At 40.3% G+C, this 72,089-nt stretch overlaps 1 protein-coding gene across 2 annotated transcripts; it reads left to right on the top strand.

Annotated features, from left to right (window-relative positions):
• Positions 1–17,257: 17,257 nt before the first annotated feature.
• LOC130884971 (uncharacterized) lies at positions 17,258–69,788 on the top strand. 2 transcript variants are annotated; one of them, XM_057786310.1, is made up of 19 exons: positions 17,258–17,327; positions 24,114–24,458; positions 35,987–36,104; positions 36,839–37,012; positions 38,356–38,462; positions 41,656–41,717; positions 44,306–44,342; positions 45,996–46,057; positions 50,221–50,254; positions 52,104–52,165; positions 54,702–54,738; positions 56,481–56,539; positions 58,679–58,712; positions 60,496–60,553; positions 61,134–61,166; positions 61,826–61,969; positions 68,246–68,606; positions 68,791–69,028; positions 69,630–69,788. In XM_057786310.1, the coding sequence occupies exons 3-18, from the start codon at positions 36,069–36,071 to the stop codon at positions 68,988–68,990; spliced, it is 1,500 nt and encodes a 499-aa protein (XP_057642293.1). In that variant the 5' UTR covers positions 17,258–17,327; positions 24,114–24,458; positions 35,987–36,068; the 3' UTR covers positions 68,991–69,028; positions 69,630–69,788. The 2 variants fall into 2 exon arrangements, with proteins under 2 accessions (XP_057642293.1, XP_057642291.1); XM_057786308.1 differs by lacking the exons at positions 17,258–17,327; positions 24,114–24,458 and adding an exon at positions 27,435–27,525.
• Positions 69,789–72,089: the final 2,301 nt, after the last annotated feature.

Below are 72,089 nucleotides of genomic sequence, written 5' to 3'. Positions count from 1 at the left end.
CCCTGCCCTGTGGGAAGTTCAAGGCCCTCCCCTCTCCATCCAGGCCTAGGAAGGTGAGCATCCAAATAGACTAGGGTCCTAAAAAGCCAGTACATACAGTAGAAACAAGTCCCAGTGTCATTATCAATGGCTACTCAGTCCGCCCCCATTGTGAGCCAGATTCAGAGATTACATGCTCATTCAGTCCCAGTCCAGCTGGATTTGGTGAGCTCCCATTAGATCAGGACACTGTCTCAGTGGGTGGACCAACCCCTCACATTCTTGACTTTCTTGCTTATCTTTTCCCTCCTTCTGCTCTTCAACTGGACCTTTGGAGCTCAGTCCAGTGCTCTGATGTAGGTCTCTGTCTCTCTCTCCATCCATTGCCTGACAAAGGTTCTATGGTGATATTCGAGAAATTCATCAGTGTGACTATGGGACAAGGCCAGTTCAGGCACCATCTCCTCTACTGCCCAAGGACCTAGCTAGGGCCATCCCCGTGGACACCTGGGATCCCCTCTAGAGCCGAGTCTCTTGCCAACACTAAAATGGCTCCCTTCATGAAGATATCTTCTTCCTTGCTCCTATATCCGCCCTTCCTCCATCTCCACCCTCCCACTCCCCCAAGTTCTCCCCATTCCTTCCCTTCTCCCTTCTCTCTCCCCCTCTCCCCTTTCCCCCACCCAACCCCAATCCCACCCACATGCTCCCAACTTTTGCCTGGCAATCTTGTCTGCTTCCAATTTCCAGGAAGATCTATATATGTTTTTATTTGGGTTCACCTTATTATTTGGCTTCTCTAGGCTTGTGAACTATAGGCTAAATGTCCTTTGTTTATGGCCAGAGTCCACTAATGAGTGAGTACATACCATATTCATCTTTTTGGGTCTGGGTGATCTCACTCAGTAAAGTGTTTTCTATTTCCATCCATTTGCATGCACAATTCAAGATGTCATTGTTTTTTTTTTTGTTTGTTTTTTTTTTGTTTTTTTTTTTTTTACCACTTAGTAGTACTCTAATGCATATATATTCCATACTTTCTTTATCCATTCTTCCATTGAGGGGCATCTAGGTTCTTTCCAGGTTCTGGCTATTACAAATAAAGCTGCTATGAACATAGTTGAACAAATATTTTTGGAGCGTGATTGGGCATCTCTTGGGTATATTCCCAAGAGTGGGATTGCTGGATGCTGAGGTAGGTTGATCAAAATTTCCTGAGAAACCGCCACACTGATTTCCAAAGTGGTTGCACAAGTTTGCATTCCCACCGGCAATGGATGAGTGTATCCCTTACTCCACATCCTCTCCAGCATAGGCTTTCATTGGTGTTTTTGATTTTAGCTATTCTGACAGATATAAGATGGTATCTCAAAGTTGTTTTGATTTGCATTTCCCTGATCACTAAGGAGGTTGAACTTGACCTTAAGTGTGTTTTGGCCATTTGAACTTTGTCTGCTGAGAATTCTCTGTTCAGTTCAGTACCCCATTTTTAAATTGGATTAATTAGAGTTTTGATGTCCAGTTTCTTGAGTCCTTTATATATTTTGGACATCAGACCTTTGTCTGACATGGGGTTGATGAAGATCTTCAATGACAGTGTTCTTTGCATTAAAGAGGCCTCTCAGTTTCAGGAGGTCCCATTTGTTCAATGTTGCCCTTAATGTCTGTGCTGCTGGGGTTAAATGTAGGAAGTAGTCTCCTGTGCCCATGTGTTGCAGTCTACTTCCCAAATTCTCTTCTATCAGGTTCAGTGTGGTCAGATTCATATTAAGGTCTTTAATCCATTTGGACTTGAGTTTTGTGTATGATGATAGATATGGATCTATTTTCTTTCTCCTATGGGTTGACATCCAGTTATGCCAGCACCGTTTGTTGAAGATGCTTTCTTTCTTCCATTGTATACATTTTGCTCCTTTGTCGAAAATCAGGTGTTCATAGGTTTGTGGGTTAATATCTGGGTCTTCAATTTGATTCCATTGGTCAGTATCTCTGTTTTTATGCCAATACCAAGCGGTTTTCACTACTTTAGCTCTGTAATAGAGTTTGAAGTCAAGGAGGGTAATGCCTCCAGAAATACCTTTATTGTATAGGAATGTTTTGGCTATCCTGGGTTTTTTTGTTTTTCCATATAAAGTTGATTATTGTTCTCTCAAGGTCTGTGAGGAATTTTGTTGGGATTTTGATAGGGATTGAGTTGAATTTATAGATTGCCTTTGGTAGAACTGCTGTTTTTACTATGTTGATCTTACCCATCCAAGAGCATGGGAGATCCTTCCATTTTCTGGTATCCTCTTAAATTTCTTTCTTCAAAGCCTTAAAGTTCTTGTCAAATAGATCTTACACTTTCTTGGTTAGTGTAACTCCAAGACACTCTATGCTGTTTATTTGTGGCTATCGTGAAAAGTGAAGTTTCTCTGATTTCCCTCTCTGCTTTTCTATCTTTTGTGTATAGAAAAGCTACTGATATTTTTTTTTTGAATTGATTTTGTATCCTGCCACATCACTGAAGGTATTTATCAGCTGTAGGCGTTCTTCAGTAGAGTTTTTGGAGTCACTCATGTATACTATCATATCATCTTCAAATAACAGAAGTTTGACTTCTTCCTTTTCAATTCAAATCCCCTTAATCCCCTTATGTTGTCTTATTGCTTCTCCTAGAACTTCAAGAAGTATGTTGAAGATATGTAGAGAGTTGAGAGCCTTGTCTTGTTCCTGATTTTAGTGTAATGGCTTTGAGTTTCCATTTAATTTTATATTAGCTGTTGGCTTGCTGTATATTGCTTTTATTATATTTAGATGTGATCCTTGTATCCCTAACCTCTCCCCGACCTTTATTAAATGGGTGTTGAATTTTGTCAAATGCTTTTTCAGCATCTAATGAAATGATCATATGGTTTTTTCTTTCAGTTTATTTATATGATAGATTACATTGATAGATTTTTGTATGTTGAACCAGCCCTGCATCTCTGGGATGAAGCCTACTTGATCATAATGGATAATTTTTGATGTGTTTTTGGATTCAGTTTGCCAGTATTTTATTGAGAATTTTCGCATCAGTGTTTCTGAGAGAGATCGGTCTGTAATTCTCTTTCTTGGTTGAGTCTTTGTGTGGTTTTGGTATCAGGGTAACTGTAGCTGCATGAAACCTCTTTTGTTTCTATAATGTGAGACACCATAAGGAGCATGGGTATCAACTCTTCTTGGAAGTTCTGGTAAAATTCTCTATTGTAACCATCTGGTCCTGGGCTTTTTTTGGTAGGGAGGTTTTTGATGGCAGCTTCTATTTCCTCATGACTTATAGGTCTATTTAAATTGTTCACCTGGTCTTGATTTAATTGTGGTATATGGTATTTATCTAAAAACAAGTCCATTTCTTTTACATTTTCCAACTTTGTAGCATATAAGCCTTTGTAGTAAGACCTAATTACTCTCTGAATTTCCTCAGTGTCTGTTGTTATGTCCCCCTTTTCATTTCTGATCTTGTTAATTTGCATGTTCTCTCTACCTTTTGATTAGTTTGATTAGGAACTTGTCAATCTTGTTGATTTTCTCAAAGAACCAGCTCTTTGTTTCATTGATTCTTTGGATTATTGTATGTGTTTCTATTTTGTTGATTTCAGCTCTCAGTTTGATTATTTCCAGTCTTCTACTCCTCCTGGGTGAGTCTGCTTCTTTTTTTTCTAGAGATTTCAGCTGTCCTGTTAAGTCTCTAATGTGGGCTTTCTCTGTTTTCTTTATGTGGGCACTTAGTGCTATGAATTTTCCCCTTAGCACTGCTTTCATAGTGTCCCATAGGTTTGGGTATGTTGTGACTTTTTTGTTGTTGTTGAATTCAAGGAAGACTTTAATTTCTTTCTTTATTTCTTCCCTGACCCAGGGGTGGTTCAGTAGTTGCCTGTTCAGTTTCCATGAGTTTGTAGGCTTTCTGGGGGTAGAATTGTTGTTAAATTCTAACTTTATTCCATGTTGATCTGATAAGACACAGGTGGTTACTATTTTTTTTTTTTTTGTATCTGTGGAGGTTTGTTTTGTTATCAAGTACGTGATCAATTTTCGAGAAGGTTCCATGAGATGCTGAGAAGAAGGTATATTCTTTCCTATTTGGGTGAAATGTTCTATCGATGTCTGTTAAGTCCACTTGATTCATTACCTCTGTTAGTTTTCTTATGTCTCTGTTAGGTTTCTGTCTAGTTGACCTGTCCATTGATAAGAGAGGAGTGTTGAAGTCTCCTACCATTAGTGTGTGAGATTTGATGTGTGCTTTGAGTTCTAGTAATGTTTCTTTTATATATGTAGGTACTTTTATATTAGGGGCATAGATATTCAGGATTGGGACTTCATCCTGATGAATTGTTCCTGTTATGAGTAAAAAGTGTCCCACTTCATTTCTTCTGATTGATTTTAGTTTGAAGTCAACTTTGTTAGAAATTAGTATGGCCACACTTGCTTGTTTCTTAGGTCCATTTGATTGAAAAACCTTTTCCCAACCCTTTACTCTGAGTAAATGTCTGTCTTTTTGGTGCAGGTGTTTCTTTTTTTTTCTTTTTATTGTTTATTTATTTATTAAAGATTTCTGCCTTCTCCCCGCCACCACCTCCCATTTCCCTCCCCCTCCCCCATCAAGTCCCCCTCCCTCATCATCCCTAAGAGTAATCCGGGTTCCCTGCCCCGTGGGAAGTCCAAGGACCACCCACCTCCATCCAGGTCTAGTAAGGTGAGCATCCAAACTGCCTAGGCTCCCACAAAGCCAGTACGTGCAGTAGGATCAAAAACCCATTGCCATTGTTCTTGAGTTCTCAGTAGTCCTCATTGTCCATTATGTTCAGCAAGTCCGGTTTTATCCCATGCTTTTTCAGACCCAGGCCAGCTGGCCTTGGTGAGTTCGTGATAGAACATCCCCATTGTCTCAGTGTGTGGGTGCACCCCTCGCGGTCCTAAGTTCCTTGCTCGTGCTCTGTCTCCTGCTCATGATTTGGACCTTGGGATTTCAGTCCGGTGCTCCAATGTGGGTCTTTGTCTCTGTCTCCTTTCATCGCCTAAATGTTTTTCTTTGGGTTCACCTTCTTAATTAGCTTCTCTAGGACCACGCATAATAGGCTCAACGTCCCCTATTCATGGCTAGAAACCAAATATGAGTGAGTACATCCCATGTTCCTCTTTTTGGGTCTGGCTCACCTCGCTCAGGATAGTGTTTTCTATTTCTGTCCATTTGCCTGCAAAATTCAGGAAGTCATTGCTTTTTACTGCTGAGTAGTACTCTAATATGTATATATTCCATACTTTCTTCATCCATTCTTCCATTGAAGGGCATCTAGGTTGTTTTTCCAGGTTCTGGCTATTACAAACAATGCTGCTATGAACATAGTTGAGCATATACTTTTGTCGTATGATAGGGCATTTCTTGGATATATTCCCAAGAGTGGTATTAGGTTTCTGTCTGATTGACCTGTCCATTGGTTAGAGAGGTGTGTTGAAGTCTCCTACTACTAGTGTGTGTGGTTTGATGTCTGCCTTGAGTTTTAGTAATATTTCTTTTACATAAGTGGGTGCTTTTATATTAGGGGTGTAGATATTCAGGATTGAGACTTCATCCTGATGAATTGTTCCTGTTATGAGTATAAAGTGTCCATCTCGATCTCTTCTGATTGATTTTAGTTTGAAGTCCGTTTTGTTAGAAATTAGTATGGCCACACCTGCTTTTTTCTTAGGACCATTTGCTTGAAAAACCTCTTCCCATCCCTTTAGTCTGAGTAGATGCCTGTCTTTGTGGTTGAGATGTGTTTCTTGCAAACAGCAGAATGTTGGATCCTGTTTTCGTATCCAATCTTTTAGTCTGTGTCTTTTTATAGGTGAATTGAGACCATTAATATTAAGTGATATTAATGACCAGTGGTTTTTTACTCTGGTTATTCCTATTGTTTTTGGTAGTAGAGTTTGTGTGTCTCCCTTCTTTGAGTCGTGCTGGTGAAGGGTCACTAGATGCCTAAGTTATTGTAGGCAGTGTTGGCTATGTTGGATTCCTTGTGTTGTGATTTTCCTTCTATTACTTTCTGTAGGGCTGGATTTGTGGCTACGTATTGTTTAAATTTGTTCTTATCCTGGAATGTCTTGTTTTCTCCATTGATAGTGAACGATAGCTTGGCTGGGTATAGTAGTTTGGGTTTGCATCCATGGTCTCTTAGTTTCTGCAGTACCTCTATCCAGGACCTTCTGGCTTTCATGGTTTCCATAGAGAAGTCAGGTGTAAGTCTGATCGGTTTACCTTTATAAGTAACTTGCCCTTTTTCCTTTGCAGCTCTTAATATTCTTTCTTTAATCTGTATATTTTGTGTTTTGATTATAATATGGGGAGGGGATGTTTTTCTTTGATCCAGTCTGTTTGGTGTTCTGTATGCTTCTTGAATATTCAAAGGAATATCTTTCTTTATGTTGGGAAAGTTTTCTTCTATAATTTTGTGAAAAATATTTTCTGGACCTTTGAGTTGTGACTCTTCTCCTTCTTGTATCCCTATTATTCTTAGGTTTGGTCTCTTTATTGTGTCCCATATTTCCTGAATGTTTTGCGACGAAACCTTGTTGGTTTTGCTGTTTTCTTTGATCAGTGCGTTTATTTTCTCTATGTTGTCTTCAGAATCTGAGATTCTTTCTTCCATCCTTTGTAGTCTGTTGATTATGCTTGTTTCTGTAGCCTCTGCTCGTTGACCTAGATTTTCTATATCCAACTGGTCCTCATTTTGTGTTTTCTTCCTTGCTTCAATTTCCGTTTTCAATTCTTGAACTGTTTCCATTACCTGTTTGATCGTTTTTTTCTTGGTTTCCCAGGGCATCATTTACGTATTTACTCATTTCATCAAACTTTTTGTTATACTTCTCATCCATTTCTATAAGGGTGTTTTTTACATGTTGTTTCAGGGACTCTATTGCTTTCATAAAGTCAATTTTTTTCCACTTCTTCTTTGTTAGGGTGTTCAAGTCCTTGTGTTGTAAGATCATTGGGTTCTGGTGTTTCCATGTTGTTTTTCATATTGTTGGGTGAATTCTTGCCTTGGCGCCTGCCCATCTCCTCCTAACAATGCTATCTAATGGGTCTTTTAAGTCAAGAACAGGTTTCCCTGCTGACCAAGGGCCCCGCTTACAAAGTGCCCTGGCTCCGTTTCCTGGCTCCAGCCGTGGGCCAAGATCGCTCTCACCACTCAGAAGGATCTTCAGGACCAGGACCAGGCTCCCCGTTTGCCCAGGACCTCATCCACAAAAGGCCTACCCCTTTGTAGGCCAGCCACCAAGACAGAGAAACTCCCACTGTCCTCTGCCCTGAGCTCCCGACCCAGTGCCCAAACAGGCTATACTGGGTGATCTCGCAGCCCCTCAGAAGGGAGGGGGAGTGGAAGAGGGCCCTGGGCACAAGCTGGGATGTGCCAGAAATAGAGAGGTCGCAGCAGAGGAGGAGCAGCCCCTGCAGAGGGTATCAGCCTTTGCAGGCCTACCAGGGGGGTGAAGGGGGTCTGAGAATGCTCCCGCTCCATTTCCTGTGTCCGGGCGCAGGCCCAGAACACTCTCCCCACTCAGGAGGGTCTTCAGGGACAGGACGCGGCTCCTCGTTCGCCCTTGGACCTCGCCAATAAAAGGCCTCCCTCTCTACAGGCCAGGCCCCCCAAAAACCTACTTGATTTAACTGAGCGGGCCAGTGGTCTGCCGCTTCTGTCCGCGCGGGCTGAGGATCCGCTGCTGCCTTCCGCCGCGGGCCGGGGCTCCGCCGCTGCTGCAGTCCGCCGCGGGCCCGGGCTCCTTCAACACCGCGGAGCCTCGACCTCTCCCCAGCCGCCTTAAAGAGCTGCCGCCTATCGTCGGTCACCGCCTAAGCGTGAAGCTGCTCGGACTTGGCTGCCGGTGAGCCTGGGGAGCCGACCGGTGAGGGCTCAACTTAGTTGAGGGAAGTCTGGGCCTGAGGAGCGGTCGCGCGCAATGGCCTCTCTGCCTCGGTTGCCTGCGGCCACGCGCGAGATACAGGACCCGGGTCAGGCGAGAGTGGTGGACCTTCTCCCTAGCATCCGTGGCCAGGGGTGGGTGGCGCGGGCACTGATCCCAGCCTCCATGTATCCGCGTTCTCCTGCGACCAGCTGCAGTGGCTCCTGCTGGGACTTTCCTCTGAAGGACAGGTGCTCGGCGTGGACATCGCAGGAAAGAGCTCCCTGGTACAGTGCATCAGTCAGGTAAGCACTGCGTGCCCTGGCAGTCTTAGGGCATTTTCCCACGCTTTCTCTGGGGGAGGGGGTGTTACCAGTGCTCAGAAAACTGCATTCAGATCCTCAGCTGGGGCCCTAGTGCATACCCAGCTAGTCACTGCTTTTGGTAACTAGAACTCGCGAGATGTATGAAACGATGCAGAAAACCCTGTTTTCTTCTAGTTGAGAAACTGTCTACCCCCATTCCCACCCCATCTTACCTCTGAAAGATTGGGTCACATTAAGTTTCTAGACTCTACTGCGAATTCAGGAATTCACAATGAAAATTGGATTTTAGTATTCGGTCTTTGCTTTTCTACTCTATAATTAAGCTATTTTGAGAGTTCATTGTCAAAGTGATGTATCTTTTTATGCTTACTACCGTCACTCCCTTATCATCCCCATTTATCTCCAGAAGTTGCTCATTCATGTTTTTAAACCATTCCATTTTCCGGGTCTGGAGAAGTGCTCCAGCATTTGTAAGGTCATTGTCTGTAGAGGCGTTCCCTTGAGCTGGGATGACTCTGAGATAAATCGGTGTCATTTTGTATACCTTCATTTCTTGGGGATTTACAGACTGCATTAAGCACGTGTCTTCTTAAGTTTTGGGTGCATTCATTCCCCTGCATTTGGTTGACTGGAGTTATACTGTGATGATGATTCTGTTTTAATTCCCGAAGTGGAACTAGCTTAATTATCCTATCATTCATATTGGAACACAATGGTCATGTCATTTCATGTTAATTTCAGTTGCATCTCTTTGGCATCTGTTAAAGTTTTCTTTGAAAAATACTGCAAATGATATTTTGATTTTTTTCTTTTCTTTTTTTTATTTTTTCATTCAAAAATTTCCACTTCCTCCCCTCCTCCCATTCCCCTCCCACTCCCCCACTCACCCTCCTCTTTCCCCCTGCAGTCCTAAGAGAGGGCAGGGTACCCTGCCCTGTGGGAGGTCCAAGGCCCTCCCCCCTCCATCCAGGCTTAGGAAGATGTGTATCCAAATAGACTAGGGTCCTAAAAAGCCAGTACATACAGTAGAAACAAGTCCCAGTGTCATTATCAATGGCTTCTCAGTCCGCCCCCGTTGTGAGCCACATTCAGAGAGTCCGGTTTTTTCATATGCTCGTTCAGTCCCAGTCCAGCTGGATTTGGTGAGCTCCCATTAGATCAGGCACACTGTCTCAGTGGGTAGACCAACCCCTCGTGGTCTTGACTTCCTTGCTTATCTTCTCCCTCTTTCTGCTCTTCAACTGGACCTTTGGAGCTCAGTCCAGTGCTCTGAATTGGGTATCTGTCTCTATCTCCATCCATTATCTGAAAAAGGTTCTATGGTGATATTTGAGATATTCATCAGTGTGACTATGGGACAAGGCCAGTTCAGGCACCCTCTCCTGTGCTGCCCAAGAAATGAGCTGGGGCATCCCCATGGACACCTGGGATCCCCTCTAGAGCCAAGTCTCTTGCCAACACTAAAATGGCTCCCTTAATGAAGATATCTTCTATGCTCCTATATCCGCCCTTCCTCCATCTCCACCCTCCCACTCCCCCAAGCTCTCCCCAATCCTTCCCTTATCCCTTCTCTCTCCCCCTCTCCCCTTTTCCCCACTCCACCCTCACTCCCACCCCAGGCTCCCAACTTTTGCCGGGAAATCTGTCTGCTTCCAATTTCCAGGAGGATCTATATATGTTTTTCTTTGGGTTCACCTTATTATTTGGCTTCTCTAGGCTTGTGAACTATAGGCTAAATGTCCTTTGTTTATGGCTAGAGTCCACTAATGAGTGAGTACATACCATATTCATATTTTTGTGTCTAGGTTATTTCACTCAGTAAAGTGTTTTCTGTTTCCATCCATTTGCATGCAAAATTCAAGATGTCATTGTTTTTTTTTTTTTTTTTTACCACTGAGTAGTACTCTAATGCATATATATTCCATACTTTCTTCATCCATTCTTCCATTGAGGGACATCTAGGTTGTTTCCAGGTTCTGGCTATTACAAATAAAGCTGCTATGAACATAGTTGAACAAATGCTTTTGAAGTATGATTGGGCATCTCTTGGGTATATTCCCAAAGAGTGGTATTGCTGGATCTTGAGGTAAGTTGATCGAAATTTCCTGAGCAACTGCCAGACTGATTTCCAAAGTGGTTGCACAAGTTTGCATTCCCATCAGCAATGGATAAGTATACCCCTTACTCCACATTCTCTCCAGCATAGGCTGTCATTGGTGTTTTTGATTTTAGCCATGCTGACAGGTGTAAGACGGTATCTCAAAGTTGTTTTGACTTGCATTTCCCTGATCGCTAAGAAGTTTGAACATGACCTTAAGTGTCTTTTGGCCATTTGAACTTCGTCTGCTGAGAATTCTCTGTTCAGTTCAGTACCCCATTTTTTAATTGGATTAATTAGAGTTTTGATGTCCAGTTTCTTGAGTTCTTTATGTATTTTGGAGATCAGACCTTTGTCAGATGTGGGGTTGGTGAAGATCTTCTCCCATTCAGAAGGATGCCTTTTTGTCTCCAATGACAGTGGTTTTTTTTTTTTTTTGCATTAAAGAAGCTTCTCAGTGTCAGGAGTTCCCATTTAGTCAATGTTGCTCTTGTTGTCTGTGCTAGTGGGGTTATATGGAGGAATTGGTCTCCTGTGCCCATGTGTTGCCGTCTACTTCCCAGTTTCTCTTCTATCAGGTTCAGTGTGGTCAGATTCATATTGAGGTCTTTAATCCGTTTGGACTTGAGTTTTGCACATGGTGATAGATATGAATCTATTTTCATTCTTCTACAGGTTGACATCCAGTTATGCCAGCACCATTTGTTGAAGATGCTTTCTTCATTTCTTCCATTGTATAATTTTAGTTCCTTTGTCGAAAATCAGGTGTTCATAGGTTTGTGGGTTAATATCTGGGTCTTCGATTCAATTCCATTGTCTGCATCTCTGTTTTTATGCCAATACCAAGCTGTTTTCACTACTTTAGCTCTGTAATAGAGTTTGAAGTCAGCGATGGTAATGCCTCCAGAAATACCTTTATTGTACAGGAATGGTTTGGCTATCCTGGGTTTTTTGTTCTTCCATATAAAGTTGATTATTGTTCTCTCAAGGTCTGTGAAGAATTTTGTTGGGATTTTGATGGGGATTGAGTTGAATTTATAGATTGCCTTTGGTAGAACTGCTGTTTTTACTATGTTGATCCTACCCATTCAAGAGCATGGGAGATCCTTCCATTTTCTGGTATGCTCTTGAATTTCTTTCTTCAAAGCCTTAAAGTTCTTGTCAAATACATCTTTCACTTCCTTGGTTAGTGTAACCCCAGTATACTTTATGCTATTTGTGGCTATAGTGAAAGGTGAAGTTTCTCTGATTTCCCTCTCTGCTTCTCTATCCTTTGTGTATAGGAAGGCTATTGATTTTTTTTTTTTTTGAGTTGATCTTGTATCCTGACACATCACTGAAGGTATTTTTCAGATGTAGAAGTTCTTTGGTAGAGTTTTTGGGGTCACTGATGTATACTATCTTATCATCTGCAAGTAACAAAAGTTTGACTTCTTTTCCAAATCGAATCCCCTTAATCCCCTTATTGCTATTGCTAGAACTTCAAACACTATATTGCAGAGATATGGTGAGAGTGGACAGCCTTGTCTTGTTCCTGATTTTAGTGGAATGGCTTTGAGTTTCTCTCCATTTAATTTGATATTAGCTGTTGGCTTGCTTTATATTGCTTTTATTATATTTAGATGTGATCCTTGTATCCCTAACCTCTCCAAGATCTTTATTGTAAAGGGGTGTTGAAGTTTGTCAAATGCTTTTTCAGCTTCTAATGAAATAATCATTTAGTTTTTTTTTCCTTCAGTTTATTTATATGATGGATTACATTGATAGATTTTTGTATGTTGAACCAGCCCTGCATCTCTGGGATGAAGCCTACTTGATCATAATGGATAATTTTTGATGTGTTTTTGGATTCAGTTTGCCAGTATTTTATTGAGAATTTTCGCATCAGTGTTTCTGAGAGAGATCGGTCTGTAATTCTCTTTCTTGGTTGAGTCTTTGTGTGGTTTTGGTATCAGGGTAATGTGAGACACCATAAGGAGCATGGGTATCAACTCTTCTTGGAAGTTCTGGTAAAATTCTCTATTGTAACCATCTGGTCCTGGGCTTTTTTTGGTAGGGAGGTTTTTGATGGCAGCTTCTATTTCCTCATGACTTATAGGTCTATTTAAATTGTTCACCTGGTCTTGATTTAATTGTGGTATATGGTATTTATCTAAAAACAAGTCCATTTCTTTTACATTTTCCAACTTTGTAGCATATAAGCCTTTGTAGTAAGACCTAATTACTCTCTGAATTTCCTCAGTGTCTGTTGTTATGTCCCCCTTTTCATTTCTGATCTTGTTAATTTGCATGTTCTCTCTACCTTTTGATTAGTTTGATTAGGAACTTGTCAATCTTGTTGATTTTCTCAAAGAACCAGCTCTTTGTTTCATTGATTCTTTGGATTATTGTATGTGTTTCTATTTTGTTGATTTCAGCTCTCAGTTTGATTATTTCCAGTCTTCTACTCCTCCTGGGTGAGTCTGCTTCTTTTTTTTCTAGAGATTTCAGCTGTCCTGTTAAGTCTCTAATGTGGGCTTTCTCTGTTTTCTTTATGTGGGCACTTAGTGCTATGAATTTTCCCCTTAGCACTGCTTTCATAGTGTCCCATAGGTTTGGGTATGTTGTGACTTTTTTGTTGTTGTTGAATTCAAGGAAGACTTTAATTTCTTTCTTTATTTCTTCCCTGACCCAGGGGTGGTTCAGTAGTTGCCTGTTCAGTTTCCATGAGTTTGTAGGCTTTCTGGGGGTAGAATTGTTGTTAAATTCTAACTTTATTCCATGTTGATCTGATAAGACACAGGTGGTTACTATTTTTTTTTTTTTTGTATCTGTGGAGGTTTGTTTTGTTATCAAGTACGTGATCAATTTTCGAGAAGGTTCCATGAGATGCTGAGAAGAAGGTATATTCTTTCCTATTTGGGTGAAATGTTCTATCGATGTCTGTTAAGTCCACTTGATTCATTACCTCTGTTAGTTTTCTTATTTCTCTGTTAGGTTTCTGTCTAGTTGACCTGTCCATTGATAAGAGAGGAGTGTTGAAGTCTCCTACCATTAGTGTGTGAGATTTGATGTGTGCTTTGAGTTCTAGTAATGTTTCTTTTATATATGTAGGTACTTTTATATTAGGGGCATAGATATTCAGGATTGGGACTTCATCCTGATGAATTGTTCCTGTTATGAGTAAAAAGTGTCCCACTTCATTTCTTCTGATTGATTTTAGTTTGAAGTCAACTTTGTTAGAAATTAGTATGGCCACACTTGCTTGTTTCTTAGGTCCATTTGATTGAAAAACCTTTTCCCAACCCTTTACTCTGAGTAAATGTCTGTCTTTTTGGTGCAGGTGTTTCTTTTTTTTCTTTTTTTTTCTTTTTATTGTTTATTTATTTATTAAAGATTTCTGCCTTCTCCCCGCCACCACCTCCCATTTCCCTCCCCCTCCCCCATCAAGTCCCCCTCCCTCATCATCCCTAAGAGTAATCCGGGTTCCCTGCCCCGTGGGAAGTCCAAGGACCACCCACCTCCATCCAGGTCTAGTAAGGTGAGCATCCAAACTGCCTAGGCTCCCACAAAGCCAGTACGTGCAGTAGGATCAAAAACCCATTGCCATTGTTCTTGAGTTCTCAGTAGTCCTCATTGTCCATTATGTTCAGCAAGTCCGGTTTTATCCCATGCTTTTTCAGACCCAGGCCAGCTGGCCTTGGTGAGTTCGTGATAGAACATCCCCATTGTCTCAGTGTGTGGGTGCACCCCTCGCGGTCCTAAGTTCCTTGCTCGTGCTCTGTCTCCTGCTCATGATTTGGACCTTGAGATTTCAGTCCGGTGCTCCAATGTGGGTCTTTGTCTCTGTCTCCTTTCATCGCCTAAATGTTTTTCTTTGGGTTCACCTTCTTAATTAGCTTCTCTAGGACCACGCATAATAGGCTCAACGTCCCCTATTCATGGCTAGAAACCAAATATGAGTGAGTACATCCCATGTTCCTCTTTTTGGGTCTGGCTCACCTCGCTCAGGATAGTGTTTTCTATTTCTGTCCATTTGCCTGCAAAATTCAGGAAGTCATTGTTTTTTACTGCTGAGTAGTACTCTAATATGTATATATTCCATACTTTCTTCATCCATTCTTCCATTGAAGGGCATCTAGGTTGTTTTTCCAGGTTCTGGCTATTACAAACAATGCTGCTATGAACATAGTTGAGCATATACTTTTGTCGTATGATAGGGCATTTCTTGGATATATTCCCAAGAGTGGTATTAGGTTTCTGTCTGATTGACCTGTCCATTGGTTAGAGAGGTGTGTTGAAGTCTCCTACTACTAGTGTGTGTGGTTTGATGTCTGCCTTGAGTTTTAGTAATATTTCTTTTACATAAGTGGGTGCTTTTATATTAGGGGTGTAGATATTCAGGATTGAGACTTCATCCTGATGAATTGTTCCTGTTATGAGTATAAAGTGTCCATCTCGATCTCTTCTGATTGATTTTAGTTTGAAGTCCGTTTTGTTAGAAATTAGTATGGCCACACCTGCTTTTTTCTTAGGACCATTTGCTTGAAAAACCTTTTCCCATCCCTTTAGTCTGAGTAGATGCCTGTCTTTGTGGTTGAGATGTGTTTCTTGCAAACAGCAGAATGTTGGATCCTGTTTTCGTATCCAATCTTTTAGTCTGTGTCTTTTTATAGGTGAATTGAGACCATTAATATTAAGTGATATTAATGACCAGTGGTTTTTTACTCTGGTTATTCCTATTGTTTTTGGTAGTAGAGTTTGTGTGTCTCCCTTCTTTGAGTCGTGCTGGTGAAGGGTCACTAGATGCCTAAGTTATTGTAGGCAGTGTTGGCTATGTTGGATTCCTTGTGTTGTGATTTTCCTTCTATTACTTTCTGTAGGGCTGGATTTGTGGCTACGTATTGTTTAAATTTGTTCTTATCCTGGAATGTCTTGTTTTCTCCATTGATAGTGAACGATAGCTTGGCTGGGTATAGTAGTTTGGGTTTGCATCCATGGTCTCTTAGTTTCTGCAGTACCTCTATCCAGGACCTTCTGGCTTTCATGGTTTCCATAGAGAAGTCAGGTGTAAGTCTGATCGGTTTACCTTTATAAGTAACTTGCCCTTTTTCCTTTGCAGCTCTTAATATTCTTTCTTTAATCTGTATATTTTGTGTTTTGATTATAATATGGGGAGGGGATGTTTTTCTTTGATCCAGTCTGTTTGGTGTTCTGTATGCTTCTTGAATATTCAAAGGAATATCTTTCTTTATGTTGGGAAAGTTTTCTTCTATAATTTTGTGAAAAATATTTTCTGGACCTTTGAGTTGTGACTCTTCTCCTTCTTGTATCCCTATTATTCTTAGGTTTGGTCTCTTTATTGTGTCCCATATTTCCTGAATGTTTTGCGACGAAACCTTGTTGGTTTTGCTGTTTTCTTTGATCAGTGCGTTTATTTTCTCTATGTTGTCTTCAGAATCTGAGATTCTTTCTTCCATCCTTTGTAGTCTGTTGATTATGCTTGTTTCTGTAGCCTCTGCTCGTTGACCTAGATTTTCTATATCCAACTGGTCCTCATTTTGTGTTTTCTTCCTTGCTTCAATTTCCGTTTTCAATTCTTGAACTGTTTCCATTACCTGTTTGATCGTTTTTTTCTTGGTTTCCCAGGGCATCATTTACGTATTTACTCATTTCATCAAACTTTTTGTTATACTTCTCATCCATTTCTATAAGGGTGTTTTTTACATGTTGTTTCAGGGACTCTATTGCTTTCATAAAGTCAATTTTTTTCCACTTCTTCTTTGTTAGGGTGTTCAAGTCCTTGTGTTGTAAGATCATTGGGTTCTGGTGTTTCCATGTTGTTTTTCATATTGTTGGGTGAATTCTTGCCTTGGCGCCTGCCCATCTCCTCCTAACAATGCTATCTAATGGGTCTTTTAAGTCAAGAACAGGTTTCCCTGCTGACCAAGGGCCCCGCTTACAAAGTGCCCTTGCTCCGTTGTTTCCTGGCTCCTGCCATGGGGCAAGATCGCTCTCACCACTCAGAAGGATCTTCAGGACCAGGACCAGGCTCCCCGTTTGCCCGGGACCTCATCCACAAAAGGCCTACCCCTTTGTAGGCCAGCCACCAAGACAGAGAAACTCCCACTGTCCTCTGCCCTGAGCTCCCGACCCAGTGCCCAAACAGGCTATACTGGGTGATCTGGCAGCCCCGCAGAAGGGAGGGGGAGTGGAAGAGGGCCCTGGGCACAAGCTGGGATGTGCCAGAAATAGAGAGGTCGCAGCAGAGGAGGAGCAGCCCCTGCAGAGGGTATCAGCCTTTGCAGGCCTACCAGGGGGGTGAAGGGGGTCTGAGAATGCTCCCGCTCCATTTCCTGTGTCCGGGCGCAGGCCCAGAACACTCTCCCCACTCAGGAGGGTCTTCAGGGACAGGACGCGGCTCCTCGTTCGCCCTTGGACCTCGCCAATAAAAGGCCTCCCTCTCTACAGGCCAGGCCCCCCAAAAACCTACTTGATTTAACTGAGCGGGCCAGTGGTCTGCCGCTTCTGTCCGCGCGGGCTGAGGATCCGCTGCTGCCTTCCGCCGCGGGCCGGGGCTCCGCCACTGCTGCAGTCCGCCTTGGGCCCGGGCTCCTTCAACACCGCGGAGCCTCGACCTCTCCCCAGCCGCCTTAAAGAGCTGCCGCCTATCGTCGGTCACCGCCTAAGCGTGAAGCTGCTCGGACTTGGCTGCCGGTGAGCCTGGGGAGCCGACCGGTGAGGGCTCAACTTAGTTGAGGGAAGTCTGGGCCTGAGGAGCGGTCGCGCGCAATGGCCTCTCTGCCTCGGTTGCCTGCGGCCACGCGCGAGATACAGGACCCTGGTCAGGCGAGAGTGGTGGACCTTCTCCCTAGCATCCGTGGCCAGGGGTGGGTGGCGCGGGCACTGATCCCAGCCTCCATGTATCCGCGTTCTCCTGCGACCAGCTGCAGTGGCTCCTGCTGGGACTTTCCTCTGAAGGACAGGTGCTCGGCGTGGACATCGCAGGAAAGAGCTCCCTGGTACAGTGCATCAGTCAGGTAAGCACTGCGTGCCCTGGCAGTCTTAGGGCATTTTCCCACGCTTTCTCTGGGGGAGGGGGTGTTACCAGTGCTCAGAAAACTGCATTCAGATCCTCAGCTGGGGCCCTAGTGCATACCCAGCTAGTCACTGCTTTTGGTAACTAGAACTCGCGAGATGTATGAAACGATGCAGAAAACCCTGTTTTCTTCTAGTTGAGAAACTGTCTACCCCCATTCCCACCCCATCTTACCTCTGAAAGATTGGGTCACATTAAGTTTCTAGACTCTACTGCGAATTCAGGAATTCACAATGAAAATTGGATTTTAGTATTCGGTCTTTGCTTTTCTACTCTATAATTAAGCTATTTTGAGAGTTCATTGTCAAAGTGATGTATCTTTTTATGCTTACTACCGTCACTCCCTTATCATCCCCATTTATCTCCAGAAGTTGCTCATTCATGTTTTTAAACCATTCCATTTTCCGGGTCTGGAGAAGTGCTCCAGCATTTGTAAGGTCATTGTCTGTAGAGGCGTTCCCTTGAGCTGGGATGACTCTGAGATAAATCGGTGTCATTTTGTATACCTTCATTTCTTGGGGATTTACAGACTGCATTAAGCACGTGTCTTCTTAAGTTTTGGGTGCATTCATTCCCCTGCATTTGGTTGACTGGAGTTATACTGTGATGATGATTCTGTTTTAATTCCCGAAGTGGAACTAGCTTAATTATCCTATCATTCATATTGGAACACAATGGTCATGTCATTTCATGTTAATTTCAGTTGCATCTCTTTGGCATCTGTTAAAGTTTTCTTTGAAAAATACTGCAAATGATATTTTGATTTTTTTCTTTTCTTTTTTTTATTTTTTCATTCAAAAATTTCCACTTCCTCCCCTCCTCCCATTCCCCTCCCACTCCCCCACTCACCCTCCTCTTTCCCCCTGCAGTCCTAAGAGAGGGCAGGGTACCCTGCCCTGTGGGAGGTCCAAGGCCCTCCCCCCTCCATCCAGGCTTAGGAAGATGTGTATCCAAATAGACTAGGGTCCTAAAAAGCCAGTACATACAGTAGAAACAAGTCCCAGTGTCATTATCAATGGCTTCTCAGTCCGCCCCCGTTGTGAGCCACATTCAGAGAGTCCGGTTTTTTCATATGCTCGTTCAGTCCCAGTCCAGCTGGATTTGGTGAGCTCCCATTAGATCAGGCACACTGTCTCAGTGGGTAGACCAACCCCTCGTGGTCTTGACTTCCTTGCTTATCTTCTCCCTCTTTCTGCTCTTCAACTGGACCTTTGGAGCTCAGTCCAGTGCTCTGAATTGGGTATCTGTCTCTATCTCCATCCATTATCTGAAAAAGGTTCTATGGTGATATTTGAGATATTCATCAGTGTGACTATGGGACAAGGCCAGTTCAGGCACCCTCTCCTGTGCTGCCCAAGAAATGAGCTGGGGCATCCCCATGGACACCTGGGATCCCCTCTAGAGCCAAGTCTCTTGCCAACACTAAAATGGCTCCCTTAATGAAGATATCTTCTATGCTCCTATATCCGCCCTTCCTCCATCTCCACCCTCCCACTCCCCCAAGCTCTCCCCAATCCTTCCCTTATCCCTTCTCTCTCCCCCTCTCCCCTTTTCCCCACTCCACCCTCACTCCCACCCCAGGCTCCCAACTTTTGCCGGGAAATCTGTCTGCTTCCAATTTCCAGGAGGATCTATATATGTTTTTCTTTGGGTTCACCTTATTATTTGGCTTCTCTAGGCTTGTGAACTCTAGGCTAAATGTCCTTTGTTTATGGCTAGAGTCCACTAATGAGTGAGTACATACCATATTCATATTTTTGTGTCTAGGTTATTTCACTCAGTAAAGTGTTTTCTGTTTCCATCCATTTGCATGCAAAATTCAAGATGTCATTGTTTTTTTTTTTTTTTTTTACCACTGAGTAGTACTCTAATGCATATATATTCCATACTTTCTTCATCCATTCTTCCATTGAGGGACATCTAGGTTGTTTCCAGGTTCTGGCTATTACAAATAAAGCTGCTATGAACATAGTTGAACAAATGCTTTTGAAGTATGATTGGGCATCTCTTGGGTATATTCCCAAAGAGTGGTATTGCTGGATCTTGAGGTAAGTTGATCGAAATTTCCTGAGCAACTGCCAGACTGATTTCCAAAGTGGTTGCACAAGTTTGCATTCCCATCAGCAATGGATAAGTATACCCCTTACTCCACATTCTCTCCAGCATAGGCTGTCATTGGTGTTTTTGATTTTAGCCATGCTGACAGGTGTAAGACGGTATCTCAAAGTTGTTTTGACTTGCATTTCCCTGATCGCTAAGGAGTTTGAACATGACCTTAAGTGTCTTTTGGCCATTTGAACTTCGTCTGCTGAGAATTCTCTGTTCAGTTCAGTACCCCATTTTTTAATTGGATTAATTAGAGTTTTGATGTCCAGTTTCTTGAGTTCTTTATGTATTTTGGAGATCAGACCTTTGTCAGATGTGGGGTTGGTGAAGATCTTCTCCCATTCAGAAGGATGCCTTTTTGTCTCCAATGACAGTGGTTTTTTTTTTTTTTTGCATTAAAGAAGCTTCTCAGTGTCAGGAGTTCCCATTTAGTCAATGTTGCTCTTGTTGTCTGTGCTAGTGGGGTTATATGGAGGAATTGGTCTCCTGTGCCCATGTGTTGCCGTCTACTTCCCAGTTTCTCTTCTATCAGGTTCAGTGTGGTCAGATTCATATTGAGGTCTTTGATCCATTTGGACTTGAGTTTTGTGCATGGTGATAGATATGGGTCTATTTTCATTCTTCTAGCGGTTGACATCCAGTTGTGCCAGCACCATTTGTTGAAGATGCTTTCTTTCTTCCATTGTACACTTTTAGTTCCTTTATCGAAAATGAGGTGTTCATAGGTTTGTGGGTTAAAATCCGGGTCTTCTATATGATTCCATTGGTCGACTTCTCTGTTTTTATGCCAGTACCACGCTGTTTTCATTACTGTAGCTCTGTAATAGAGTTTGAAGTCAGAGATGGTAATGCCTCCAGAAGTTCCTTTATTGTATAAGATTGTTTTGGCTATCCTGGTTTTTTTGTTTTTCCATATAAAGTTGATTATTGTCCTCTCAAGATCTGTGAAGAATTTTGATGGGACCTTGATGGGGTTTGCATTGAATCTATAGATTGCCATTGGTAGAATTGCCATTTTTACTATGTTGATCCTCCCAATCCAAGAGCAAGGGAGATCCTTCCATTTTCTGGTATCCTCTTCAATTTCTTTCTTCAAAGACTTAAAGTTCTTGTCAAATAGATCTTTCACTTCCTTGGTTAGAGTTACCCCAAGATATTTTATGCTGTTTGTGGGTATCGTGAAAGGTGATGATTCTCTCATTTCCCTCTCTGCTTCAATATTCTTTGTGTATAAGAGGGCGACTGATTTTTTGGAGTTGATCTTGTATCCTGCCACATTACTAAAGGTATTTATCAGCTGTAGAAGTTCTTTTGTGGAGTTTTTTGGGTCGCTTAAGTACACTATCATATCATCTGCAAATAACGCAAGTTTAACTTCTTCCTTTCCAATTCGAATCCCCTTGATCCCCTTATGTTGTCTAATGCTATTGCTAAGACTTCAAGAACTATATTGAAGAGGTATGGGGAGAGTGGACAGCCTTGGCGTGTTCCTGATTTTAGTGGGATGGCTTTAAGTTTCTCTCCGTTTAATTTGATGTTAGTTGTCAACTTGCTGTAAATAGCTTTAATTATATTTAGGTATGACCCTTTTATCCCTAATCTCTCCAAGACTTTTATCATAAAGGGATGTTGAATTTTGTCAAATGCTTTTTCAGCATCTAATGAAACTATCATGTGATTTTTTTCTTTCAGTTTATTTATATGATGGATTACATTGATAGATTTGCGTATGTTAAACCAGCCCTGCATCTCTGGGATGAAGCCTACTTGATCATAATGGATAATTTTTCTAATGTGTTCTTGGATTCGGTTTGCCAGTATTTTGTTGAGGATTTTTGCATAGAACTTCATGAGTGAGATTGGCCTGTAATTCTCTTTTTTGGTTGAGTCTTTGTGTGGTTTTGGTATCAGAGTTACTGTAGCTTCATAGAAGGAATTTGGCAATGACTCTTCTGTTTCTATATTGTGAAATACATTTAGGAGTATAGGTATTAGGTCTTCTTGGAAGTTCTGGTAGATGTCCACATTGAAACCATCTGGTCCTGGACTTTTTTTGGAAGGGAGGTTTTTGATAACAGCTTCTAATTCTTCGCGACCCATAGGTCTATTTAGGGTGTTTACCTGGTCCTGGTTTAACTTTGGTATATGGTATTCATCTAAAAAAGTGTCCATTTCTTTTGCATTTTCCAGTTTTGTGGCATACAGGCTTTTGTAGTAAGATCTAATGATTTTCTGAATTTCCTCTGTGTCTGTGGTTATGTCCCCCTTTTCATTTCTGATCTTATTAATTTGCAAATTCTCTCTCTGCCGTTTGATTAGTTTGGATAGGGGTTTATCAGTCTTGTTGATTTTCTCCAGGAACCAGCTTTTTGTTTTATTGATTCTTTCAATTGTTTTCTGTGTTTCTATTTTTTTGATTTCAGCCCTGAGTTTGATTATTTCCATTCTTCTACTCCTCTTAGGTGAGTCTGCTTCTTTTTTTTCTAGAGCTTTCAGGTGGGCTGTTAAGTCTGCAATGTGTGCTTTCTCTGTTTTCTTTAAGTGGGCACTTAGTGCTAGGAACCTCTCAGGACTGCTTTCATAGTGTCCCATAGGTTTGAGTATGTTGTGTCTTTATTTTCATTGAATTCAAGGAAGACTTTAATCTTTCTTTGTTTCTTCCTTAATCCAGGTATGGTTCAGTAGTTGACTATTCAGTTTCCATGAGTTTGTAGGCTTTCTGGGGGTAGCATTGTTGAATTCTAGCTTTAATCCATGGTGATCTGATAAGATACAGGTGGTTACAGATATTTTTTTTTTAACTGTGGATGTTTGCTTTGTTACCGAGTATGTGGTCAATTTTCGAGAAGGTTCCATGAGCTGCAGAGAAGAAGGTATATTCTTTCCTATTTGGGTGGAATATTCTATAGATGTCTGTTAAGTCCATTTGATTCATTACCTCCATTAATTCTCTTATTTCTCTGTTAGGTTTCTGTCTAATTGACCTGTCCATTGGTGAGAGAGGAGTGTTAAAGTCTCCTACTATTAATGTGTGTGGTTTGATTGCTGCCTTGAGTTTTAGCAATGTTTCTTTTACATACGTGGGTGCTTTTATATTAGGGGCATAGATATTCAGGATTGAGACTTCATCCTGATGAATTGTTCCTGTTATGAGTAGAAAATGTCCCTCTTCATTCCTTCTGATTGATTTAAGTTTGAAGTCAACTTTGTTAGAAATTAGTATGGCCACACCTGCTTGTTTCTTAGGTCCATTAACTTGATACACCTTATCCCAACCCTTTACTCTGCGTAGGTGTCTGTCTTTGTAGTTGAGGTGTGTTTCTTGTAAACAGCAGAATGTTGGATCCTGTTTTCGTATCCAATCTCTTAGTCTGTGCCTTTTTATAGGTGAGTTGAGTCCATTGACATTAAGTGATATTAATGACCAGTGGTTGTTAACTCCGGTCACTTTTTTAGTAGTAAATTTTGTGTGTTTCCCTTCTTTGTGTTGTGCTGGTGAAGGGTCTCTAGTTGTCTGAGATATTGTGGTCATTGTTGGACTCCTTGGTTAGTGATTTTCCTTCTATTACTTTGTGTATGGCTGGATTTGTGGCCACGTATTGTTTAAATTTGTTTTTATCCTGGAAAATTTTGTTTTCTCCATTTATAGTGAACGAAAGTTTGGCTGGGTATAGTAGTCTGGGCTTGCATCCACGGTCTCTTAGTTTCTGCAGTACATCTATCCAGGACCTTCTGGCTTTCATTGTTTCCATAGAGAAGTCAGGTGTAAGTCTGATAGGTTTACCTTTATAAGTAACTTGGCCTTTTTCCTTTGCAGCTCTTAATATTCTTTCTTTGTTCTGTATGCTTTGTGTTATGATTATTATATGGCGAGGGGATGATTTTTTTTTTTTGATCCAGCCTATTCGGTGTTCTGTATGCTTCTTGAACCTTCGTAGGTATATCTTTCTTTAGGTTGGGAAACTTTTCTTCTATAATTTTATTAAATATATTTTCTGGACCGTTGAGATGCACTTCTTCCCCTTCTTCTACTCCTATTATTCTTAGGTTTGGTCTTTTTATTGTGTCCCATATTTCCTGAATGTTTTGTGATGAGAGTTTGTTGGCCTTGCTGTTTTCTTTGATCAGCGTGTTTATTTTCTCTATGGTATCTTCAGAATCTGAGATTCTTTCTTCTATCTCTTGTATTCTTTTGGTTATGCTTGTTTCTGTAGACTCTATTCGTTTACCTAGATTTTCCATGTCCAGCCAGCCTTCTGTTTGTGTTTTCTTCTTTGCCTCCAATTCAGTTTTCAAGACTTGAACTGTTTCATTATCTGTGTGATTGTTTTTCCTTGGTTTCCTAGGGTATCATTCACTGATTTACTCAATTCTTCAAACTTTCTGTAATACTTCTCATCCATTTCTATAAGGGCATTTTTTACATGGCTGTTTAAGGGCGTCAATCACTTTCATAAAGTCAATTTTTTCTACTTCTTCATGATTAAGGTGTTCATGTCCTGTTGTGAGGTCGCTGGGTACTGGTGGTTTCATATAGTTTTTCAGATTGTTGGGTGAATTCTTGCATTGGCGCCTGCCCATCTCTTCCTCCGAATGCTCTCCTATGGATCTTCTTTTACAGGATCAGGTCTCCTTGCCTACGGTTGTACCTTCCCAGTGATGGTACTCCCCAGTGATGGTTCTCCTGGTGCTCCAGTGATGTCTCTCCTGGTGACAATATCAGATCTCCGTGCCCAATGATGGCTCTCCTGGTGCCAAGATCCGCTCTCCTTGCTGGTTGGGTATTCGTAAACAAAGCGCCTACCTTGCTTGGTGCAGGCAGGCCAGTGAAACAAAGGAACTCCCGTCTGCCTGTTTTTCCTGAGGATTCGCCCCCAGTGCCCAGACAGGCCAGTGAAACAAAGGAACTCCCGCCCGCCTGTTTGCCCTGAGGATTCGCCCCCAGCGCCCGGACAGGCTGAGCTAGGTGGTGTTATGTGCCCAAAGAAGGAAGGGGGCAGAAGGAAGAAGGGTTCTGGATGCTAGGTGGGTGGGATAGGAACAGAGAGGCAGTCTGCAGGGAGTAGAGTCTCTGCAGGGAGCCCAGGAGGGGTGGGGGGTGTGAGGAACTTCTGAGTTCCCTGTCCGGGGCTGCTGCCGCATCACCCTTACTGCATATCTTTATTCCTTTTGTGACCAGGACGGCTTCTTAAAAGGCTAAGATGCAATGGGACTAGGGTTAAGGCTGCTTTGCCTTTTGGCTCTGTCTAGTCTGACCAGTTAGAGGAGGTCTGTACATTGCCTCTGAGAGCCATACTATCCAGATGCAGGGTCAGGTCATAGCAGGTATGTAGTCATTAAACAAGTTGTAGCACTCTGCTCACGAACCCCATTTACATGCTCCATAGCTGGACCTCCAGAAAGTGTCAGAGATCATGCTGGTAGCAGGGCCCAAGAAGCTGCTGTTTCAAACCATATGGCTTTTTTTCCCTCCTACCACTGAATCAGCAAAACCTGTCTTAAAGGAGCTGCAACACACTGCCACACTGGAAAAAAAATTACAGCTAAACTTTGGGGTTTTTATGTGTATCTAGAGTTCCTTTTCGAGTTTTTTTTAGGTTTTACATGGATATAGTCAACCACTATTTGTTGTAAAGAAGCTGCTTTTTTTGTTCTTGGCTGCTCAGATCTGAAATAATCACACAAAAAAACTGTATTAATTAAATCACTTCTTGGCCTATTAGCTCTAACTTCTTATTGGCCAACTCTTACATCTTAATTTAACCCATTTCTAGTAATCTGTGTATTGCCACGTGGCTGTGTCTTACTGGGTCAAGTTATGTCTGGCTCCAGCAGACTACATGACTTCTCTCTGACTCTGCCTTCTTTCTCCCAGCATTCAATTTAATTTTCCCTACATAGCTCTATTCTACTTTGTCACAGTCTCAAGACCGTTTCTTTAATATCACATTAAATATTCACAGCATACAAAAGGGAACCCCACATCACTCATCCACCTTGTTTCTATACTCTACTCCATCCTCTACCAGACCCTGTTCCACAGCACCCACTCTTGTTTTAAAGCCTTCAGCTGGATTCCCATTCACAGAGAGACAACCTGACGAGAGCTCTAGAGTCAGCAGAGCAAACCTGGCTTTACTTTTGCCTCTGCATCCAATGCTGAGTGTAAGACCTGAGCAGACAGCTCAGTTGTCTGGCCTGTGCTTCTCCAGACATTCCACACCCAGATGGTGCCAATTTATGCAGGGGAGAAAGGAAATGTATTTGAAGAGAGTTAAAGTAAGGAAGAGACTCTGCCTAGCAGTGAACTGCAGGCATCCTGGAAAAACTTTCCAGAGGCAGAGGACTGGGAGACTCAGTTTGCAAGCTGACCTAAAAGAATTATTCCATGGCTTCCAAGGGGAGTAAGGGAAGAGCTGGCCACGTCCCTGCTCTGCACCTGGCCCCCAGAGCATCTCTGTCAGGCTAGGATGTATGGGATCATTGGGTTTACATTCAAACAGGCCTCATTCTTACCAATTTGTTTGCCTTGTGGGAAATGGAATCAGGCTAACTAAAGGGATGATTCTAAGTAGGAGGTGGCACAAACCTTAGGAAAAGCTGCTACTAGTAAGGATTGAGCATCTGATGGGTGGAAACAATCTCTTGAGGTTCAGAGAAAAGCCTTAAGGGTAGAAACTTTGGATTCTGACAGTTCAAGTTCAAGTTGCTTTAATTTGTTTGGTCAGTTGCGTTTTTAATCAGGATTTCTCCATGTATCCATGGCTATCTTGGAACTTGCTTGTAGATCATGTTGGGATAAAACACAGAGCTCTGCCTGCCTCTGCCTCCCTAGTTCTGGGAGTAAGGTATGTACAATCACCACCCTGCCAAATTCAAGGGCATGACTTGTGACAAGATGTTAACGTCTCTGAGACTGTTTCTTCATTGAAAAAACCTGAGAAACAAAGACAATTCAACTGTTGTGTTATTCACCCCTAAGTGGGCCTAGACTCAGTAGAGAGTAAATTTTAAATAGTACACCTCCTCACTCAAATTAACTTAGCTACTATGGGGAGCCTGTTATCTTTGCATTTGGGAGATTAAGGTAAGATAATCTCAAGTAGAAGTTTAGACCCAGCTTGATAGAGAGACCCTGTCTCAAAAACACACCAAAAATACAAAGAATTACTAGTATTGAGGGGTAAGGTGGAAGAAGATTTTTTGTACTTTTTTTGGAGGAAAATAACAAAACCCAGCTATCGCTCCTTACTCTAAAACTCTATTTACCATAAGAAACAGATGATGTGGGATTCTGCTCTGTATGCTGTGAATATGTTTTATTGTCATTGATTAAAAAGGAAGCTGATTAACAACTTTACCTAACAGAGTAAAGTTGCCAGGTGACAACTCCAAACAGAGATATAATGAGAAAGTAGGCAGAGTCAAGAAGAAGCCATGTAGCTACCAGAGGAGAAAGATGCTCCGAACTTTACTGATAAATCATGAGCCTTGTGGTTAAATATAAAATAATAGAAATGGTTAATTTAACATACACTTAAGCTATCAGACAAACAGTATTGCAAATAATGCAGTTTCTGTGTGATTATTTGGAGTCTGGGTGGCAAGGAAATAAACAATCAGCCTCCGCCAACAGACAGATCTCCTTCCATCATCTCATCCCATTTACCCAGGGCGTGAGGAAGGGCAGGGCCAAGATATCTGTGGGTGCGTGTGTATATTTGTTTATCAAACTATGGTGCATGCACGTGTATGTACGTGTGTGTGTGTGTGTGTGTGTGAAAGAGAGAGAGAGAGAGAGAGAGAGAGAGAGAGAGAGAGAGAGACTTAGTTCTCCTACCCATGGTCAGCATGATGTCTGGGGTTCTGTATCCAGTCCTAAAACAGACACTGTGGCCTATGAATAAAGTGACCCATCGTTATCAATTAAGTTGTCCAATTATTCATCCTCACCTCTCACCAACTGCCCCATCTACTCCTTTCTCTGTAGCTTCCCACCAGATGTGTGCTTTCTCACCTCTGGCTGTTTGCAGGTACTGCCTCTGTCTTTCTGGATTGTCTTCACTGTTCTCCACCTTAGAGCCATTAGTGCTGGCCCAAGTCTGACACATAAGCCTTCTGTGTGCTCCAGTAGTTCCCTGTACACATACATAGAATATAACCAGTGTGGACACGCTGTCCATCTGATTTGGGAGGTTATATCGTATGGTTGCTGAATAGTGGATCTTGTCATGAGTCCACTGCTTGTCCTAGTACATGGCTGTTGACTAGATAACAGTGGGGAACTATCCAGCATTTAGCTAGATGGTGACAAAGTCTGGGTGCAAACATAAGCATATTACATTCTTCTCGTTTTGTAATGTAAGGGTACTTACATAATTTTATTCTCAACTATGAGTGGTGCTCTCAATCTGCCCTACTGGCTTATGCTAACCTATTTCTAAAGCCTTTCTGTCTAGGTTCTGCTCGAGTACATCCTTGTTCCTTGTAAGCTCCTCCTTCAGGATCAGTATGCTGACATTCACAATCTATGTCAGGAGGAATGAAAAGCATAGAAATTTTAAAGAAAAGTATTTTCTGAATGATGAAAAAAAATTAGTGAAGTGTTTGCATATTTAATAGTTTCTATTAAAATACACTAATTAGAAATCAATCATTTAAAACTCTTTATGGCATCCGTAGCTTTTTGGTGGATTTTTAAGGTGGCAACCAGTCCTTCTGCCCAAGTGCTACCCCCTTAAATATTATTCTTATCAATAAATATTTTGGTAGGGAGAAAAAACAGTTGATTAACAATTTACCTGCATTTTTCTCCTCCAGTATTATATAGGCATGGAATTCCTGAGTGCAGTCATTGTGTCCTCTCCTGAAGACCCAGTTTCCAGCAATTCTTCCCCAACTCTGACTTTTACACCCTTTCTTGCTCCCTCTTCTACAGTAACACCTGAGCCTTGGGTGCTGCTGTGGTGGTTAATTTTTGCCAGTTTGACACAAACCTAGACATAATGTGGGATGAAGGAGGAAAATTCTCCATCACATTTTCCTGTAGGCAAGTCATTGGAGACATTTTTATGATTAATGATTGATGTAGGAAGGTCCAGCTTACTGTGGGTAGCAGTAATCTGTACAGATGGTCCTCATTCACAAAAGAAAACAGTCTGAGAAAGCCATAGGGAACAGGCCAATAAGCAGTGATCCTCCTTGCTACCCCCTCTCGTGTGTGTGTGTGTGTGTGTGTGTGTGTGTGTGTGTGTGTGTGAAAGACAAGGTAGATATGTGGAGGTCAGAGGACACCATCTTGGAGTTGGTTTAATTCTCCTATCATGGATTCCAGGAATGGAATTCAGGTTATCAGGCTTGTATGGAATATGGTTTTAGGTGCTGAGCCATTTCAATGGCCCTTTTCCCATGTTTTCTTTCCATTAAAAAATAAAAACAGAAGTGTTTCTTATATTTCTCTCCTTCCCTAAATAAGCAAATGCTTGTAAAATGCTAGCTAGTAAGGAAAACATAGGGCTGTGCATGCAGCTTGGGGGTAGTGTGAGCTTGCCTCATACATGGGTCCAGAAGAAATCATTGTATATCCCCTGCTCTTTGAATTATTGTTATGTGTTGTATATAACCATATATAGGCCTATAGGGAATTTTCTTCAGAATTTAAGATTTCTTATAACTCAACACTAGAATGACAGCCCAGTGACACAGAGAGCAATAAATGGATCTGAAGAGAAATTTTGTTAGTATTCAGGCACATCCTCACACAACACCTCACACCATCTGCCTGGCTGTATAGCAAATGGTATCCTGTCCCTTTAAGTGACCCTCTGCTCACTCTCAGTCTCTCTAGTGCTCTCCCTCCCTTCCCCCTCTCTCTTTTTCTCTTTTTCCCTCACTGAGGCAAGCAGGTCTCAGCCTCTTTTCCTTCTCCCTCCTCCCTCTCTCTCTCTTTCTCTTTCTCTCTGTCCCTTCCTCCCATCCCTTCCTCCCCACTACACCTCCCCTTTTAATAAAACTTTGCACTCAATCTTCATCTACATGGCATATTTGTCTGTCCCTAACCAGCCGCGGGTTGAACCTCTCCCTCATACCATGGGACCTGGAAAGATTTCCAAATGTCCCACTGCCACACTGGAAGATGTTCAACATCATCAGCTGTCAAGTGTTACAAATCAAATTTCAATGAGATGATACTTGATACCATTAAGATGGTGAAAATATAAAAGATAAGTCAGTCCTGGTTTCACAGCTCTGGAATCCCAGCACTTGGTAGAGGAGTGTGTGTGTGTGTGTGTGTGTGTGTGTGTGTGGTGTCTATCACATATGAATTTGAAGCTGGACAGCAAAATATGGTCTAAATATTGAAAAGTACATGTTGCATGCTGAGGATATGAGTCTCAGGGAAAGCACTTGTCTAGCATGCACAGGTGCTGGGACACATGTGAGAGTGTAAACACACCAGAGAACAGGAACCTGCTGCTGCATTACTGCTGGAATGTAGATTAAAATGGTGCAGCCACCAGCACCTGAGCATTTATATAAGAAAAAAGGGAGAAACCCCAATTACCTACTGCTTGATGAGTAGGTAAACAAAGGGTGGTGTGTTAATAGAGTGGTCTAGTTTCTAGTCATGGAAAGGGGTAGAGAAAGGATACATCCCATAACATGAATAAATATCACAAACATTACTTTCATTTGAAAGTAGCCAAAGGACTGAAGAATGGGGCACTTCTTTATTAGATGATTTGATTTCTCTTTAATACCCAGAATGAGACACTTGAAACAGAAAGTTAGATTGATAACTAATAGGTGGTAGGGGTCTGGAGAAATGAAGAGTAACTACTAATGAATAAAGAGTTTTTTTCTCGAATGAGAAAATTATTTTAAAAGTAAATAGAATGATGGTTGCATAATTTTAAGAACATAGTAAAAAAATACCTACTGGGTTATATACTTTAAAAGAGTGAACTTACTACATAAATGTATTACTTCTCAATATCTACAGATCACATTTCATGTCTATGTATGTTTTGTCTGCATATATGTATGTTCACTGTGTGCATGCCTGGTGCCTGCAAAGAGACAAGAGGGTGTTGGATCCCCTAGATATAAATATCTGTGAGCTTCCTTCCATTTGGGTGTGGTTGTAGGTTGAAGGGTTTGTGCTGAGAGGTATTGAGGACTACTTTTCTCCTCCAGGGGCATGTAGAGTACCTTCCAGGACAGTGATCTGTGGTTAGTAGGTGAATAATGTAGTTAGACACCAGCTCAACTTCTCCATATTCAGTGACAGAAGTGTTACCTCCAGAAACAAGACCTTAACATCAGCTTGTGTGAGCAACCAAGAGACTTGGCAATAGCCTGTGCTATTTGATGGTTTCCATGGGTACCTTTGGTGAATGACTCAAAAGGCTGTAACCTGTTCTTGGCACTGGAGGTTTAATTTGGTGGCACAAGATATCTAGTTGAAGTCTTCTCTCCCTGTTGTTTTTTATCTCCCTGTGAGTTCCTTTCACATATGTATAGGAAGATTCTAGGATAATCAATGTCCATATAGTTTTTCAAAGGACCTTTAGTATTGATTGTCCCTCTCCATTTTCCTTCCTTTACCTTTCTGTCCCATCCCCTTTTCATTAAACCATCCAATTCTAGTTTTCCTTAATAGCTACATAACACTATAGACTTTTTCCTTTCCTTGAGAGATACTCTCCTCCCTCCTGGTCCCTTACTAGGTTCCATACCTCTGTGGGTATTCAGATTGAAGTTCCCATATCAGAACCATAACATCCTTAAAACAGAAAACATACAATATTTGTCTACATGTACTGAGCACTGTATGTTTTGTCGCTGGAGTCTGATATGGGCATGCACAGAACACACACTTGGTGCACAGCTGCTGAGTACCATTGTGAGGTCATAGCGCATCACTATGCCCCTAGAACTGTGTTGCTAAGAGTGAAGCAGAATTCAGCTCACACTGAACCAAGGATCTGTCCAAGCAGGACGCTTATTTGGTTCAGTGGGGAGTTTTAACCAGATTTTGAACGTTTGTTTACTGTTGGGTTTGGGAGGGTGCGGGTGGTTAAAGGGGAAGGCAGGGAGGGGCAGTAGGGCCAGTAGGGCCAGGAGGGCTGGGAGGGCCGGGAGGTCCCAGAGGGTGGAAGGGGGGCGTGGTTGTCAGGAGGGCCAGGAGGGCCAGGAGGGCCTGTGGGGCCTTGAGCCTCAAAATGCAGGAGGATATGGAATATGATGCCCTAACCATTCGGGCCCCTCAGCGGTCTCGCTGGTATACCCGCCTGTGGCCAGCATGCCTGGGTCATGGGTGCTTGGGTCCAAGACAGCAGCGATTTCCCTTGTACCTTATTGGGTACGATCCTGTGGGGCGGTTCCAAAGGGCGGCCAGTGTGGGTGATGTGGCTTTGGTAGAAAGATTGATCAATGCCAGTGAACACCATGTCAACGAATGCGACAGGAGGGGCAGGTAATGGGGCCTGAGGAGGGGCGAGGGGCAGGAGGGGCAGAAACTGTTGGGGACAGTCAGGGTCTACCAGGGAGAAACATACCTTCCAGATCTGCAGCCTGCGGGGGGGGGGGGCAGATGTCATGCTTAAGGCTCTTCTTTCATGGAGACCTCTGGGTGTGTACCTGCTTTAGGCTCCTAGGCACCTGAAACCTGCACACCTTGGAAGGCCATCTCCGAGGCTTTTTTTAAGAGAAGCAAAACAAAGAACTTCAGTTAGTTTACAAATCCCTTTACATTGTCTCTTTTAGAGCACTTTATTGAGGGCTTTAAAGGAATTTCTCTAAGAAAACCACATACATCTTTTTATGTGTACACTTATAATTTTTTAGGTTTCAGTGTTTTGGCTGCATGTATTTTCAGTGTACCACACAAGCATAGGAAGAGGGTGTTGGATCTCCTGGAACTGGAGTCATGGACAGTTGTGATCTGCTGTGTGGGTGCTAGGAATCAAACCCAGGTCCTCTGCAGGAAAAACTAGAGCTTGTAAATGTCAAGCCATCTCTCCAGCCCTTTAATGTATATGTTTTTAGTGCTGTTATATGCAACACAGAAAATTGTATCATAAGATAAATTTTCACATAAAAAGCCAACTCAAAGCCAAAAAACCCCACAAAGAATTAACAAGAAATCTTATGTCTGTTTCATGCTTGCTGAGGTATTTCATAAGGAAATTTTCAACTTGAACTATAACTCTGTCCCCCGGCCCCTTATATACATGTTGTGTGTGTTTTGGTACATACATGAAGGCTAACGGTTGACATTCTCTTTGAAAATTTCTTTTCATGTCATTAAAAAAATCATATGTGTGTGTGCACCTGTGCCTCACACATGCCAAGTAAGTGTGTGAAAGTCAGAAGAGAACTATCGACAGCTGTGTTCTGCTGTGTTTTGGATTCTGGGGATTGAACATAGGCCATTGGCTCTGCCAGTAGGTGCCCTCACCTGATGAACCACCCTGTGGTTCCTCCACCTCAGCTTTTTAGACAGATTCTCTCACCCAAATCCCCGCTGTGTTTGACTGATTGTCTTGGCGTATACTGATTGACCTAGACTTGCTGGCAAGATAGATTTGGGGATCCTCCTGTATCCACATCTCCAGCACCAGTTTCTCAAGGTGCTGGGGGTTCTGAAGTTGGGGTCTCAGGCTTGCAGGGTGAGTGGTTTTCCAACTGAGTTGTAACAATCACTGCAGCCCTCTTTCCTAGTCCTTGTTTCCTGTTTCTTGCTAGATTATAGGCAGGAAACAATGACCCTCAACAGTAGATTCTCCATAGCTCACATGCTTCTTGATCATGTCTATGGTTGTGAGGTTATTTAGTCTATAGTTATTCAGTCTTCCAAATGACAGCTTCATACAAATATTAGAACAGTAAATTATTGTTTCAAAGTATTTTTGCTTAATAAGTGTATTCTTTTTTTTTATTGAAAAAAAAATTTTCCGCTTCCTCCCTGCCTCCCATTTCCCTCCCCCTCCTCCCGCCCCTCTCCCCCTCCCCCCACTTCTCTTCTCCTCCCTCTCTAGTCCCAGGAGCAGTCAGGGTTCCCTGCCCTGTGGAAAGTCCAAGGTCCTCCCCCCTCCATCCAGATCTAGGAAGGTGCACATCCAAACTGTCTAGGCTCCCACAAAGCCAGAACCTGAAGTAGTATCAAAACCCAGTGCCCTTGTCCTTGGCCTCTCGTCAGCTCTCATTGTCCGCCATGTTCAGAGAGTCCGGTTTTATCCCATGCTTTTTCAGTCACAGTCCAGCTGGCCTTGGTGAGCTCCCAATAGATCGGCCCCACTATCTCAGTGGGTGGGTGCACCCCTCGTGGTCCTGACTTCGTTGTACATGTTCTCCCTCCTTCTGCTCCTCATTAGGACCTTGGGAGCTCAGTCCGGTGCTCCAGTGTGGGTCTCTGTATCTATCTCCATCCATCACTAGATGAAGGTTCTATGGTGATATGCAAGATATTCATCAGTATGGCTATAGGATAGGTTCATTTCAGGTTCCCTATCCTCAGGTGCCCAAGGAACTAACTGGGGACATTGCCCTGGGCATCTGGTAGCCACTCCAAGTTCAAGTCTCTTGCCAACCCTTAGGTGGCTCCCTTAACTAAGGTATGAGTTTCCCTGCTCCCCTATCCAACCTTCCTATATCCCCAATCATCCCGTTTCCCCAAGTTCCCCTCATCCTCTCCTTCACACTTTTCTCTCTCCATCTCCCCTTACCCACATCCCACCCCACCCCACCCCCAAGATTCCAATTTTTTGCCTGGCAATATTGTCTATTTCCCATAGCCAGGAGGATAACTATATGTTTTTCCTTGGGTTTGCCCTCTTGTTTAGCTTCTTTAGGACCACAAATTATAGACTCTGGCCCCCTATCCATGGCTAGAAACCAATTATGAGTGAGTACATCCCATGATCTCTCTTTGGGTCTGGGTTACCTCACTCAGGATAGTATTTTCCATTTTCATCCATTTGCATGCAAAATTCGAGAAGTCATTGTTTTTTACCGCAGAGTAGTACTCTAATGTGTATATATTCCACACTTTCTTCATCCATTCAAGTGTATTCTTTTAAAACATTGAATTTTCCAGCTGTATTTATCCATTCTGCCAATCTACTTATTCCCTGCACGTAACTTAGATATCTACTGTACAGCATACAAATCTACTAGCTCTCAAGACCCTCTCATTCTTAAGATATTACATTTCTCTGTCCAGTCAGCTTTCCTGACGTTCTATAAATTTAAATATTGAAAACAATGAATGATGCTCAGTTGAATCCCTAGTAATTTTTGTCTTTAAACTTTTTGAAAATCAAAGCAAGGGATCTATGATACCCATGGGTTATCTCCTTCTGTATAGATTTACTAAGTTTTGGTGCTAATTCATGGAGGTATAAGGCAAAGAGCCATTTGCTACCACCCGGTGTCTATATTAACATGGACATTCTGTCTATTGACTGAGGACTATGTTGTTGGCAAATATAGAAACATTAATTCTGGGCATTGAGATATGAAAAAAAATTAAAGTATTGATGACTGAAATTTTAGGTTTTTCTTTGTTGTTATTGCTATTCTAAATATGTTTACATTTCATAGTCTTAAGAGCTGAAATTTACATAGATACATGTGACCTTTAGAAGTGTCATGGGCCTGTGGATTGTGTCATATTTCATTGGATGTAAGGCACAATGGACTGCATGGTGACCTTTTATTTTGTATGGTAGCAAAGTAAAAAACATTGCCAATTATAGTCATAAAATATCATGAATTATAAGTGGCAGACATCAGCGATGCTAAAGTGTGAAATAAAGAGTAAGGTGGGTGCAGTGGAACTGCCTGCATTCTTACCTACTGGGAGGATTACCTAGTTCAAGGCCAGCTTAGGGAATATAGTTTTAAAATATTGTAAAGATACTTGAGTAAAAACTTTCACATCTGCAGTAGGTATAATTCTGCTATTTCTCTTCATTGAAATATTGTGTTTGTTACCATTAGGAACAAATTGTAATTGAATCCAGCAAACACTGAGCTGTCAGGTGCTGGGAGCATTTGTACGTGCTCTTGAAGATGTGAGTTGAAGCATCACAGCAGCACTGTGTAAGAGAGCTGCAGTGTTGAATCCCCATTCTACAGATGGAGAGATTGATTTGTGGAGCTCATAGGAAGTCTGTGTTGTAACTAGAAACACTCAGTGATTAGAGTAGGATTCAGATCCAATCTGAGTTCAATCTACTGGGCATTCTCCTGTTATCCAGAGAGGCTGCTCTGAGGAAGGATGAAGCTTGTGATAGAGCACTCGCCTTGAATGGGACAGCCATGCACTATATGCCTAGCACAGAAAGTGAACACCTGAGTAGAGAAATAAGTAAATAAGAAAATTTCCCTTTCTTCTCTTACATCAGAAGGAAATGCACATTGGTGTCTACTTGAGTGTGCCTTTACATAATAATCTGTAATTTCCTAAAATGTCCTCTCAATTTGTAGGAGTGCACTGCACTACGCCTCTGCCCATAATCATCCTAATGTAGTGACATTGCTATCGTCCAACGACTGTACCGATATTAATATGAAGGATGATGAAGGCTGCACACCCTTAATTAAGGTAGCTATCGCAAAACACTTTTGGTATAAAGTGGATTAGAAATCATCCTTGTTTGGTTTTTGTTGCTGTGATGAAACACTGGCCAAAACCATCTCAGGAAAGGAAAGGTTTATTTGGCTTACAATTCCACATCACAGTCCGTCATGAAGGGAAACCAGGTCAGGAGTTCAATCAGGACCTGAGGGAGGAAATGAAACAGAGGTCATGGGGGAATGATGCTTTTCCGTGGCTTTTTCCAAGGCTTGCTCAGATATCTTATACTACACAGGACAACCTTCCCAGTCATGCCACCACCCCTAGGAAGCTGTGCCCTCCCATATCAACCTCAATTAAGAAAGTACTATACAGGCTTCCCAGAGTCCAGTCTGGTGGAGGCAATTCTTCAAGTGAGATTCTTTCTTTCCAGGTGTCTTCAACCTGTGTCAAGTTATCAAAACAAGCAAATGAACAAGCAACCTCCCCCACTACAAAAATGGCCAAACAGTGCTGGTGAAATGCTTTAATATCTAGGTGTGCTGGCACACCTATGAAACTCTACCACTTGGAAAACTTTGGTGGGGAGGTTATGAATTTAGGAAAGTCTGGTTACTTGAGGACCTTGTCTCAAAAAGAGAGGGATAATATGCATGACCTAAACAATTGGTCTGATCCAAGGGTAACTATTCAATGGAATTGTTGGAATGCTTATTCAAGTTCTTGATTTCAGTGTCTCTCTCTTTATCCAATACCCACAGGCCACCCAACGGGACAACATAGAGTGCATCTCTATACTACTCATGCACGGTGCTGATCCCCACATTATAGATGCCAATGGCGATGCTGCCCTCCACCACGCCATTTGCAGAGGGAACATAACAGTTGTCAGCAAACTGCTGGAGTATAATGTAGATATTGACACCGAAACAGAGGTAAGAATCATTCAACTTCATTCACAATGTACTTCCAGCAATGACACTCAGATCACTTTCCACCTTCTGAAGCTCAAGCAGTCTCACTGAATCTGTTCAGAGTAAAGCATTTTTTCCAAATCTGTTTTTCATAGTTTGTAGGTAACTTAAAGGAACTCTGCACAGCACATTTTGTTTCAGACTTGGGCTTTACTTTAAAATTCAACAAGTAAAGGACTTGGGCCCACACATACTTCACATACACACAAACAATAGAAAAATAATTTAAAGATAAATGTCTGTAGAAAAAACAGAAATCTGTTGCAATTAAGAAGTTACTGATGTGACTTGTCCCTCAGAGATGAGGCTAGAGTGGGAAGGTCACAGGCACACAGGTAAATGTGGAAAATTGATCATTGAAGAAAACATGCTGAGAAGACATTTTTACTTAACTTTTTCAGATTTTATATGTACATAACAAAGGGGCCAAAATGTGACTCTATCTTAGACAAGGAGCAACTCCATTGTAATCAATGACCTAAGCCTGAATCCAGGACGTTCCCCAGTCAAGTTTAGCCAATTGGCTAAACAGTTCCAAACCTGGCCTTATAAGGCCAGGAGACCAGAGTTGCAGGATCTGGCCGCTACTGACTATATGTGACAGAAAAATCCCACAATGGATGAAACTGTTACTTATTCTGTCCAATCAACATGCCCCTCGTGTAACTGCTCCCTGAATGCCCAATTATTGAAAAAATATTTAAAGGATTAAAAAGATAGAATTCCCCACATCCACTTTAAAAGGGCCTGTATGTCTTTGTCCGTGGTCCTCATTATCACTTTATATGGGTGATGGACTGTTGCATGCGGGCTGTTTCTGAAGAATAAGCACTCTTTGTTTTTACATACCATTTGAGTCTGAGGTCTTCCTCCAGCATCTTTTGGACCACTACAACAGGAAACGATGTTTGGTTTGGGAGAAAATTTTTAGGTTAGGGAAAATAGTTTTGAAAAACAGGTTGAGAAACTGCTCCAGAGATGCCACTTGAGTTCACTCATTCAACAGAGGCATACCAAATCTATCTCTACGTTTTAGGATTGGGGCAATGGAGGCACATCTCCATGGAGCTAAGAAACTTGGAACTAGCAAGCGTTTGTGGGAAGTTCTGGAAATAGTGGTGTTCACAGGCATTGTTGGACAGGGAAAGATGTTTCAAAGGAAAGGGAAGCCCTGTGTGTGTGAATCTGCAGCAAGGGCTGAAGGAAAATCTATCCTTTTGTGACTCATTTTGTTTTCAAAATCTGTGATACATTTTTCATCTGAGAAGCATGTCAATTTATAAAATGAAATTTTTCCTTTCCAGTATGGGTTGACACCCTATAAACTCGCTTTATTTGAAAATCAACTTAAAATGGCGGAGTTTTTAATTGAGAACGGTGCAGATGCACCTTCGGAGCTTACACCAAATAGGTACCGTTTCTTTCTTACAATCTTAGTGCTGTTCTTGAGGGTGTCATTGCTTAAGTAATGAACATTAAAATGCTAGAGGGAAAATGGCTTCAACTCATAAGCATATATTGAGTAAGACTAGCTCACAGCGAGTGTGAGCTGGAAAAGAGACTGTTCCAACGTAAACAAAGGAACAGTGTGTGCCAGGGCTCAGCTTCCCATTTAAAAACAAGTTATCATTTCTAATCTGATTTGATTGGCAATTTTCTACTTGTTCAGGCAACTTCACATTAATGTTGTTTACTTTGAAAAGTGTCAACTTTATTATCAACACTGAAATGTATAATTTTATCATTTTTAGCCTGTTCCTTATATATTTTCTTCTTATATATGTTCAACTTAAATATTTTTTTTCAAATCATGTTGTCTCTTTGATCACTCACTCTGCTTTAAGTGAATTTGAATAAGCAAATAGTTTAGGGTGTCCATTAATTAGATGATATTACCAGATGCTATTGTTTTTCCCCTGTCCTGTCTGAAATATCTTGACACTGTGTTAGTCAGATATGAATCTGTACACCCAAACTCCTGAAACAGTTAATCTGGATAGGGACACTTGTCCAAAATGAGTACAAAGAACTAAGACTCCATTGAGAAAATGCCTCCATGAGATCTGGTTGTAAGGCATTTTCTTAATTAGTGATTGATGGGTAAGGGCCCAACACATCATGGGAGGCGCTGTTCCAGGGCTCATGGCCCTGAGTTCTATAAGAAAGCAGAATGAGCAAGCCAGTAAGCAACTCCCATCCATGACCTCTGTAAGCTCCTGCCTCCAGCTTCCTTCCCTGTTTGAGTTCCTGACCTGTCTTCCTTTAATGATGGACTATGATGTAGACATATAAGCCAAATGAATCCTTTGGTCCCCAGGTTCATTTTGATCATGGTGTTCTATCACAGAAATAGCAGCTCTAAATAGGACACTTGATATTTAAGACGATTTCAGCATTAAAAATCAAATGATTACCTTTTTTGTTCATACATGCAAGTTTAAAGTCAGATGAATTAAAAAGTAAAGCCTGTGTGTTGTGTATTTTTTATTGAAAATACACTTTGTACATACCATATATTCTAACATGGTTTAGCATCCCTCATCTTCATGTACTTGTTTTTGTGTCAGAGGACACGCATGCACTGATATTCCCAACGAAGACACAGTACAACACTGTGTGATGGCTTTGCCTTCCATCTTATTTGAGGCATTTTTTCTATTTTTATTTGGCACTTATCCACTTACTCCAGGTAAGCAGGCTGGGAAGCCTCTTTGGAATCTTACTACCTCCACTTCCTTTGTACTATAAAAGTGTCAGACTTTTTGTTGACAGTGTCAGACTTTTTGTTAAATTCCAGGTATTCAAATTCTGGGCTACTATGACCATTATGTTTACCCACTGAGCCATCTATCTGGCTCTGAAACCCTCAATTTTAAAAAGAAGACTTTGAGTCTAAATTAAAGAGGTGGCTATAAGTGTATTGCTATTAATTATGGAACTAAGGCTTCTGAGTACAGAGCACTTTCAATTAAACCTCTAATCCAGCTAGAGGGCCTGTGTTTCCCTCTAAGAAGAGACATTTGAGGTCATTTATTCTTCCTTTAATACACGATAGACAGAAATTTGTAGCTGGTACTTTTGAAGCAAATAAAGTGTGCTTGTGACTTTGACATGGAATAGCACAGTTTTAGGAATTCATGACTAGGAACATGTCTCAGAAATAAAGTACTTATCACACAAACCCAAGATTTCAGAGTTCAACTCCTCAGCACATAGAAAGGGCCTCGTGTGCTGTGTGCATCTTTATCTCAGGGAACCTTGAGGGACTTGGGAGATGGAGACAGGAGACTGTCTGGAAAGTTATACTTTAGATAGTCTTGCTTTTTACAGCTGTTAACAAGAAACTCTGCCTCAAAACTAAGTTAGGAGGCAAGGACTGACAGTCAAGGATGTCCTCTGACCTAAAAAACATGCACTAGGATCAACAGACACAAATGCATACACAGATGTGAACAGGAACACATATCAAATATGAAGATGAAAAAGTAAATTTAGATTGTTGATCTAATAAGATTGGGGATCATTATCTGCTCAAAAGACATTGGAAATAGTGGTCAATGTTGAAGGTTTTCTTAGTTTTCTGGAGATCACTTCAGTAGCAGTGCTATTTTGGACAAGGTTCACACCGCAGGTGAAAAGTCCCCATGACAAGTTCCAAGACCGTGATGACAGCCAAAGCAGAAACTAGGAAAATAAAGCTGCTGGTCCAGAGTATCCTGGCAATAGGCCCTGAAGTGCAGCATTCTTAGCTCCGACCTGGGAAGAATATAACTGACAAAGGAGTGTTGCTTTCCTTGAGTTTTGAAGCTGGTCGTGAGTTACAAAGACTCAGGATTACACAAAAAGGCTTATGAACAAAGAAACAGCCAGGCAGTGGTTTCAGCATTCACACATGAAAGAACTGTTAAAACAATTTGAAGGTACCACAACTGTCATGGTTTCTGAGAATGCAGGCAGAAGGATGCTTAGAAGCAAAAAAAATAAATAACTTTTACATATACTGACCATTGAGAGCATAGTACTCAACAAAATACCTCCAAAGAGTTCTGACTTGTGGGACCATAGGGACATGCAGGCAGATGAGTGGAACAGGAGCACTGACACCATGAGCATATAAATACAAGGTTACCAGAGCATTCAAAGAAAATCATGGAAAAAGCACTGCTATCATTCGTGTGTGCGTGCGAGAGAGAGAGAGAGAGAGAGAGAGAGAGAGAGAGAGAGAGAGAGAGAGCGCTAATCAAGAGCTAAATTTTCTCTGTTTCTTCTTATGAGGGAAGGTGGGAAGGACAGCAGTCATTAATCATCACCAACTGTTGAAGAATTAGTTTAGAGTTCTTAGGCTGGGTCTTGATGCCCATGCCTTTAATCCCAGAACTTGGAAAACAGGAGGCACAGAGATCTCTTTCATTTCAAGACCAACATGATGCATATAGTGGGTTTAAGGTCAGCTGGACTGCATAATGAAATCCTGTTTCAAGAAATTATTTGTAAATATCTAATGTAAGATATATTAGGGACTCAAAAATAAAGAATTTAGAAAACATGCTAAGTGTTTTTCTATGAATAATTAAATGATGATCACTTTTAAACATATGTCACAGTGGAGGAGCAGCTGCAGTAGAATCAGAACAATCAATGAAAAAGTATGCCATCTTCAACCAAGGTAAGAACGACTCCAACTGCTCCTACCTTCCCTAAAGAAAATAAGGAAGAGCGAAGATTTTAGATCCCCAAAAAGGAGTTAAGGAAATCCAGTATAAATGCAGTTCTGTGGTTTTCAAATATTCTGAAAAGTCAGAATTAATTAAGAAATTATTTCAAAGAACTTTCAACTGTGAAGATTATTGTCAAAACATTGCTTATTTTATATTAATGCTGATATCTGTACTCCCTTTGAATAAAGGAGAAATCAACTTTACGCACACATATCCTCCATAGTCCCATTGCAGCAAATAGGATTATTAGAAATGCATATTCTCCTTGAGTTTTATGACAAGAGCCTTGTATTTTGTACTGCATAACAATACACAGGTAGGTATCACTAGAATGTAATTATGTCACAAACCAACCTCAGTAATCAATAACTTTCATTAAATAATTTCCTACCTTATGATATAATTAAAATCTTCTGACCTCTTTAACGTGTGTGCAATTTCTCAATTTGTACAGTTTTGTCCTACTGTATAATTGTTTTCTTTAGAAATCTCCTATTTTAGGATGAAAGCTTCGTTCTGTAATGAATTTATGAAGACTTATCAATCCTGACATGTTTTCTTTTTCCCTTCCTTCCTTCCTTCCTTCCTTCCTTCCTTCCTTCCTTCCTTCCTTCCTTCTCTTCATTCCTTCCTTCTTTCCTTCCTTCCTTCCTTCTCTTCATTCCTTCTTTTTTGTTTTGGTTTGATTTTCTCAAGTGCTAGACATTGAGCACAAGGCTTTGGGAGCATTCTAGGCAAGCACCCTACCCATTATCCCTAACTTCAGTACTTTTCTCTTTAGTTTTTCTTATAGAACATGGTAAGGGTGAATATCATTTCCATGCTGCAAAACATGATTCAGGAATAAATATTGGAACAAAAAGCAGAGTGTAGAAAACGACATCATTCTGTATTTCAAAGAATTGTCTGCTTCTCCACTGAGTCTGGAGAGACTTTGTGGCAGTGGCAGGAACACCACGTAGTGTTTACTTCCAGCAACTGTCACCACAGTGTCTTTTATACCTAAGTTGCCAGTGGCAACCACTCTAGGTAGTGAATCCAAAACCCTCCTCCCTCAAGAGGTAAGATGAAGAGAGTCAATATTATTGTAATGGAGACAGCGTTGTGTCACTTTATTATGAAGTTTGCTGTTCATGGCATTTGTGGTGGTGAGAACTGACTGAGGCCTCCTGCATAATAAGCATAGGCTTTCCTACTGAGCCGCAATCCCAGTCCAGTAGTTGGTTTCTCAAATGAACTTCCTGAGTTGTGGGGAATGCTATGAAAGCACATTAAGTTTCTCTGACTTTAATCAAGACAAAAAATAAATGAAGGTTTTTTTTTTTCATTTTTGTTTTCCCATGTTTATTTTGGTTTTGTGAGACAGGGTTTTCCTGTGTGTTGACTTTGAGCCTAACCTGAAATTCATTCTGTAGACAAGGCTAGGCTTGAAATTACAGAGATCTGCGTGTCTCTGGTATCAAGTGCTGGGATTAAAGGGGTGCACCATCACTGCCCAACTCAAATGTTTATTTCTAAAAGCAAGCTGCAAGTGTCTAGGGAAGTATTCAGTGAGTTTATTGTTTACGTATGTAGACACATACAATGATCCTATGTCAGAAGGAAGCCCATGGAATTTGCTGCTCCAGTCTCACAGCTGCTTCTCTGCTGATCTCTCACCTGAGGTGGAGCTCGGGGTTATTACTACCAAGGGAGGGATCTTTCCAATAATTCATTTCAGGGGACATGATGCCTGCTTTCATGAGCATCCTTTAAGCTGCATATAAGGCTGGGAACCCAGATGGAACTAAGGATATTCTTCCCTCAACGGGGATGAGGAGAGGAAGCCTGTTGCACTCCCTTGAGCTGTTAGGTAAAATTCTTTGCCCTTCTTCTCTTTTTTTCTGTTAGGTTATACCCTGATACAAAAGACAGAAGCCATACATCTAGTCCCAGTGGTAGCAATTTGCACCATAAAATGAACAATTGTAACTAAAAAGCTGAACAAGATTCCTTGTTTCCCTGAAGAACAAAAATGTGTATAGGCTCATGGATTTTTTTTCCATTTTGAAATTGTTTTGTGAGACGCAGTCTCATTGTTACGTAGTTCTGGCTGTCTTGGGAATCACAGGGATCCACCTGCCTTTACCCATGTGCTGGGATTAATGTTGTGTGCCACCATCCAGACTCTAGAATTTTTCTCAAGTGTCATTATCCCACAGTCAAAGAAGAACCACAGAAGCTATTTTGTGACACAGTTAATTGATGCTTATACTGGTAAGGATGCTGCTCTCCATCTGTCTGAGAGAGATCATTTAGGATCATTTCAATTGTTTATGGGTGGGTGTTTACCTTTAGGTATTATGCTTATTAAATTTAAGTCTTCTTTGATTTGAAATATAAAGAAAACGAATGAATTCCACATGAAGAAATGTCTTACAAAGGAGTATTTACTCTAGAATAATCTAGATTCATCTCAAAAATTATACTGTATGTCTAATAATTTTATACGTTATATTTTTCTAGCATTGTAATGAATTAATTTTGATTTTTTCAGAAGAAAATTTCAGCACTGACATAAAGTCTTCTTGCAGGTAAGGTCTAACAATATATAAAGACTAAGGAAACTCAAAGATAACAAGCTAATTATTGGTTGTATTCTCAGATAGATACTGATTTATACACTCAATTTTTGCTTTGTCTTACAATCCCCATAGTATTATCAATGTATTTTAGCCAGAAATATTGTTGTTTTTAGATCGTGGACATGAGGTGTATACTCAACCATCATTTCCCAAGTACCAATTCTGCGTTTTGGAAAATGAGCCTACTGATGATAACCATACTCACTATGTCCATCTGACATTCCTTGCCTTTCAAAACTTCCTGAAATCAGCTAGTGAACTAGATCTTCATCGCATTTGTCTTTCTGAGAGCTGGCAGGATTTGGGATCATTCTGCATTATCACAGAGTGTTACAAGAAATCAACAAATTGTTTACCTCCTTTGACACCATCTCCACATGCAGAGGCCCTTTTGTTCTGTGTAGGACCCTTTTATAGATGGTGGAAGATCCCATGCCTTCCTCCTACCACAGTGCTCCATCCATCACTTGTCCATTCCTGTGAGCTGTTTTCTACAGTAATGAAGTCTCTGGATCTCAGTACATTATCTGAATATAGAGAGCCAAACTGTGGCATGTTTACTCTTTATGTGTCTATAAAAGGGGCTTTGTCTTCCCCATCAGTAGGACATGAACATAGAGTAGAAGGCCCCTTCTGTCAGTGATCTGCTATCTCAGACAGTGATTTGGTAGAAAATTAAAGGTGGTATGTCAAGCTAGTTCTGTGCTCATCTTAATTGATTACTTCCATAATAGAGGACAATTGTGTTATCATTTGTGGGAACATGTATCATAAAGCATTCTATACACATTAGTAAATTGCTTATTACTAATTATTTATTAATAAATTACTCCAAGTTAAAAGGTTCAAATGCATCACAGTTAATGTCCAAAGTGCAGACTCATAAATTACCGTAGCTACAACTGTTCAAAGACACACCTTGTAAAAACCATGTTCCTTTCTACTAGGAATTCTAAACTGTCTCAAGCTAATAACCTGAAATTATCCACTGAGTTTTACTGCTGTTTGTTTATATTTTTATCTCGTTAATAGCAATGCTCATTTGGCATAGAAACAGGCCGATTATGGTTTCAAGATCCACTCATGAGTGGACTACTAAGGGACAGCTTGAGCATATCCTGGCCATGGTATCTTGTCAGAGTGCTAGCAGAAGCAGGAATCTATTCTATGGTCCACAAACAAACCTTATGAGAGATAACAACACATGCATTGAGAGCCCACAAAATAACCTGAGAGAGAGGGGTTCTGTGATGCTCTATGAGCAGACAATGACATGACAAGTGGAATCGGGGCACTAATTACATTGAGCACAAGAGTAACCATCAGCTACTGCAGGATTAAAAAATGTGTTGTGGAGAAACTAGTGACTTTCTTCGTGTGTGTGTGTGTGTGTGTGTGTGTGTGTGTGTCTTTCTATGCTTTTAGTGGACCAAATTCTTTTTTCACATGAGAAAAAGTGTTAAGGAAATTGTCACCAAACCTAATCAACTGATTGAAGGGCAATTTAATGGCTGATGGTAAATCTCTAATGTATTTTAGGAAAACATTTGGTAAATGTTTTTATATGAATATTAAAATATTACTTTTTAAAACATGCCACAGTGCAGTAAGACCAGCAAGACAGCTAAAATCCCTATTGAAGAAGTCTTTCCAGATTAAAAGAGGTAAGAGTGATGGTGAATACTTTACTACCACCTCCCTAATTTCAAAAACAGCTTGGTTTTTTCAAAATATGAACAGAGGAAATTATATAGAAATGTAATTCTATCTTCTTTAAATTTGCCTTCAAATGTCCTTTGGATTCAGAATTATTTAAGAAGTAATTTCTGAGAAATTGTCAGTCTCAAACTATATCATCTGAAACATGTTTGTTTATTTAATGTGAGTCTCTGATGTACACAGTATCTTTGTATAAATAAAAAGATCTCTAACTAGTCCCCAGTACGTGTCCTCTATGGTCATGTAACCGCAGGTTGATTTGTTATAAATGGATTTTTTATTAAAACCACATTGTGTTTATGCTACATATTATTATATACATCCATGTCAATGTCAATAAGATGATCATGTTAAAAAACCAAAAATACAGTATTCAATTACTTTAAGTTTTTTGAGGAGTAAATGTTAATAAGTTTTCTGGGTTTTGCTCCTTTCTATAATTTCTCAATTTAGACATATTAGATAATTCACATATGGTATTATGTTTGACTTTAATTATCTGTTATTTAATCTGAATATATTTTGACAAAAATCTTGACCTAAGAAATAATAGGCTTGCTCAACATTTTAAAGAAATAAATGGACTTTGAGTCCTGTAGGCAGTTTGGGGGATTGAACACTGTTGTTATAAACATTCTCCAGTAGCGCATGCCCTATTGACTATATTGCCAGTACCTTTTTCCTTTGGTTTTCTTAGTTAGTTTAAGATATGATGATACTTGGTTTGTATGATGATAGACATAATTTCCATAGCAATTGCCATAATAGGAGGAAGGCTGAGAAAGTGCATCATTCTACAGTCGACAGCACTGATTGGTCCATTGAGAATATGGTATCTATCTAACAAAATTGTTCATTTCTTTTACATTTTCCAATATTGTGTAGTACAGGTTTTGTAGTATGACCTAATGGTTCTCTGAATTTCCTCAATGTCTGTTGTTATGTCCTTCTTTTCATATCTGATTTTGTTAATTTGAATGATATGTCTCTCCATCTTTTGATTAGTTTGGATAACGGTTTGTCAATCTTGTTGATTTTTTTTCAAAGAACTAGCTCTTTGTGCCATTGATTCTTTGTATTGTTTTCTGTGTTTCTATTGTGTTGATTTCAGCCCTCTGTTTGATTATTTCCTGTCTTCTACTCCTTCTGGGTGAGTTCTTTATTTGGGGGGGGTCGGTGTGGAGTGTTCTATAGATGTCTGTTAAGGCCATGTGATTCTTTACAACTGTTCTCTTGTTTCTCTCTTAAGTTTCTGTCTGGTTGATCTGTCCATTGGATAGAGGGAGTGTTGAAATCTCCTACTATTAGTGTGTGGTGTTTGATGTATGATTTCAGTTTTAGTAATGTTTCTTTTACATATGTGGGTGCTCTTGAATTTGGGGCATATATATTCAGGATAGAGACTTCATCCTGATGAATTGTTCCTGTCATGAGTATAAAGTGTCCTTTACCATGTCTTCTGATTGATTTTAGTTTGAAATAAAGTTTGTTTGATATTACACCCGCTTGTTTCTTAGGTCCATTTGATTGGAAGATCTTTTCCCAACCCTTTACTCCGAGATAGAGTCTGTCTTTGAGGTTGAAGTGTGTTTCTTGTAAATAGCAGAAGATTCTGTTTTCATATCCATTCGCTTAGCCTGTGCCTAAGAGTAGATTGATTTAAGCGATATTAATGACCAGTGGTTGTTAACTCTGGTTCTCTTTCAGTAGTGGTGTTTGTGTGTTTCCCTTCTTTGGGTTATGCTGGTGGGGGGCTACCAGATTTCCATGGTATTGTGGGTGTAGTTAGCTTCCTTGGGTTGAAGTTTTCCTACTAGTACTTTCTGTAAGGCTGAGTTTTTGGATATGTACTGTTTAAATCTGTTTTTGTCATGGAGTATCTTGCTTTATCCATAGATGGTGAGTGAAAGCTTTGCTGAGTATAGTAGCCTGGGCTTGCATCCATAGTTTCCTAGCGTCTACAAAACATCTATCCAGGACCTTCTGGCTTTCATGGTTTCCATTGAGAAGTCAGGTGTAATTCTGATAGGTTTACCTTATATGTTACTTGACCATTTTCCTTTGCACCTTTTAATATTCTTTCATTATTCTATATGTTCTTTGTTTTGATTATTATATGGCTAGGGAATGCTATTCTTTTGATCCAGTCTATTTGGTCATCTGTAAGCTTCCTGTGTCTTCATAGGGATATCCTTCTTTAGGTTAGGAAAGTTTTCTTCTATAATTTTGTTGAATATGTTTTCTGTGCCTTTGAGCTGGAGTTCTTCTTATTCTTCTACTCCTATTATTCTTAGTGTTGGCCTTTTCATGGTAGCTCAGATTTCCTGAATGTTTTGTGTTAAGAATTTGTTGACCAATGAGTATTTTCTTTATGGTATGTTCAGCACCTGAGATTCTTTCTTTTATCTCTTATATTCCGTTGGTTATACTTGTCTCTGTAGTTCCTGTCATTTACCCAGATTTCCCATATCCACAATTCCCTTGGTGTGTGTTTTCTTTATTACATGTATTTCAGTCTTCAAGTCTTCAACTGTTTCTTTCACTTGTTTGATTGTTTTATCATGTATATTTTTGGGTTTCTTTGAAGAATTTATTAATTTCTTCAAATTTGTCTTCTCTTCAATTTCTTTAAGGGAGTTTTTCACTTCCTCTTTATAGATATTCATCATTTTCATAAAGTTACATTCAAACTCGTTTTCTTCTATTTTGCGGTCAGGATGGTCAAGTCTTCCTTTTGTGTGTCCACTGGATTCTCGTGTTACCATTTTGTGTTTTAGGATGTTGGAGGAATTCTTGCATAGGCACCTACCCATCTCTTCCTTCAAATGAGGCCAGCAGTGTCTTGGCATCTTGGTCCATTTTTGCTGTGGCTGTCTCTTAGGTCTCCTCAGTATTGAAGCAAGCTGTGTTTCAGAATTCCATGGAGCTCGCTGGCACTTGTGGCCCCTCAGTATTGGAACAAACTGTGTTTTAGGGTTCCACGGAGATTGCAGGTGAACAGGCACCACCTTGGATTTTCATTGTGGTAAAGAGGGTTGATGGAGGTCTCCCACATGCTAAGCCTCATTGGCAATCCATTTGTTGTTGGGACCAACACTCTGCTTCAGCCATAGGCAATGCCAAGGAAGTTATATTACAGTTTATATACTGTGAATAAAATAAACAAGAACTTGTTTTATTCCTTTTCAGAGGGCGGGCTTTTAGCATGCAGTGGGAGCTTGATACATTGTCTGTGGGAACTCTGATGTTTCCTGTAAGGTACTACTACCATGGAATTGCTGCTTGGTCCCCACGTTTCTTCCATACTTTTCGCCCTAGAGATACAGTTCAGGCTGAATAACTACTGCAGGGGGCTTTGCAATAGCTCTTACCATGGGAGGTGACAGCTGCTGATGCTGAACTTCTTTGCACTGCCCATTAGCGAAGGAACAGAAGCTAGAACTGAGGGCCTTCTGCAGCTTCCTCAGAAGCACTTGAGGAGAGTGCACACCTTGACCCCTCTCTGGAGCTTTGCCAACCTATCAGTTTGAAATTCTTTGCAGGAGCCATTGTCCTTGGTCTGCTTGTGGTTTTTTTTTTTTGTTTTGTTTTTTGTTTGTTTTTTCATTTTGCTATGCTGCAAAGGGCAGTCACAATAGACTTAGCTTCCTTGTGTCTGGAATTTTCATCTTCAATGGAATAAGGTCAACTCAAACCTTAGATAAACTCTTTTCACTTCCATACAAGATGAGTATACTCACTTACAATTCTCCTGCCACCACTAGTCCAGAGACAAAAGCCACAGCAGCAACACTGTGCTACTACTTTAACACTTCAGCTTGTGATATTGATTCTGGTTAAGATGTCTTATAGTGCTCAAGATCATAGGTGTTTTGTACACCAATTTATTATAAGTAGTAACTTTTGATAAGTTTGTCTCTATTTGAAACATACAAAGAAGTCTCAATTAAGAGTTATCCATATATTTGTTGTCTATAAATCAATATTCACTTTAAATTTTATCCACATTTGGGGACAAAGTATATGTAGAAAAAAATATTGGCCTTGGCATTTAATGCTCTTATATTTTACAGTTGATTATAATATATTTTGTTTTTCGACTTTATAGGTAGTCGAAGACTAAAAGACCAGATCTCACTCAGGTAAGAATGTCTGGATTTTAAAATACATTGAGCATGTAGCGAATATAAAGTTTAGAAGCTGCCACCATGTTTTTCTCTGCGTAAGACAGTTTCAGCTTCTTGATTATTTGCTAATCAAAACTGAATATTTATCTATGGAGAAGCATATAGTTTTAAATAACTGATTATTCCTCTGATATAGCATGAAATGCTATTAGGGCTCCCTATCTGTGGAGGTGATTCAGCGGGTAAAGTGCTGGCTGTGCATATGGGAGAATGGGAGATGGATTCCCAGGGTCTATATGAGGCCTGTTGGTCTTGTGCACTTCTAAAATTCTGGTGAGCTTATGGTGAGATTGCAGGTGGAGACAGAGCATCCCCTGACATTTCCTGGATTGCTTGCCTGAGGCTTGCATTCATGAGTGAGAGACCCAGCTGGTAAACTATGCTTAAGGTTAGGGTCAACTCCCAAGTCTATATTCCAATCACCACACCTACACACTGGCATGTATGTACCTTAAATCACACATACATAGAAATACACAGCATATAACATATTTTGCACATATATGTAAAAGGATCCATTTTCAAGTCATTAATCTTTTTCACTAATTTGTTTGGCTGAGTTGTCTGTGGGAAGAGTGTGAATAATATGGCAAGGTTCAAAACTCTCCAAGGCTTTGCTAAAGATCACCTCAGAATGGCCTTATAGACGTGCTTCTGTCCAGCAGGTTAATAGCTCCCTTAATGAGTTCCCCAACTGTGGTGAATCACCAGGTAGGTGAAGTTAGAAAAGCAAACTGGTTGGTCCAGAGCTTACCAACCAGAAGCCCTGAAATTTGGATCTCTTAGCTGTAGTTTGGATGGAGTAGAGCTGAGGGTACTGTATTGCTCTGCAGTGCCCTGTAAATACTCAAGACGTGTGCAGGAAGTAATGGCCGTTGAGTATAAAGAGGATCATCATAGATCCAGGTGGTTTTGGTGCATGCTTTTAATCCTAGCACTCAGGAAAGCAGAGGCAGGCATATCTGTGAGTTCAATACAAGCCTGTTTTACAAGAACCAGTTCCAGGACAGGCTTCAAAACTACAGAGAAACTCTATCTCAAAAAACCAAAAAAAAAAAAGGAAAAAAAGAATTTCATCATGTACTTGTGCACAGACTACCAATAAAGCAGCTTCAAATCACCAAAATATGGTGAATTGTGATATTGTTGGCAGCTTGATGTTTAAATGTTTAGATTTTTAGATGTTTGATGTTTAGATCAAAATGTTGCTCCCAAAGCAATTTCTTGGGGAGAGTGAGTGACTAAATGTAATGCCTAAAAAGTTTCTTGACAGAAAAGAGGACAAGGTGCTTTAGGTTTAGGGGAAGAAATGAAATAGAAGCATTAAGTACTTAGAGCACAAAACGATCAGTTACTGCAACCATCAGAACAAAGTGTGTGGAAAAACCATCCCATTCCTCTGTCTTGTGTGCTTGGATGTGTGTGTTGTGTGTGTTATTTTAATCCAGAGCTAAATTTTGTATGTTCTTCTCCATGATGAAAGGTGGAAAGGAGAGCAGTCATTAATCATCACCAACTGTTGAAGAATGAATTCAGAATTATTTGGCTCGGCCTCTTTGCCCATGCCTTTAATCGCAGAATGTGGGAGGCAGGAGGCATAGATCTCTTTGATTTCAAGACAAACATGAAACACATAGTGTATAAAAAGTTATCTGGAATACATAATGAGATCCTGTTTCCAAAAATGTTTTTGTAAATATGTAATGTAAGATGTATTAGGGACTCAAAAATAAAGAATTTATAAACATGCTAAGTGTTTTTATATGGATAGTTAAATGATGATCACTTTCAACATATGTCACAGTGAAGGAACAATGACAAGAGAGCCAGAGAAGAGAAAGAAAAAGTGTGTCACCTTCAACAAAGGTAAGAATTACTCCATCTGTCCTACCTTCCCTGAAGAAGAAGGAATAAGGAAGAGTAAAGATTTTAGATCCCAAAAAGGAGTTAAGGAAAACAAGTATAAATCAAGCACTTTCAAGTGTGAAGAATTTTTGTCAAAACATTGTTTATTTCATTTTCATGCTGATATCTGTACAGCCTTTGAATAAATGAGAAAACATCTTTACACAGCGCATGTCTTCCATAGTCACATTGCAGCAAATAGGATTGTCAGAAATTCAGATTTTCCCTGAGTTTTATGACAAATGCCTTGTATTTTGTACTGCATATCGCTACAAATCTCACTGCCACTAAAATGAAATTATGTCACAAAACCTTAATCTATTATTTTCATTAACTAATTTCCCTACCTTATGATGTTACTAAATCATCAGAGTTCTTAAATGTCTGTGAAAGTTCTCAGTTTGGAATGTGTTGGCATACTATATAATTGTTTTCTTTAGAAATCTCCTACTTTAGGGTGGAAGTGTTTCTTTTCCAGTGGATGCATTGATTTTAGGAAGACTTAACAATCCTTATATATTTTCCTTTTCTTTCTTTTCCTTCTTCCTTTTTCTTGGTCCCTGCCTCCCCTCCCTCCCTCCCTCCCTCCCTCCCTCCCTCCCTCCCTCCCTCCCTCCCTCCCTCCTTTCTTTCTTTCTTTCTTTCTTTCTTTCTTTCTTTCTTTCTTTCCTCTGAAGTGCTAGAGGTTGAACATAAGGCTTTGGGAGCATTTTAGGCAAGCACCTTAGCCATTATATCTGCCTTCTGTTTTTGTTAAATAGAATATGGTAAGGGTGTATATCATTTCCATGCTGCAAAGCATGATTCAAGAATAAAAATTGAAACAAGGAGCTGGAGAGATGGCTCAGAAGTTAAGAGCACAGGCAGCACTTTCAGAGGTCCTGAGTTCAATTCCCAGCAACCACATGGTGGCTCACAACTATCTGTAATGAGATCTGGTGCCCTCTTCTGGCCTGCAGGAATATATGAGGACAAAACACTGTAGATATAAGAAATCTTTTAAAAAAATTGAAACAAAAAGCAAAGTGAAGAAAACGACATCATTCGGTATTTCATAGAATTGTCTGCTTCTCCACTGAGTCTGGAGAGACTTTGTGGCAGTGGCAGGAACACCACGTAGTGTTTACTTCCAGCAACTGTCACCACAGTGTCTTTTATACCTAAGTTGCCAGTGGCAACCACTCTAGGTAGTGAATCCAAAACCCTCCTCCCTCAAGAGGTAAGATGAAGAGAGTCAATATTATTGTAATGGAGACAGCGTTGTGTCACTTTATTATGAAGTTTGCTGTTCATGGCATTTGTGGTGGTGAGAACTGACTGAGGCTTCCTGCATAATAAGCATAGGCTTTCCTACTGAGCCGCAATCCCAGTCCACTAGTTGGTGGCTCAAATGGCCTTCCTGAGACATGGGGGAATGCTAAAAAGGCACACTAAGTTTCCTTGACTTTCAACAAGACAAAAATAAATGATTTCATTTCTTTTTTGGTTTATGTTTATTTTAAGGTTATTGAGACAGGGTTTTTCTGTGTGTAGATTGGAGCCTGCCCTTTAATGTATTCTCTACAGAAGCTTGCCTTCTTGCCTCAAACTCCCATGGAGCCTCCTGCCTCTGTCTTCAAGCACTGGGATTAAAGGTGTGAGCAACTACTGCCTGCCTCCAATGTTTCATTTCTAAAAGCAAACTGCAAGTGTCCAGGGAACAATTCAGTGAGTTTATTGTTTATGTATGTAAACATGTACAATGATCCTATGTCAGAAGGTAGCCCATGGAATTTGCTGCTCCAGTCTCACAGCTGCTTCTCTGATGCTCTTGCACCTGAGGTAGAACTCGGGTTTATTACTACCAAGGGAGGGATCTTTTCAATAATTCATTTCAGGGGAGATGATGCCTGATATCATGAGCATTCTCTAAGCTGCATATAAGGCTGGGAACCCAGATGGAACTAAGGATATTCTTCCCTCAAAGGGGATGAGGAGAGGAAGCTTGATGCCTGCCCTATCTTGAGCTGTTATGTGAAGGTCTTTGTCCTTCTTCTCTTTCTTTCTGCCAGGTTTTATCCTGATACAAAAGACAGAAGCCATACATCTAGTCCCAGTGGTAGCAATTTGCACCATAAAATGAACAATTTTAACTAAAAGGCTCAACAAGGTTCTTTGTTTCCTTGAAGAACAAAAATGTGTATAGGCCCATGGATTTTTTTTTCCATTTTGAATCTGTTGTTTTGTTTGTGAGACACAGTTTTATTGTTATGTAGTTCTGGCTGTCTTGGGAATCACAGGGTGATTGTTTATTTTTAGGTATTGTGCTTGATAAGTTTAAGTCTTGTTTGATTTGAAATAAACAAAATGGATCAATTCTACATATACGAATTTCCTACAAAAAGAGTATTTACTCTATAATAGTCTATATTAGTCTCAAAAATGGATACTATGTATCTAATCATTTTATATGTTATCTTTCTCTAGCATTGTAATAAATTCATTTTGATTTTTTTAGAAGTACATTACAATACCAATAAGAAGCCTTTTTGCAGGTAAGGTCTAAGAATACAATAATACTAAGGAAATTCAGAGATAACAAGCCAATTATTGGTTGTATTCTCAGATAGATACTGATTTATACACTCAATTTTTGCTTTGTCTTACAATGCCCATCGTATTATCAATGTATTTTAGCCAGAAATATTGTTGATTTTAGATCGTGGACATGAGGTGTATACTCAACCATCATTTCCCAAGTACCAATTTTGCGTCTTGGAAAATGAGCCTACTGATGATAACGGCACTCACTATGTTCATCTGACATTCCTTGCCTTTTCAATTTTTTTCTGAAATCAGCTAGTGAACTAGATCTTCATCGCATTTGTCTTTCTGAGAGCTGATAGGATTTGGGACCATTCTGCGTTATCACAGAGTGTTCCAAGAAGCCAACAAATTACTTTCTTCATTTGACACCATCTCCACATGTAGAGGCCCTTTTATTCTGTGTAGGACCCTTTTATAGATGGTGGAAGATCCCATGCCTTCCTCCTACCACAGTGCTCCATCCATCACTTGTCCATTCCTGTGAGCTGTTTTCTACAGTAATGAAGTCTCTGGATCTCAGTACATTATCTGAATGTAGAGAGTCAAACTGTGGCATGTTTACTCTTTATGTGTCTATAAAAGGGGCTTTGTCTTCCCCATCAGTAGGACATGAACATAGAGTAGAAGGCCCCTTCTGTCAGTGATCTGCTATCTCAGACCCTGATTTGGCAGAAAATTAAAGGTGGTATGTCAAGCTAGTTCTGTGCTCATCTTAATTGATTACTTCCACAATAGAGGACAATTGTGTTATCATTTGTGGGAACATGTATCATAAAGCATTCTATACACATTAGTAAATTGTTTATTACTAATTATTTATTAATAAATTACTCCAAGTTAAAAGGTTCAAATGCATCACAGTTAATGTCCAAAGTGCAGACTCATAAATTACCGTAGCTACAACTGTTCAAGGACACACCTTGTAAAAACCATGTTCCTTTCTACTAGGAGTTCTAAACTGTCTCAAGCTGAAATTATCCACTGAGTTTTATTGCTGTTTGTTCATATTTTTATCTCGAAAAGTTAATAGCAATGCTCATTTGGCATAGAAACAGACCGATTATGGTTTCAAGATCCACTCATGAATGGACTACTAAGGGACAGCCTGAGCATTTCCTAGGCCATGGTATCTTGTCAGAGTGCTAGCAGAAGCAGGAATCTATTTTATGGTCCACAAACAAACCTTGTGAGAGATAACAACACATGCATTGAGAGCCCACAAAGTAACCTGAGAGAGAGAGAGGGGTTCTGTGATGCTCTAGGAGCAGACGATGACATGACAAGTGGAATCAGGGTACTAATTACATTGAGCAGAAGAGTGACCATCAGTTACTACAATATTAAAATATGTGCTGGAGAGAAACTACTGTCTTTGGTGTTCTCTCTCTCTCTGTCTCTCTTATCTCTCTCTCATCTCTCTCTCTCTCTCTCTCTCTCTCTTTCTCTTTCTCTCTCGTGTGTTTTATGCTTTCCGTGAACTAATTTCTGTGGACTAAATTCTTTCCTTTCTTTCACTTGGGAAAAGTTTAAAAGAAAGTGTCACCAAACCTAATCAACTGATTGAAGGACAAGTTAATGCTTGACTGTAAATCTCTAATGTATGTTAGGAAATCAAACAGCAAATAATCAAAGCATTCGGTCAATGTTCTTGTATGAATATTAAAATATTAATTTTTAAAATATGCCACAGGGGCATACGACCACCTGAAGAGCTGAAACCAATACTTAAGTCTCTTCAGATCAGTGGAGGTAAGAGTAATCATGAATACTTTGCTGCTACTTCCCTAGTTTCAATAGCAACTTAATTCATTCAAAAAAGGAACAAAGTAAATGAGATATAAACATAATTTCATTTTTTAAAATTTGCTTTCTAATGCTCTTCACATTCAAAATTATTTCAGAAATGATTTTCTGAGAAATTTCAGTATCAAACTATCTTACCTGAACCATGTTTGTTTATTTAACATGAGCCTCTGATGCACACAGTATGTTTGTATAAATAAAAGGACCTCTAACTAGTCCACAGTATGTGTCCTCTAGAGTTATGTGACAGCAGTTTTGCTTGTTATAAAATGAATTTTTCTTTCATTTTTATAATAAATATATTACCTTTATGCTACTTATATATTACTGTCAATAAAATTTTATCATGTAAAAATCAGAAATACAGTATTCAATTACTTTCATTAAGGATTTTGAGAACTAAATTAACTACATTTTTATGGGTTTTGTTCCTTTCTATGATTACTCTATTTAGACAATTAGACAATTCACATATGGTTTTATGTTTATCTTTAATTATCTGCTATTTAATCTGACTATTTTTTGGCATAAGAAATAATAGGCTTGCTCAACGTTTTACAAAAGTGGACTTTGAGTCCTGTAGGCAGTGCTGTGGATTGAACATTGCCATTCTAAGATTCTAGCTAGCGCTCGCCCTAATGGCTATACCGCCAGCACCTTTTTCCTTTGGTTTTATTGGTGTAGGATATGGTGATACTTGGTTTACATGCTGATAGACATAATTTCCAGGACAATTTGCCACAGTAGGAGGAAGGCTGAGAAAAGAGCATCATTCTGCAGGGGACAGCACTGACTGGTCCATTGAGTCTGGATAAGATTCTAAGAGTGGGAGGAACACTACAGCGTTTGGGCTTTCAGCTGTCACCACAGTGTCTTTCACACCTACCTTGCCTATGGAGAGCACAGCATCAAGTGAATAGGAGTACATGGAGTGTAGAGGAATCTGAAAGACTTTATTGAAAAGAGTCAGTATTATTGTAATGTGGGTGACTGTCCTTTACATTATTTCGACACTAAATTTCCTTTGTGGTGACGATGGTTGATGGAGGTCTCCAACATGCTAAGCCTCATTGGCAGTCCATTTGTTGGTGGGACAAATGCTCTGCCTCAGCCATCGGCAATGCCAAGGAGGTTATACTGCAGTTTCCATACTGTGAATGAAATAAGCAAATATTTGCTTTATTCCTTTGTGAAGGGCGGGCTGTTAGCATGCAGTGAAAGCTGCTCACTGAAGTTGTGTATGTGTGGACACAAACGTTTCCTGTGAGGTACTACTCCCGTGGAATTGCTGCTTGGTCCCCACATTTCTTCCATGCTTCTCACCCTAGAGATACAGTTCAGGGTGCATAACTACTGCAGGGGGCTTTCCCATAGCTCTTACCATGGGAGGTGATAGCAGCTAGTGCTGATCTTCTTTGCACTGCCCATTAGCGAGGGACCAGAAGCTAGAACTGAGGGGCTTCTGCATCTTCCTCAGAAGCACTTGAGGAGAGTACACACAATGCCCTCTCTCTGTGTGTAGCTTTGCCACCCTGGCATCTGGAAATTCTTTGCCCTTGGTCTACCTGTGTTTCTTAACTTTTGCTATGCTGCAAAGAGCGGTCCTCACAGACTTAGCTTCCTTGTGTCTGGAATTTTCATCTTCAACGAAATAAGTTCAACTTAATCTTTAGAGAGGCTTTTTTCACTTCCATGTAAGATGATATGCTCACTTGCAATTCTCCTAACACCACTAGTCCAGAGACAAATCCAGCAGTAGCAACACTGCTACCAATTAACACTTCAGCTTGTGATATTGATTCTGGTTAAGATGTCAGTTTCTCTGTTTGATAATGCTCATGATCATAGGTGTTTTGTACACCAATTTATTATTAGTATCAACTTTTGATAAAATTGTCTCTGTATTTTAAACCTACAAAGAAGTGTAAATTAAGAGTTATCCTTGTATTTATTGTCTATAAATCAGTATTCATCTTGAAAGCTACACAGATACAAAATATATGTAGTAACGAAGCATTGGCCTTGGCATTCAATGCTCTTTTTTCTACAGTTGCTTATAACATATTTTGCCTTTCTACTCTGTAGATAATGGAAGAAATCAAGACCAAATCTCACTCAGGTAAGTATGTCTGGATTTTAAATACAGTATGTAGAGAATATAAAATTCAGAAGTTGCCACCATGTTTTCCTCTGTGTAAGACAATTTTAGCTTCTTGATTATTTGCTACTGAAAGCTGAATTATGCCTCAGATACAGCGTGCAATGCTGTTAGGACTCCCTGTCTGTGGAGGTGATTCAGCAGATAAAGTGCTGGCTGTGCATATGGGAGAATGGGAGATGGACGCCCAGGGTCCACATGAGGCCTGTTGGTCCTATGCGCTTCTAAAATCCTGGTGAGCTTTGGTGAGATTGCAGGTGGAGACAGACCATACTCTGACATTTTCCGGATGGCTTGCCTGGATTGCTTGCCTGGGGATTGCATTCATGAATGAGATTCAGCCATATAACTAAGGCTGAGGGTGAGGGTCAACACCCAAGTCTGTACTCCAATCACCACACCTACACACTGGCATGTATATATCTGAAATCACACATACTTACAAATACACTGCACATAACATGCCATGTACATAGATGTAAAAATATTAGTTTTCAGGCTATTAATCCTGTTTACTAGTATGTTTGGGGCAAGGTGTCTGCTGGGAAGAGTGTGGGCAAAATTCTCCCAAACTTTGCTGAGAGGATCACCTCAGAATGGCCTTATAGACATGCTTCTGTTCAGCAGGTTTATTTCCCTCTTAATGAGTTCCACCTCTGTGGTGAATCCCTAGGTAGGTGGAAGTTAGAAAAAGAAAGTGTTTGTTCCAGAGTTTGCCAATCAGAAACCCTGAAATTAGGAACTTTTAGCTGTAGTTCAGAAGAAGCAAAGTTGAGGGGACAATGTTGCTATCCAGTGTCCTATAAAATGACTCAGAAATACCCTTGAGTATAAAGAGTTTCAACATATGCATGTGGACACACTATCAAAACATAACTTCGAGGCCCCAAAATATGGTGTCTTCTGAGATTGATGGCAACTTAATTCTTAGACATAGAGTATATTTCATGTTTTCCCAAAGCAACTCCTTGGGAGAGAGTGCTATGAAATGAAATGCCTAATTTTTTTTTGTTTGTTTTTTTTTTTTTACAAAAAACAGGCTATGGTGCTTTAGGTTTAGGGGAACAAATGAAATAGGAGCATTAAGTGCTCAAAACAATCAGTTACTGCAACCATCATAACAAGTGTGTGCAAAACTCGCCATTCCCCCCTCCTATGTGATGGGATGTGTGTGTGTGTGTTGCATGTGTGTGTGTTGCATGTGTGTGTGTTGCATGTGTGCATATGCCTGTTGCATGCTTTGCATATTTCTCTGTGCAGACATGAAGGAAAGAGGAGGATATTGGTGTCTTGCATCATTCTCTAACTTATCCACTTGACATAAGATCTCTGACTGACCCTGGAGCTGGTCTGGCAGCCAATAAGCCCAAATGGTAGCCTGTCTCTTCCACCCACAGTACTGGGGTTACATGTGCATGTACCATGCCCAGTTTTTTATGTGGATGCTGAGGATTCAAACTCAGGTTGATCTGTGTTGGCAGCAAACATTCTTACTGACTGACCCATCTCCCAAACCACTGGCTTTTTAAATTTTTATTTTTAAATACAACTATGAGTGAGTCTTCACTGAATGTTACATAGATTGAGACAAGTTGAAACTGCCAAAGCAAAAACTTTTTAAAACGGGGGTCAATGTTGAATTACATAAATGCAAAAATGTCACTTAGTGCACAGATAACAAACTTTTCAAGAGAGATGCTCTAAGGACCAAACTCACCTCTCACTGCATGTTTTGATTCTAAAGGCTCTCTGAAAGACCTCATGTTACAACAGAGGACATGGCCACCACCTCTGCTATTAAGGTAAAATTCTCCTTTGTGAAATTTGTTTTCTTATGAATTTTGTTAAAATGCAGCAGTAGTCTACCTATCCAGTTTTATATGGAAATTTGGTCAGAGAAAAGTGTTTGGTATCAGTGAACCATCTCTTCTATAAATTCCAGTGAGCAGTAAGTCCTTGCAGATAGCGGTGGCCCGATAAGAGAATGAACTGGAAACACAGGGAGTGGAAGATTGAGTGCAGTTCTCATATATTAGAAGATGCCTGGTGCTTGATCAAGGATGGTTTGCAGAAATAGATACACATTAGACTGATTTTAAAAAAACTGTGGTAATACATCTGAATACATTTTAAAGGGTCCAGTTATTGTAGTGATCCAGGCATCACCCAGGTGCCTTTTCTCTCAGGATAATTGCAGGCAGGTTTTCTCTTCCTTTGAATATTTCTATTTCAGGACCACAGATAAGACCATCTCCTCTGTCTGTCTCTTTTCTTCTGTATTTACATCAGCAAGAAATTCTGGAAATGTAGCTATTTGTAATCTGTTCAACCAAGTTTTCATTATGAAGAGATTACAGTGTGTTTTCTGTTTGATTCCACCAGGAGGATATTGACAACTCTTCCTCCAGGTACACGGTAAGTATTTTTCCCCAATTAGCCAGCAGTGTAGATGTGAAGATTCAATTACTATATAGTAACACTTTGGTTTCCGGATATTTGCTCTGTATTTGACAATAATATACACTCTGATTCTTTGTTTCATGTTCACATATTTAAAATATTTTAGGGTTATACTTAGCATTTATGTGTTCCTAGTAAAGTGACCTCATCACTGTGAGCTGCAGGAGGTTAGGAATCCTGTTTGTAACCTGGAGCCTTAGAGTAAGGGCTGTGTGAATCAGAAGTTGAATATTAATGACTTTTGAACGGAACTCAGCAGAAAAATGGGTTTCTATAAAGCAGTTTCACAGATTCTATGATATGGAGGACACTAGTAAGTGAGAGTTTATTTGTAAGTTGAAAATAATATACATTTTGCCTCCCAAACGTAGAAGAGAAACACTGATGAAAGGGGGGCTATTAAAATTAATAATCATCTCAAATAAGATTCAGAAAGTTTAAAATATAGTGAGTTCAGTTTAGTCTCAATCACAGGGAAAGGCCAAATTTCTCAATTCATGATTTTCTCAATCTACCTAGTAAGGAATAAAGTAGTTTTGATATTGTGCACCCCAAATCAAGAGTTCATTTCCTAATCAAACTAGGAAAATTGATCCTCTGTCTTTTCATTGCAGATCATACAGAAACAAATTTTGTATTACAAGAAGATCACTGCAATGAAGAAACTGGACCAAGCAGGTCTTAGCAAATCAGTGCTAGACCTAAGTACTCTGGGAGAGGCACTTCCTGAATTCTCTAGAAAGAAGTCATTCTTCATGGTAATTCCTATTAATTTAAAAAGTAACATATTTGTCTGTGAGGAGAATGTTGACTTTGTGTTTCTATGTCTGTATAGTTGCAAATCATGTCAGAGAAGACAAAGCCTTGAACATACTTTTCACCCCCATCATACTCTCCTTCCTATGAATACTCATGCTAGCCTGTCCCCTTCTAAGACAGTAGTTCTCAATGTTCCTTATGCTGTGAACATTTAACACAATTTCTCATGTGATGATCCTACCCATAAAATGATTTTTGCTGCTCCTTCATAACTGTAATTTTGCTAATGTGATGAATCATAATGTCGATATCTATGTTTCCAGAAGGCCTTAGATGATCTCTGTAAAAAGGTCCTATGATCCCCAAATGGGTTCACAGGTTGGGAATCCCTGTTCTAAGGTGTAAGTGATAGCAAATTAGACTATGGAAACAAAAATCAGAAAGTGAGTAACTTTTATCACAGTTGTGGAGGACTCATAAAACACAGAGAATAAAAAATAAAGACTCCTTGAGTCATAACTGTCAACATGAGTGCACATAACATACATACAATGTTTTAAACTGATTTATTTTATGTGTATAAATATTTTGCATGCATTCTCTCCATTCACTTTGTGTGTGTGCTGCCCACAGACACCCAAGACAGCATTTGATCTCCTGGAATTGGTGTTCCAGATGGTTGTCAGCATATGTGTGGGCTGGAATCTAGTCCAGGTCTCTGCAAGAGGAACAAGTGTCATAAACTACTGAGCCATCTTTCCAGTCCCCAGAATGAATCCATTTGATACACAAATAGAATATATCATCAGTGGAAATGAGTAGTCAGTCTCAGGATGTTTACTACCCTCCTAGCCCTAGGCCACTTTGACACATTGAAATCCAGAGAACACAGAGGCAGCACAAAGAGCAGTAGGAGGCTGGGCATGTTGGTGCACACCTTTAATCCCTGTAATCACTAAGCAGAGGCTGGCTGTTCTCTGTCCGTTCAAGGACACCCTGGTCTCTATTTATTTGAAGGATGAGGGGAGGCAAGGAACATGTGCACCAAGCAGAAGTGTGGAGGTCAAAGGATAATGTATATAGGAGTAAGTTTTCTCATTTCAGGCTCAGGTATCAAATTCAAGTTGTCAGTCATACTGGCAAGTGCCTTCATCCATTTAGCCATCACACTGGCTCTCTGATTTACACTTGGACTGAAATGTTGTAGCACTCACACACACCACCACCACCACCAGCACCACCAGCACTACCACCACCACCAAACAAGAGAAAAAGAGTGACAGAGAGAGAAAGGATATCATATGTTTGAATACTTTGTTACAATTTAGGAGATTGGTTAACCTTTGGGATGGCATATGGTCTGGTTAGCAGAAGGTTGTCTGTGGTGGGTCTTAGTGTTTATCACTACTTCTGGAATCAGTTCTGAGTTGTCTCCTTCCCTGTCTACCAGCATGTGAGAAGCAATAGACCCTTGCCACAGACAAAGCTTCCCTGTTTGCTTTCCCTACTTCAACTGCTGCAGGGAAAGTCAGTCAGTTAGAGCAGGGAAGGCAAACAGTAGTTCCCTGTAGCCATGAGCCTTTTTCCCTTGCATAAATAATCTCTGTCAGATATTTTGTCACAGCAACTATAAAAGTGATTGCCTTCTTTGTTTTTATTTATTTATTTTACTTTTTCTTTTATTCTTTAAGACAATCTTTTTTTTTTATTTTACATACCAATCCCAATTCCCTCTCCCTCCCTTCTGCCTGCTCCTCCAACTCTCCACCACCCCACTCCACACTACCCCACTCCTCATTCATTCCTCATAGAAGATGAGGTCTCCCACGGGGAGTCAACAAAGTCTGTCATATCCTTTGAGGGAGGACTAAGGCCATCCTCCCTGTATCTAGGCTGAGCAAAGTATCCCTCCATGGGTAATGGGTTCCAAAAAGCCAGTTCACACACTAGGGGTAAATAAATCCTGACCCACTGCCAGTGGACCCACAAAACTGACCAAACCATATGACTGTCACCCACATTCAGAGGGCCTAGTTTGGTCCTGTGCCAGTTCCCTAGTTGTCAGTCAATAGCCAGTGAGCTCCCACAAGTTTGGGTCAGCTGTTTCTGCAGGTTTTTTTTTTCTATAATCGACCTCAGATTTTATCACAAAGCAAATCTCAACAGATTAAAAATAGTGGAAACAACCCCGTGTCTTATTGGATCACCTATGGGTTAAAGTTAGAATTCAACAACACTAATTGCAAAAATTCCACATACTCATGGAAACTGAACAGTTCTCAACAGAATTATCCCTGGATCAAGGAAAAATAAAGGAAGCCTTCCTAGAATTTAATAAAAATGAATGCATGACATACCCAATTCTTTGGGATGCTTTGAAAGCAGTACTAACAGGAAAATTCATAGCCCTAAGTGCCTATATAAAGAACCTGGAGAAATCTCACACTAGCATCTTAACAGCACACCTGAAAGCTCTAGAACAACGACAACAAAAAAGTGTTTCACTCAGGAGGAGTAGATACCAGAAAATTATCAATTTGAGGACTAAAATCAATAAAATAGAAACAAAGTAAATGAAACAAAGAGTCAATGGGACAAAGAGATGGGGTTTTGAGAAAATCAGCAAGATAGACAAACCCTTATTCAAACTAATCAAAAGAAAGAGAGACCAAAATCAGAAATAAAAGGGGACATAGCATCAGACACTGAGGAAATCCAGAGAATTATCAGGTCATATTTCAAAAATCTGTATTGGAGAAAAGTGGAAAATATAAAGGAAATGGACAATTTTCTTTTGTGTTTTAAACCTTCAGAAGGTATAAAGCAAGCAGGAGAGCTCGCTCTGTTTGTACCCCCTACTTAACCAAGTGCCAGTTTCCATTACAAATGGCTAACAACTAGCTAGTTACCTTGAACCATCTAAATTCAGCATTAGGAGAGACAAGGGCAGACTTGACATAATTATGACACTTAATAAAACCATTAGTAACTGTAATTTTAATATATTCAGAACCAAACTCCGAAGTTCTTTCTTTTAAGCCTAATCCAACTTGGTTTCTAAATTAATATTAGCTATTATGTATGGGGTCAAAGTGAGTAATTGGTCAAGGGAGGTCTTAGCAGGGAGACAGATCTCAAGTGATTTTAATAAACAGACATTCAATTGCCAGACATCTTCCAAGATTTCAGTGAAAAATCATTAGCATATAAATTGACATGATTAATACAAATGTAAATTTTAGACTAATGTTGAAATTTTAGGCTGATACAGAAAGTAAATGGTAATGTGATGAGTGTGGCGACCATGGAGTGTTCCCCTTGGTGTGAAGGGACCAACATCTTGGATATGCAAAGGATTAGAATACAAACCACAATATACAAAGCACAATATCACTAATAGAAATGAGATCTTAGCATATTCTTGAGGCAAATAAAGCGAAAGGGCAGTTGTTTCTATCCTTCAAAGATGTGATTGAAATAAAAAGAGACATCACTTTTATGATGTTAGATTTGCATAAAATCATATTAACACATGAGTTTCCAGAACCCATTACCTGGTGATTGCAGTGTAATGAGTATAAAATCACCACCTGATCTAGATAATGTCAGTTCCCCATACTAGCAGAATACTAAGCAGAAGTCTTCATGAAGAGCTACAGTCAGACATGCTGATAAATGACACAGGCTTCAAAGGCACAAAGATGATGCTTAGCTTAGGAGAAAGAAAAAGCTCACATCACAATGAGATGGAGAAAACATCTTCATTCTGAACTGATAAAAACCAATCTCTACCTCTATCTCTGTTTTTCTCTCCTCTCTCTCTCGCACACACTTCTTTTCATTAAAAGGCTACAACACAGAGAGAGAGAGACACACACACATATGCCAGCAGTTCAGAGCCCTTACATTGCAATCCTGTTGATAGGAGTTCCATCCCAGAGAACCAAACAAACAACAAGTGTCTCACATATGTAATCTCAACACCCCTAAATCCAGATTGGAGGCTGAGAGAGTAGAACAGCTCTGAAACCTACAAACCAGCCAGACTGGAACACACAGAGGCACAGAAACATTGAGAGACCCTGTCTCACGCAGTGAAACAGAGAGCTGCCTCCTGAAGGTTATCCTCTGCGCTTCACACACACACACACATGCATGCATGCACGTATACTCACACGCACTAGCATAGCACAAACAGGCATATTAATTCAAGCACACAAGCAAACACACACTCCAATAGTAATTTTTAGGATGATACAAAATTGATTATTCAGATAATAAATGGTGTCTATATATTCATTGTCACTCCTGTTGTGTAACTAACATATAAGGAAAATATCTTCAGGGTCTTCTCAGTCATCTTTAGTGTTTCTATTCTCCATGTGATATGTGTCCTGGAAAACTATACTTGTACCATGTGGCCCTTTCATTCCCTTTTTATAACTGGCTTAAGCATATTTAGTTAATGATGAAGCAATGAGTGAAATATATGGCGTGTGAAAATGTGTCTGAGGCTCACAAACCTCGAACTTTGATGTGTTCACGCTCATCATTCTCAAGGAAACCAATGAACTGAACATTTTCACATGATGCCCTTGAGCAGTTTGGACACACATGTAGTATGTGTACTTCCTCATCTGTTTTCCTTTACAAACAATGCTTCTCAAGCTATTTTGTTTACTATCTCCACGTTACGTTACATTGTTTGATCATGTTGGGTAAGCTTTGGAACGTTTGAGTTTTTCACATAAGTAGCACAAAGTCTCCTCAAACCTGGTACAGAAAGGTAAACATAGACTGCTAAGTTAGGAGTCTCCCTGAGATGTCATGAATGATTAAGGCCTAACATCATTATTTGTAATTGGAATAAAAGTTGGGGAAGCTCCTCTTCTGACAAACAGCATCAAATGCATTTTCAAAACTGGCACTTCCTAGATGTATCTGATTAAATCAGGTGGTGCTCTATGTATCCTATCTAAGCAAACATTATGGAATTGTCTCAACTCTTTTGGCATAATCCACTGCAAAATACCCCTTCAGCCTTTCAAATGCATCCTTCAGGTTCTGTCCATGTCATTGGAAGATGGTTATATTATTTTCTATTGCTGTAATAAAACACCCTGCCCATGGGGGATGGAGAGATGGTTCAGTGGTTAAGAGCACTGCTTGCTCTTCCAAAGGTCCTGAGTTCAATTCCCAGCAACCACATGGTGGCTCACTACCATCTATGAAGGGATTTGGTGCCCTCTTTTGGACTGCAGGGCTAGATGCATGATACTAACAATACCGTATACATAATAAATAAATAAATCTTTAAAAGAATTAAAAAAAAAAACACCATGCCGAAAGCAACATCTAGAAGAAAGTGTTTATTCAGAGTGTGACACATGGTTCCAATGGGATACATACAATTTCATCACCACCATGATTCAGGCTGGCAGGCATGGTGCTGTAGCAGCAGCTGAGAGTTACGTTTAACTCTATACAAGAAACCAAGAGCTCACTAGAAATGGCACCAATCCTTTGAAACCCAAGACCACACAACTCCTCCAACAAGGCCACACCTCCTAACCTTCCCCCCAAATAGTTCCACTGCCCGGAAACCGACATTCAAATATTTGAACCCATGAGTCCGTTCTCATTCAAGCCACCACAGAGATGCTGGAACAGGCTATTACATTCATCAGCCATATATAAAAACAGTCATAGCTAAGGAGTAAGAATTTGGATGGCATCTCCCAGAACCCTCACTTCAGCTCCATAGTTCCCATCTGCTGTGGATGGTGGCACACTTTATTCATGCATTTCAAAAGTCACCCTCACTATTCCGTTATCCCAGGAACCTAATGGGCAATTGTGAAAGCCATGGGGAAAGCAGGAGTGTGGTGCAGAAGAGAGAGGTTCTTTTTGTTTCCAAAGCCCCTGATTGTCACATTCTCTTATGGAATGTAAAGTCCTTGTCATAAAGACAGGAGAGGACACATTGTGTCTTTTTTTCCATCTTCCCGTTATAGAGAGGTAGCAAAGAACCGTAGAAAAGAAGGCATAAAGCTGAGAAGGTCCCCTTTTAAGATTCTCAAACTCTGGGCCTTTGACTAAACCAGAAAGGAAGCAAAAGTTTCAGGATATCAGCGGTTATAGTGATAAAATTAGCCTGAGAAAACAAACATTTGGGGACTCTAAATCAAGACCCTGACATGAACAGATAAGTTCTAAAATGAACAAAAATAAGTGAAATTTTCAATGAAATCTAACATCTCAAAATTTCCTTAAAGGTTGAAACAAAGAAGGGAGAAGGTTTCCTTCCTCCACCTAATGTGCATGACATCGTGCCCCAGCCTCCTGCCCATGCCGATGCGACATCAACTTCTCATGTTAGTGAAAAAGGTGACAATCGTCAGTCACCTGAGGAAACTACTGTTAAGAACACCAGCGTTAGTGAAAGAGGTGACAGTCGTCAGTCACCTGAGGAAACAGCTGTTAACATCACCAGCGTTAGTGAAAGAGGTGACAGTCGTCAGTCACCTGAGGAAACAGCTGTTAACAACACCAGCGTTAGTGAAAGAGGTGACAATCGTCAGTCACCTGAAGAAACTACTGTTAACAACATCAGCGTGGATCACACACGTTCTCTAGGTACTTATACTGGGCATGCAAGGGGGAGAACACATGCTGTCCCTTAGCTTGCTCCTGGTAGACACACTGGTGACACCATGGACCCTGTGCAACATTCTGACCCCGTTCTTGACACCTGCTTAGAAGAGAACACAGTGTCTTAGCTTCGCTACTGACCAGAAATCTGCTCTTGTTTGTATCCCAGGTGACGCGTTGCACCCTCAGAATGCTAATATGCGGGTTCTTGCTTCAAGTCCCGCTCACCGCACCAGCTATGCAGCGAATACCCCCACCAAGGTTTTTTCAATTTGGGCAGCAACCACATCATTGCTTCTCCTAACATCGTCATTATGGTTGCTGAAGTTGGTGGCTTTGATGATGCCGTGGGTATGGAACCTAATTTAGAAATCCTGCACAGTTAAAGTTACAAGGAGCTTAACAAGGTAAGTTAGACCATAACAATGGCTTAAAATTGATAAATATTTCTGTGCGAGAAATCCAATTCTCTTTGGCTCTAATATGCGTGATGATAAATAAATATCATACTTTGTATAGGACTCTTTAGATATTACCTATAACTATAAAAAATGATTATCTTTTCTAGTCATACTGAAAATGCATCACATAAAATTAACAAAATCTGTTTAGTCCAACCAAACTGATCAAGTAAAGTTGGTAAGCACACAGTTGCCTCCCATGCTGGAATGAGGAAATGATTTTCACTCTTAATGTGAAACTTGTATTTTCTGAATGGCTAAGCAGGGAAATGTAACTGTTAGATATTGGTTTTTATTTTTCTGTGTCCATACACTGTGACTTATGTGGACAGCATCGTTTTGGAAACAAACACCCCAAAAGAAACAACCTCTGAGAATAAAACCAATGAAACAAGACTCGACATTCTCAACATTCTCAAACACAATGATATTCATGGTGACACGACACTGCATAGGATTCTCCGGGTGATGCCTCTGTTACTGCTTATCTTGACGATGCCACCCATGATGTTCTGAAACTACTGATAATTCTTGCTTTTCTTTTTAGTTTCTGCTGAAGAACCTATGAGGATCTCCTGTCATCAAGTAACAAACTGTCAGAAACATTTTTTGAGGTTTTCTTTCATTTTATTGTTTGAAGAATATTTTCAGTTTACTCTTTGACATTTTAATGTATGTAATTTAGTTTCTGCTGAAGAACCTATGAGGATCTCCTGTCATCAAGTAACAAACTGTCAGAAAATTTTTTGAGGTTTTCTTTCATTTTATTGTTTGAAGAATATTTTCAGTTTACTCTTTGACATTTTAATGTATGTAATTTAGTTTCTGCTGAAGAACCTATGAGGATCTCCTGTCATCAAGTAACAAACTGTCAGAAACATTTTTTGAGGTTTTCTTTCATTTTATTGTTTGAAGAATATTTTCAGTTTACTCTTTGACATTTTAATGTATGTAATTCAGATCATCCATGTTGCTCATATCTTCCCAATCTCTGTCCTCTGCCTCCATCCCATCCCCTAACTTGTCCTCATCCCATTTTTGTGTCATTTATCTTAAGGAGTGTGACTTCCAGTAGGATCCCCACAGCCAAGTGCATGTGGACATTATCAGTTGGACTGAGTGAGGTATTAAAATAGGGAGGGAGACATAACATCCATCTTTCACTACTTTTGCAGATAAATTACATATAGTGTTTTGTTCCTTGAATTACTGGCCAGGCATTAAATCATTATATCTTATCTTATTCTACAGACCTTATTATGCTTTCAGAACATGTAAAGCTTGCTAAACTTTCATTCACCAATTAAACATGTATTGTACATGCATCCCCAGAGAGATGGCACAACTCAAGGGGATACTCAATTCAATAGGAATTTGACTTTTCTAGTGGAACAGACTGATAAATTCAGAAAGATAAAAAAAATACTTTGCTACTTGGACTTTCTCCCTTAGTCCTTGATCAGAGGTCTCCTAGTTGTGCAGAATTCTAAGGAGATTAAGGAGCTGTAATGGAGAGCTGAAAGCAGCAAAGGGTCAAAAGTATTTCCAAGAGGTCAATAAATTTATTATTCTGCCATCTGATAAAATATTGAAATAAATTTCTGCCTAGAATGAATTTCATGAGATTTGTAGAAAATGAATAGAGTTGTTCATTTGTAACAAAAGATGACAAATATTAGATGCCGAGTTTGCCACATCTTTATGAATACAAATATAGATATGTATGGGTTCCTTGGCACCCTATTGTTCAACACTCTGGAATGAAAAATTCCACTGAGAATTGTTGAGGCTAAGAGGCCCAGCTAGGGCTAGAATATAAAAATCAACATGGCAAATGTATGTGGGGGTTTATTTATGTATATATGTACAATTAAAATACATGGTCCTTTAAATGAGCTCAATTTTATTCAGAATGCATGATTTTAAAACTGTGTTTTTGAAGAAGCATGTGGAATATACTGCAGGGGAGGAAAGAATACTATCAAAATATATCATAAAAATAAATTATAATGTATTTCTGGTAGCATATAGTAATCTAGTTCCCTCTTAGTTCACCGCCTTTTATAGTATTCTAAAAAACCTATTAACCTGTTGTACATTATTTTGAAAGATTAAAGATATTAGAACCTTTAAAAATGATGTTATTATGATGTTATTACATTGACTTTCAAGTGATAATCTGTCAGAAATATTTTATAAAATTTAGAAATTTTCCTCATTTGGACCTTGGGAGCTCAGTCCAGTGCTCCAATGTGGGTCTCTGTCTCTATCTTCATCCATCACCACATTCATCAGTGTGGCTATAGGATAGGGCCAGTTCAGGCGGCCTCTCCTCAGCTGCTCAAGGAACAAGCTGGGGACATCTCCTTGGATACTTGGGAACCTCTCTAGAGTCCAGTCTCTTGCCAACTCTAAAATGGCTCCCTTAATTAAGATATATAATTCCCTGCTCCCATATCCTCTCTTCCTCCATCCCAACCATCCCATTCCCCCAAGTTCTCCCCATCCTTTCCTTCTCACTTCTCTCTCCCCCTCTCCCCTTACCCCCACCTCAGCCCCATCCCCAAGCTCTCAAATTTTGCCTGGCTATCTTGTCTACTTCCAATATCCAGGAGGATAACTACAGGTTTTTCTTTGGGTTCACCTCCTATTTAGCTTCTCTAGGATCACGAAGTATAGGCTCAATGTCCTTTATTTATGGCTAGAATCCACTAATGAGTGAGGACATACCATATTCATCTTTTTGGGTCTGGGTTACCTCACTCAGGATAGTGTTTTCTATTTCCATCCATTTGCATGCAAAATTCAAGATGTCATTGTTTTATACCGCTGAGGAGAGAGAACATGAGCAAGGAAGTCAGGACCGCCAGGGGTGTGCCCACCCACTGTGACAGTGGGGCTGATCTAATGGGAGCTCACTAGCCAGACTGGGACTGATGGAGCATGTGATCAAACCAGACTCTCTGAACATGGCTGACAAGGAGGGCTGACTGAGAAGCCAAGGACA

Source organism: Chionomys nivalis, chromosome 12 (genome assembly GCF_950005125.1).
Source record: "Chionomys nivalis chromosome 12, mChiNiv1.1, whole genome shotgun sequence".
NCBI classification, from domain to species: Eukaryota; Metazoa; Chordata; class Mammalia; order Rodentia; family Cricetidae; genus Chionomys; species Chionomys nivalis.
Note: the sequence above shows the minus strand (reverse complement) of the source record. Positions and strands in the feature narration are given on the sequence as shown.

What these genes read in the sequence shown, in the direction of transcription:
- LOC130884971 (XM_057786308.1), top strand. Translation starts at nt 27,494, where the DNA reads ATGTGTGCTTTCTCACCTCTGGCTGTTTGCAG. An exon ending in GTATGCCATCTTCAACCAAG is followed by an intron (nt 41,718 to 44,305) that starts GTAAGAACGACT and finishes TGATTTTTTCAG; the next exon opens with AAGAAAATTTCAGCACTGAC. An exon ending in ACTCTTCCTCCAGGTACACG is followed by an intron (nt 61,167 to 61,825) that starts GTAAGTATTTTT and finishes TTTTCATTGCAG; the next exon opens with ATCATACAGAAACAAATTTT.